We start from the raw sequence: 72,089 nt of genomic DNA on the forward strand, positions 1-72,089 counted from the left end.
GGAGAGGGAAGCCTGGGCCTCCCTGCTTAGGTCGTTGCCCCCGCGACCCGATCCCCGGACAAGCGGAAGATGACGAGACGAGACATTTAGATCACTGGATCACTACAAACAAACGGAGTGGAAGAACACTGGACATTTTGTACAGTAAACAATAAAATGTTTTATTAAATTGCAGTTGGTTGCCTTGTATATTCTGTTCTATTTTTATCTATTGAACAGTTGCTGGTGATCATGGTTTGATTCAACTTGCATCAAGTACTACAGATATAAGTGTTGTTAATGTGGTAAATTGTAAGTGGAATGATGAATTTAAAAAATACCAGTTACTTCAACAGTCGAATGTTAAACGTTAAGTGGAACAATTTAGTCCTCATTAGGCTACTGTTTGGTATGTACAGTTCGTAAAGTATGGTAGCTAGCATAGCCATTGCTAGCTCTGCTTCACAATATTGCGTTATGTATTATAAATTTATGTTATACATACATGTTAATAAAGTAGCAGACATACATGATACAACACACCAGTAACCAATTGACATTGTGTTAATATACCGAAAATATCCGTGAAATGAGATGGTGCTGCTGTCTGTCCCGCCGAAAACCATTCAAACAGGTTGACAGCAGTGGGGGGTTTTTTAACAACAGCGAGCTACCGGAATCACGTCACAAAAAAGCTCTAGCTTTTTTCCTGCGTTTCACTGGCAGTGAGTTTTCACAATGTTGTAGTTCACTCCATTTTACACCAAAAACGTCAGAGAGGACTGCGTTATGTAGATACGAGTCAGTTGAAGATAGCCAGAATATCGGATTTCTTCATGCGAGCCTGTTTCATTCGTAATTTGCCTGAAAAAGCGACTTCCGTTGGCCAGCTCCATTGAAAACCATTCAAAAAAGTTGACAACAGTGGGGCTTTTTGGAACTACAGCGAGCTACATGAACCACGTGATCACGTGTCGGCGAGATCAAAGCGTGTCGCAACTCTCTTTTTCTATGGCTCTGTACTGAACTACTCAAACTAGTGCACAACATTAACGTCATCGTTCTCAGCCACTCCCTCTGTTCGTTAATTGGACCTACAAAAAGTTTGTTTCTGGAAACCGTTTCTGGGTGATTTTGATTTGTCCCGTCCGAGACAGCTCCTGTCCCGTTTTCCAATAACGGCGTCGCCGGCCCGTATTCATATTCAGTGAACTGCGAAGAGGTGCGCGTGTCAGAAGGGAGCGTGAGTGCATGGAAATATTAACGCGAAGGTCCTTGCATCACCAGTGCAGACGACCATCAGAAGCTGAAAGCACTCATGGCCTCGGCGATTTACCTGACTGAATTTGGTGAATGATGGTTTCAATCATTTTTATATTTTCTGGTATATCTAAGTTAAGTTACCCAGGAGATCTGTTGACATAGACTTAACTAACGTTAGCTCCAGCTTAATGAATTGAGTCATTGAACACAGGAGGAGAGAACGCAACGTTAGCCAGCTAGCTAAAGATCCGGTGGAAAATTCCAAATGAACTTATGCAGCCCTAAGTGCCGCTTACACACCACAGTGACATTGACAGATCGAAAGCAAATTTGAAACAATCTAAAGATGGAAAACCAGGCTAAGAAACGTAAACGTAATTACTTTCACTAGACAACGTTTTACCAATTGGACAAACGGCTATGTTTGTTTGTTTCAAGCCCAAAAAACAATTTTTCACTGAAATCAGCCCAAAAAAATGCTCGTATTAACTAAGCATGGAGGACCAAAAATAAATACATGTATAAATAAATGTATCTATACATTAAAAATTTAAATATATGAAAGTAAATGTATGAAACATATTAATTACGTATTTCTGTATTTACATGGCCATTTATTTATGTATTTATTTATTTTGTATTTATTTATTTCTGTGTACATTTATTTCTGTATTTCCTTGTCCTTAAGCTAATGAGGACGGTAAGCTGTCAATGTATGTCACGGTGTCACCTTAACCCCATTGGTTGATTGGTATCAGAGTGCGAAGATGGACTTTTCATGCCTGGGGTTGCTATGACTACCTCAGTAAACAAAGGCTGCACACACGCAACACTGACAGCCAGAGATTTACAGTTTTGGCTAGTTTACCTTGCTAAAAAAAGTGCTTGTCAATATGTTTTACTTTTTCGCCTTGAGGCTCTGGATACCAATTTGTACCATTTAGCTGCAGGCAGAGTTATAAAGAGAAAGAGTTGCGTCAATTGATTGGCTTTACGTTCATGGTACTGTACTGTAGGCTAGTTAGAACTAGAGCTAGCTAGCATCAGTTTCAAACACAGCAGCATCGTCGTTGAGGAACAGTTGTACTGTTTTGAATGATGGAGCTGTGCCAAGGTAAGAATGTGTAAGTTCTTGGGCCATTTTCTGGCATTTAGTACATTTAACATTTCAGTATCTTAAAGTGCCGAGATTTTTTGATGCTGGCTAGAAATGTAGAAGCCAGAACGTAGCAAAAACAATGTGCTACGAAGTGAGTGATGACCTGTTATGTTACTGTAGTAATGTTAGTAATGTTACTGGTAAGTGTAGCTAGCTATTTTGTGAACTACTTACTTTTATTGAGAAACTTATGCCTACAAACAAGTTTGTGTGAGAGAAAAGCTGTATTTAATTATTAATCCATAACTGTGGTCGCTAATTTGCACCAAAGTCTGGGGTACAGTAAGAAATTGGATGATATTATACAGTATCAAGGAACCATCAAAGAACAGAGTACAACATGGTTAATCTATTCATAAAGTGAATGTTTACTAAGCAAACTATGAGTTAGAGACCATTGTAACATTCAGTCCATCATGTGATTATCATTACAGCTTACTGTCTGTTTATGTATGTGTGTGTGTCTATGGCCCTTGCAGTCTGGCTTTGATACTAAGGTTGATGTGAGCTGAAAAGGTGGCCCAGTGCCTTGGAGGTGGATGTCAGACCACTGGACGAAGGAGTGCAGGATGGGAGACCACTAGTTGAAGGAGTGCTAGATGGGAGACCACTGGATGAGAGAGAGAGCTGAAAGGGGGACCACTGGATGAGGAAAAAAGTGATGGTGTGGGCTGTCTTATATTTAAACCACAGTATTTTTGTCATTACTATGCTTTTAATTGTGGTCGTTATAGAGTTATATTGAGTTTGCTCCTGTTGACTTTAGCAAACCACCTCTTTCTCCTCTCACTATCAGCTGGGAAGCTGTTGCCTACATCACAACTCCCTATTTGGAGCCTGCAATACATTCCCATGCATCACACCCAACCATTATGAAATCCAAGATGCTAGGTGCAAGACCAAGACAGCGCAGTGTAGACAAGTGTTACCTTTATTGTGTCACCCTTTACACTCTTTTCATAAGAGACTAAAATAACGTGTACATATTTGAATAGTCATGTTGACTATGATGTAGTTGTACTGTAGCCTTTCACAACCAAGTCCTTGAGGTTTAATCATTGTGCACTACACAAGCGTAAAATGTTATTAAACTGTTTCCTATTTCTATCATGACATGGTCATAATCACCTTGTGTGCTGTCAGTTATTGATAATTCAATAAAAAGGAATAAATAGGGCAAGATTAAATAAAGATGCAGAACAAACTACTTGTTTGTAAGTTACATTTAATGACGACACATGAAGGGTATGAAGAGATTCTTAAATTGGAGTACAGCTCTGGTTGCGTCTATATGGCGGTTGATTTGCCTGATGGACTTGCTGTTGATAATGACAAATGCAGAACACACCATTACAAATGCACTCCATAGAGTCTATGGAGGGGTTGGGGTGCCCAACCTTTTTTGAACCAAGATCTACTTTTAAAGTTGATAGTGTATCAAGATCTACCAAGCCATAACGAAAGCCGTAGCGTAGCCACAATTTGTTTGACACTGTTTTCTGACACAAAGTTTTAACAATAATACTACATTTACTGAAGTAATACATTTACAATAATACAATAATAATACATTTACTGAAGTAAATGTGAATGTGCGTGGTGCAAAGAATAACCACAAGTAGGCCTAGGACTGGACCGTAACAACACAACATACAAACAACCCAAATAATACAATGCCTAATTCAAGTTGGAAAAGTGGTATTTCGCTACCTTAGTGGGATTTCTGGCACTGAGAGGAGGAAGCTAGTCTCTCATAGTCCGGACAGTAGGAGCTGAGTGCCAGCCGTAAGCAAACTGCAAGGTGGTCATCAGTCATGGTGGATCTGTGTTTTGACTTGATGATTTTCATATGTGAAAAGGCAGACTCACACAAATACGTTGATCCAAAAAGTGCAGTCAAATTCTGTGCAGTTTTTCTTAGGTTGGGGTACTTCTCTTTCTGCATTAGATTCCAGAATTGGACATTCATGTCAGGTGTTGCTCTGGATTTGAGCTCAATGTCATTTTTCAGTGTGAGGATCTCATTCTCAATAGCACAGCTATCCAGGTTGAATAGTGAAGCCACATCACACAATCCACATTTATATTTTCCCCAAATGGAAAACTGAGATAACTGACAACACGCTCAATGGATGCAAAGTCATCAAAGCGCCTGTCAAATTCTGACAAGATGCTCTGCACTTGATCATCATAACGTACACTATCAAGTTCTTTGCCCTGACGCTTAAGTTCTGTGTCCATGTGTGGAAAGTTCCGCAGATCACACTGTTGCAGCCGACTTGATACCAGGTGTAACTTGCTTTTAAACGTGTTTACGGAACTGATCGTGTTTGTGATGTGTTTCTCCTTACCCTGCAGCTCTAGATTCAAGTTACTGAGATTCCCGGTCAGATCGGTAAGAAAGGCTAAATCCAAGAGCCACTGACTGTCTTCTAACTGTGCATATTCAGCATGGTTTGAACGTTTCAGAAATTATTTAATTTCGGGCAACAATTCAGAAAACCGTTCCAGAAAATTACCTCTGCTGAGCCACCTTACGTCTGTGTGCAGCAGCAGGTCTGTGTGTTCTGCACCTGTCTCCTCAAGCTGCGCACGGAATAATCGCCTCTGCAGACACCTGGCCCGAACAGAACGAGAAGGGTCCAAATGCAGTGCTCCCTCCTCAGGCCCCTCCAAACCGGAACTCTCTCCTCAGGCCCCTGAAGCCGGAACTCTCTCCTCAGGCCCCTTTTTTCATGTGTATCCGAGGTATTAGTGCCACCGCTGGTCGGAGGATACTGTAGGCTATTTATATTAATAGGCTAACTTACATTGAACTTCGGTTTTAGCATAAGTCAATAGTGTTTAACAAAGCGGAAATTAGCATTGCGGCTAGCGTTAGGTACAGAGTTCTAAATTAACACCCTCCAAATGCGGGCTAAATTTCATTTTCATAATAAAAACTCGCTAGCCAGTTTGGCCGGTGATAGCCTAAATGAGGCATTTCATCAACGATACATAAGGCTATGTTCTCGGCATGGTTATTGTTAATTTATCCCCCTGCAGTAGCCTAAGTTTCCCATGAACACCGTAATCCTACGTTATTGGAATATGGAATATATGTTTAGTGCTATTACACATCTTTATGATTGAAGTGGTAATTGATGAAGCAACATTTAACATAAATACAAGGATGGATATTGATTTCAGATTAAGAGAGTAGTGTTGTTTGTATTATCAACGTTAAAAAATGAATTATTTCAGAGCCGGCTCTTGTTGCCGTGGAAACAATAAACAATAACACGAGCCAGCTGTTGCTGCTGCAAATGACCAACGGAAAAAATGTGATATTCTATAATGACCACTAGATGACGCTAAACTGCCAAACCTATTTTCTATGCTTGCCAGGGTTAGAACAGTGATCATGTTTGTAATGTTAGCAATACGTAACGCTAGCCGCAATGCTAATTTCCGCTTTGTTAAACATTATTGACTTATGCTAAAACCGAAGTTCAATGTAAGGTAGCCTATTAATATAAATAGCCTACAGTATAAGGTAGCCTATTAATATAAATAGCCTACAGTATCCTCCGACCAGCGGTGGCGCTAATACCTCGGATACACATGAAAAAAGGGGCCTGAGGAGAGAGTTCCGGCTCTAGGGGCCTGAGGAGAGAGTTCCGGTTTAGAGGGGCCTGAGGAGGGAGCACTGCATTTGGACCCTATTGAACAGAACACACAATCTTCTTAGCCACATCCATCACGTCTTTCATGTTTACAATCTTTCCGCACAACCCTTGCTGGTGAATGATGCAATTATAAGTCAGGAAATCCGGGAAGGATTCACACTGTTTGCACAATCCAATGAACCCAGCAGTGCGTCCAACCATCGCTGGAGCCCCATCGGTTGTAATGGAGACGAGTTTGAAGAGGGGCAACTGGCTCTTATTAACGAATTCCATAAAAACTTTTAAAAAAGAAACAAAAAATAATAAAAAAGAAAAATATCTGTGCCTCTCGTGTGCCCTTTCAAAGGCAAAATGGTCAGCAGCTCTTCTTTTACACTCAGGTCGTCAAAAACCATTCTAACAAACACATAGTTGAGCCACGTCCACAGCATCAGTGGATTCATCGAACTGGAGAGAGAAACCCTCACATGTGTCAAGATCATTCGTCAATTGCTGTTCAACATCCTCCGCCATTCCCTCGCATCGCCGTGTAACAGAATTTCGTGATAACTGCAAATCCTGAATAGCTGACACAATCTCCTTTTGATTTTTTAAATCGGCAAATAGCACATCTGCGGCTTCCATGAACGCTTCTTTCACAATCTCACCATCCTTGAAAGATTTCTTTCCTTTCGCAAGAATGCGACTGACACGATACAAAGCTGTGGTTGCAGCCTTACTTTTGGTGTTGGGCCTGGTAAAAACGGACTGTTGTGCTGCTAGCTGACTTTTCAATTCCTGGACTTCTCGGGCCCGCAGAGGTGATTTAGCTGGGAAGTTTGTGTCGTAGCTCTTGTGGACCGTCTTGATATGCCTCTCCAAATTCCTTTTATTTGGTAAAGTCACGTTTGCATTGCAGATAAGACAGATGGACTTTGCATTCGAATACACAAAAAAATAATCCTCCTCCCACTCTGAATGAAAATGATAAGTTTTAATTTTTTTAGCTTCTGCCATGGTAGTAGCGCCTATCCACTTGCTCTAGTTCAGCTTTCGCGCCCTTTCGAGTCTTTAGTTACAACCTAGTAACCATGCACAGATAAAGAACGCGAGATGGCGGCCGCATTTCTCGCGCCCAGCAGCCAATGCGGCGTCTTCTCTTTATTATGTCTATGGTTGGGCACCCCTGCAGTTGGACCGACACAATTTAGTAGACTATGACTAAATTGTGTCGGTCCAACTGCAGGGTATTACAGTATAACCATGCTAACCTGCTAGGGAAGTTTACCGGCTACCTGCCTAATGTTACAACATTGGATGAAAATTATTAGAGCTACGTCTTACTCATTTACACGAGTTCCTTAGTTTAACCCCTCTGACAGATCGTTGGTAGCTAAAGCTAAATTCATCTGAATTTGTGGTTGCCGTGTACGCGATAAGTAGGCCTAGGCTACACTTTAAAATATCCACATATCATCTGACCAGATATCAATAGTTTGATCAGCTGCTTTTAGTAGGCTAGCTCCAATACCCGTCTAGACATGTTTACTGTGACTTTACTGTGACAATCAAATCGGAGATTTCTCAAGGACAATCAGGCGAGAGACAAATTTAGCCGTTTAGCTCCATAGACTCCCATTCAACATGCACTCGTTGGCGATCACCCCCAGTGGAACTCTGGTGGAACTGCAGCCAAGTTCGGTACAATGGGGCTTAATAGGGAGTGGCAAGGCTCTCCTTCAACAGGCTCTGACGTAGAGCTCTCCGAGGGGCTCGGAGAGGGTGTTTTCACATCGGAGAGGGCGTTCCCTGTGTCCATCTCCGTGAAAACAGAGTAGTATAATAGAAATAGAAGTATTACAGAAAATGCGGCTTGTTTTCCCAAAAATACGGCACCATTCCTTGGTCAGAACAATACAGTATAAACCCTCTTATATAAAAAAATAAATACTTATTACATTTAATACAATTACCACGGCACAGAAGGTCAAGAATTCACACAATTGTTTTATTCCATATCACTACTTATAACACAATTCTCACAAGCAACAAAATAGACATCTGCCACAACAATATTAAAGAAAGGCTTTGCCACTTGTCTCATGAGCATGTAAAGTGTATGTAGCTCCACTGAATTGTGGTGCAGTACTCTGAGTCTGTGGGACTAGAAGTGAGTTGGGAGGGTGGAATGTCATACAGGGTTTAGCTCTTCCGAAGGTTGATGTCAGCCCTGGTTAAAAGGGCTGAGAGTGAAGAGCTATCTGAGGCATTCTCTCTCTCCAGTACCCAGAAGGCCTCTCGGCTGACTCCCAACAACTCACGAAGACCATTATTCTCCAGCTGAAAGAAAATGAATAACTTAAAGCCAGACACCACATGTGAATTGTCTAAAAGTTTTAACTAACAGATATCACCATGAAACTTCCCCAGTTGATCACTAACATAAAGACAGAAATACATTGTATTACAAGTTTGAGAAATATTGTATTTAAATATGCAAATTATAACAACATTATATTAACTTGTTTAACTACATGCTCTTATGGTTTTTCCCTTTGGCACTTATTTAGTTTTTGGTTGTTCACAATATGTGCTTCATGTTTTAGTTACCCGCAATGTCTTTGGGGCTATCTTGTTGTTATTATCAGTGACCTATGAACTTTGTAAAGCTCTCTCTTGGAAGTCGCTTTGGATAAAAATGTCTACTAAATGAATACATGTAAATATGCAAGTTAGGCATCATTTCATGAAATATGCATACTTTTCCTGAACATAAATCTAAACAATGGAGAATTGACATTTTAGAGTCAAAGGCTCCAAAAATCAGCAAATACTGTCAACAGCCATAAAAAAAAAAAAATCACCATGTTTTATGAATAAAATGCTAAATAAATCAGGCTATGAATTACATGTTAACAAACCCCTTTGTAAAAACCTTCAGAATATTGATTCAATCCAAATGAAAAGTTTGATGTAAGTGCTACTGAATGAGATTTCTGGCTCAGAGTATGAGGAAAAAATCATTTTGTGAAAACGGTCTTTAAAAATATTTTTGTAAAATTCCATACATTTTGGGGGAAAATACTATTGTACAGTGGGATAAGGTTCTTCCCCATCTCGTGTTACAAAGTTTCCAGCATGGTGTTTATCAGGTGTTTCCCCATTCTCCTCTGCTTTCCTGTACCAACACCAGGAGTAATTGCAGCTGGTATGCAAGAGGTTGTCATCAGTGGACATACAGTGGAGGAAACTTGCCCATATTGCTGCCTTCATTGCATCTATTGAACCCTGGTTGTTCAGAATTGCCCCCCTGTAATAATTTTGTAAAGTTTTACAGTTACTTGCTGTGGCCTTCCCCCACCCTTTCTTCCCAACCTACCCTGTGCACTCAATTTTCTCAGTGCTGTTCCCATTTGCTTGTCAGCATGATTAAGATTAGGGATGGGGATTGTTACCCGGTTCTGTAAGGACACGGTTACACATTTTTCAAAACCCGAAGATCAATAAGGTCCGAGCTTATCAATACTGCTATCGGTAAGGTCATATAGGTAATATAATGTAACTTGTGTCTCGAGAGATAAGTCAGGTCATTTAAATCAAATCACTGGTGCACATACATCGATTGTCTAATAAAATTACTCAGTTTAATTGAATGGCCTGCCAACCGCCTTTAAACTAAAAGAAGAATAATTTTATTGGCTCACGCCCTACTTCGCTACATTTCTCATTTTGTTGGCAGCTACGATGGCTGAACGTACTAAGCGGTCAAAGGCTTGGTTACATTTTAATAAAGCCAAAGATAAGGACGAAGCGACGTGTAATATATGTTCAAAGATAATTTCTTGTAAGGGGGGGGAACACTACTGCAATTAATAAGCACCTCAACGTTGGGCATCAGCTGAAGTTAAAATGCAGTACTTTCGACTGTCTTCGAGAAGCAACAGTGCCAACTCCAGCTGCCGTTGTAGGACAATCCTCTTCCTCCACCCAAGGTATGCATGGTGAGCGCAGTCAGCGCACCCCAACTTCATAGCAAGTATCCAGGGCTCTACAGTGCAACTATTTCACTCGCATACGCCCCCAAAATTTTCCGTTGTTATCTCACATATATATTTTTATTTATGATTGTTTATTTTCGCGCCCCTAAGGCTCAGTCAATATTTGGACTACATAGACAACGTCAATGTCAAAAGGTTCGTCTTGGTCTCGATTGCGTTGCTTCTATTTGGATTTACGTTCCGTTGCACAGTTTAGGAGGTTCCAGTGTTTTTGTGGGGACAAAGTGCCTTTTGTCGACGAAGGGTAACCTGTGCTGGCTACGTCACCACACGTTAGCAACGACGCATGGATACAACGTGATAGAAACTTTCTAGCTCGCAAATTGGAGCGTGGATTACGAGTGAAAAATACCACCCCCAAAATATCACAACCATTTGGCTTTGTAGAGGAAGCGATTTCGAGTGGAACAGCAATCTCGCATTTTTGATTTCGGTTGTGACAGTCTTTGAAATTCGAGCAAGTGCAGGTCGCCCGTGAGACCGCCTCGTCTTTTAGGCGGCAGCCATGCTAGAAAGCGTCATAGTAGTATTTTTTGTAGCTAATTTTATAGTTCAATTTTACACTAAAAAACTGAAAGAGGGAAATGCTATGACGATTTGACAATTGTGAAAACAGCAAGGTGGTGAGATTTTAATATAGATTGCTGTAAAAACATTGATATGTTTGCTACGCGAGAGCCTGTCAGCCTCCATTGACGATTGCGGCAGCAACCACAGTGTTGTCAACAGTGTTGACACTCAAGTCAACTGTCGATCTGTGTCTGGTGAGTATTTTCTTAATTTTGTACCAGGGTCAATTCTACATCTACATGGACAGCAGTGTTTTAAAGATTTGGCTATTGCGAAGACAGCCAGCGGGTCAGCATAGTTTGTTATTTGTGTAAAACTTGGAATTTGAGTGAGACTGCGTCTTGTTTTGACGTTACAGTAGCCACAGAGTCACTCGGTTTGCCCACTGGCAGTGTAGAAGGCTACAGTAGCCTGACGTTGTCATACTCATACTTCTAGTCAGAATATGAGTCTGAAAACTCTTCGTTGGGCTGTGACTACTGGGCGTGTTTCAACTGTACTCGTAAAACAAATGCCTCTACGCTCAATTGGATAGACCTACAACCAATCAGAGCAACGTAAAATGTTGTTTGTTGAAAACGAATTCAACCCAAGGGCTCTTTCGTGACGTTGTTGATTACGTTACTGTTGATCATCTGTCCATCATCGTATAAAGCCCGCCCTGGCAATTTCATTGGTCCGCCCAGATCCTGGTTTTATGTAGTTGTTCCCAATAAGAGACCCTCCAGACCCAACTTCCCGACCACATTTTTTTGTGGGCGGGGAGAAGTTGGGCTGGCAGCCAGGCTAAGGCTACAGTACTGTCTTAAATGCCACAGCTATAGCTAAACTTTATTATGTCTTATTACACGGCTGTTCTTAATGCTGTAGAATGCCCCATTCACTTGAATGAAGTTTCACAAAGTCTATGAGGTTCAACGTCTTTGCCAAACTATTTCTCTGCTGATCAACAATACGAATGGTAACAAATACATTGTAAAAAGACACACTGTGTTAAGTTATTTTTGTTGGCAAGTAGCCGTGTAATAAGTGGGTTAATGTATAGAACGCCGGTCATTATCGGGGAAATAAGCCCCTTCATGGCAAAACAAAACTGGCGAAAACTCCGCTTTGCGTCGTGCCTGTACCTGTTCTAAAATCAGAGCAAACCACGGCCTCTCGGGCTTATTGCTTAATTATCCCTTACAAAAGAAACGTTCTAGCTTAATTTCCTGGGCTTTCAAACAATCAGTGTAGTGTGGATAGCAACGGCAGGTAGCTTGCCTATAGCAAACTGCTTTTGAATTAGCCATGTCCCCCTAAATTAATATCAAACTTATTTACGTTTTGGGGGGCTTATTTTCAGTTAGCAGACGGTACAATTTGAATCGCAATTCCATCTGAAATACTGCCAGTGACAACGTTGTTACAGTAGCTTGTTTCAAAGGGGGTTCCTTGTTTCAAAGGGTGTTCTTAATGAATTATACAATATGAGTAGGCTAAATGCTTGAACATATCACAAGAAGGGAAAACGGACCCACCTGCATCTGAAGCAAGCAAGCACACCCTACAATTTCCCCAGAAATTGTACCCTCTCTAGTTTATACTAGTTACTCATCCATTGTGGATAGTATATCTGTAGTGGACAAGATTTAGCCAGAACCAGGATCCATTGTGCAAATATGTGCTCCTTAATCCAGCCTCTTCCTGAGAGCAACACAATCCCCTTGTTCTATTTTACATCAGTTTTACTTAAGTTATTGTTATAAATGTTGTTCAGTAATCTTGTTTACATAAAGTGTGCCGTGGGTTGTGTGGGTGCTGCTATATGTTTAACATTTGCCAAATTAATTCATTTAGATGGTAGTTAGCTCAAGCTCACCCCAGAAAAGTATCAAAAATTGTATAGATATCGATAAAAATTAACGATCCCTATCCCTAATTGAGATACACCAATTTTAAAATGTCATGCCCAGGGTATGGGTTTAGTGCAACCATCTCCCTAAATGCTGCACTATCCCCATCTGAGAGCATCAGTGTACCGCATGGCAATACACAGATCTGGCCCACATCCTCTTTGCTGACTCCTGCTCCATTGCCTTACTAGATCCTGAAAAGTTTTTAGCACAGTCATTGTGCGTCTCTCTCCAGCTGTCAAACTCCTGCTCTGTTATTTTTCTCTCTCTTGGCAATTTCCTTCAGGGCACAAGCATGTCAATATGAGGATAGGACTTCATAGTCTATCACCAGTCCTGAAAGGAGGTCAATGCACACACCAATTCCATAGGGAGAGGTGAAGCCTCTTTTTTTTTTTGTTTATGACTGATCTGCATCCTCCCTCAGCAACTCTGCCACATCTGGGTCAACATCTGCGTAAGCCTGCCTGATCTGCTCCCTGGTCCTGTGCAGTGACTCCAGCCCTCTCAGTACAGGAAGGCCAGGTATGACCTTCTGAAGGCCATCAAAGCAGCGAAAAGGGCTTACAGGACCCAGCTACCATGGCTCTGACCCCAGGTGCATGTGGAGTGGACTTAAAGCCATTACTGACTACAAAGGGAGAGACTACAGTAAGACCCAGTCCCTCTGTCCTACTGCCAGGCAAGCTGAATACTTTCTACGCTCGCTTTGTGAGGGACAGTGACCCCCCTGCAGTGGAGCTACCTGAAGGCCTGGCCAGTGGCATGCCTACATTAACTGTAGCTTAAGGCCGATATATGCTTCTGCGTTTTTCGAAAAACGGACACGTGGGAACGCCCTCGTCTCCGTGGAACGCCCTCTACAAGCTCTCCGTCAGCCCTCGGAGAGCCTCGGAGAGCTTGACGTGCACCTCCTGAATTTTCTAACTATCCGTCGTAATTTCGGAGAGGCTTGGCTGTGATTGGTCAGTATTAAGAACCACTTGCAGGGGCGGGGTGGCCGTGATAAACAGGACAAACAGAATCCTTTGACTGCCTTTGCTGTACGTTTTTACAATTGCTGTACGTCAAATGTGATGAAAATGGGCAATGCAGTTGCTGAAAATGTGCATATTTTATTGATGAAAAGGTTAATTTGTAAATTTGCTCCGACTTCTCGGTAACCCAGGTAAATAAACACTCGATGACGTCTTACAAGAAACCATTGCGCCACCTACTCTTCTAGCGGTGAATTGTTTTCAGCACTGTCTGTACTCCCCACCTGCTTCAACAGGACCACCATCGTCCCTGTGCCCAAGAACACCAAGGTCACCTGCATGAATTGACTATTGCCCGATAGCACTGACTTCTGTCATCATGAAGTGCTTCGAGTGGCTAGTCAAATAATTCATCTGCTCCTCGCTGTCTCCCACCCTGGACCCTATGCAGATTGCATACCGGTCCAACAGGTCTACAGATGATGCCATCGCCCTGACAATGCATAACGCTCTCTCCCACCTGGACAAAGGGAATACGTATGTGAGGATGCTGTTCATTGACTACAGCTCGGCATTCAACACCATCATCCCCTCCAGACTGGTCTCCAAGCTTGTGGACCTGGGACTAAGCGCCTCCCTCTGCAAGCGGATCCTCAACTTCCTGTTGGGGAGGCCACAGGTGGTGCAAATCGGTGATGGCACCTCATCCACACTGATCACCAACACAGGTACCCCCCAGGGCTGTGTGCTCAGCCCTCTCCTGTTCTCCTTGTTCACTCACGACTGTAGGGCAACGCACAGCTCCAACCTCCTTGTTAAGTTTGCTGACGACACAACCATCGTGGGCCTCATCTCTGGCAGTGATGAGTCAGCCTACAGAGAGGAGGTTAAGACCCTGACATCATGGTGTCAGGACAATAACCTCTCTCGCAACGTCAGCAAAACCAAGGAGATGATTGTGGACCATCGGAGGCGGCAGGAGGAGGAGCATGCACCCCTTCACATCAACGGATCCGAAGTGAAAAAGGTCAGCTGCTTCAGGTTCCTCAGGGTGAACATCAGCAATGACCTCACCTGGTCTGCTCACACGGACAAGGTGGTCAAAGCAGCCCGGCTCTTCTTCTTGAGGAGACTGAAGAAGTTTGGCATGGACTCAGTCATCCTCACTAACTGCCACTTTCTGCCACTAAAGGAAAAATAAATGTGTATTGGTAGGCTAAATTATTTCTATACTTTTCACCTTTGTTCACTTTGACATTGAAAGGATAGGACAGACTTGTTGGAAACTTGCTGCAGACCAGAGGACCAATCAGAGTGAAGGGGCTGGGAGGCGAAGAGAGCAAGCCAAACTGGCAGCAAATTAGTTTTTTTATTATTTTATTCATATTCATATTGGAAATGCGCATCCAAACAACGTCAATTGTTATCCTCCAACACTGCCAGGGTTCAACATTAAAAAAAATTGTGACATTTTTACTGGCCCCCCCCTCCAAAAGTTGTAATTTATCATTGTTACAACAAAACCAAAGACTTAAGTTATGTTATTCTGTTAACATGTTTAACCATTTATTAAACATCCTGGATATAAAAAGAACAAAAATGAAATCACATTTCTAGTGATAAAAAATTATAAGGTAATAGTCAGCAAAACAATTGACTTCTAACCTCAAAAACGTGCTCTCTTCCCTGCTGACAGCCAATCTCTGCACGACTGTCTGGCTGAAACTGAAACCTCTGGTCCCTCAATGCTAATTTATAAAAGCTTCCATTGCATTTAATCAGTATGATACTAAGTACCCAAGTCGACACCATTCTTCTGCTGCAGTTCAATAGCCCGGGGGAACAAGGCGAACGTCTGTCCGTCTTAATTACGTGATATGCCGTTGTTATAAATCGTGTAACAACATGATGGGCATCTGCATTTAATTCCTAACCAGCATGGTCAACGGCCTGGAAGATAGATTGTCAACCATCCGCTTAAATGTCACGCAAACCAGGTGCTGCCTGCTAGCATGGCTGGTCAGGGATTGTTTTCGAAAATTGTCGGTGCCTGTGTAAAAAAGATCCACTTTTGTCTGCTTAAGACAGGAACATACGACACAGTGCATCTTCGCTCCATAAAAAAAGTTGCTTCCGTTTTAACTCAAAGCTCTACTTTGCTTTCATCTTCACTTTTGTCTCGCACCAGTTCTTAAAAAAATGTATAGAGATTAGAGAATTACAATTTGACAACCACTTGTCACTCACTCAACTCTTGATTTGACAAATGTGCACCCCACGAGCTGCAAAGTTATTTATGCATTAAGCAGATAGCAAAACATATGAAGGATGTTAACTTTTATGATGCAAATTTTTTTTCAATCAATAATTTGCAGTGGCCCGATCGGGCCTTTGAGTTGCTATTTAACTGTCCCGACGTTACTTTTTACTGGCCCCGGGCCATCGCTTATGTCGAACCCTGACTGCACTCCGATTATAAAGAGGACATATGCAGAATATGAACTTTGCAGAGTGCCCGGTTCTTGAGCTGATCGTGGAAAACAAAACCCATTCTAACACGCACGCACACCTGTCATTATTATATTCTAAGCCTTTAAGAACTATTAGTTACACTATTCTGAACACTGTTGTCATAATAGCCCATGCCATCCTCTCCTTTTATTAGGCCTACCTTATTATATTCATAAATGGTTTAGCCTACCATTTGCAAAATAGTTGCAAACTATCAAAGTCATATAAAGTAAAGTAATTTGTTTCGCTCATATGTGATTATGCTGAATACATTTATTGTTATGTTCATCCACTTTACAAAACATATTTGCATTCTACGATTACAATTATTGTACCCACTATGTCATGACATTGCTTGGAACCTTTTTTTCATTTTATCACGTTTCTCATTTTATATGTTTTTGTGCATGGTAGATAACTGCCTTTTGAGGTGTTCTTCGTTCCATATCTGGAGAAGTGCAGTAGTTTCTTCCTCTGACCAAACAACTCCCCATCCACTAGTAATACCAGCATTACCAGCTCCCATGGCTGCATGTTTGTTTTTTCAAATGTCCCAGTCAATTTATATGGTTCGTCTACATCAAGCAGAGAGGGATAAAATACAATGGCAAAGCGAACCTGGAGCACTTTCTCTTAGCAATGCACAGATTAATGATCCACAATGCGGACTCAAAGCGAAGCATACTTAGACCACCTCCCTAGAGTTTACCATGCGCAATAAATGCGGACTAATCAATCTGAGTTTGTTTTGAGGGCTGAATGGGACCAAGTGTGAAAACCCCAATGACTGCTCACCTCCAATTGTTTGATCCTTTCCTCATCTTCACATTGTCTCTCCTCATCCACTTCAATTGCCTTCTTCATTACCGTCGCCATCTCATTGATTTTATCATAGTGTGCCCGCATTTCCTGTTTAAATATACAGAAGATTTTAGGGATAAAAACATATTTGAATACTGGAATCAACATTAACAACTGTATTAATTAGCAAAGTAATCAGCAAATGGGACATACTAAAATGCTTCAGGTTTATGTTAATAGAACCCACTTGAAGGTTGGGGATGAAAAAAATACATTTAGTATTTGTGTCCATTCAGACTGGACACAAATACACAAGAATTATAACAAAACATGTCTTAATGCCATATTAAATCATTGTTTTAAACTGACAGTCGTGGCAACTTATTAGCAAGATGTAGGCTATAGCTACCTTACAGGCTAGCCTACTTTCGTTAGCTCGCTTGTCATCACACGTCCTCCTAGCTAGTGTAGCCTGAATGGTTTGCTGCTGTAGACCTCCGCTGGAATTTATATTTGTTAAATTATATATTAGTGGAGACGTTGAACTATGGTAAGTAAATACAGTGTCACAGTAACTGCAGTAGACTTTATCTTTCCTTGAGAAATGGTCCCACACTGCACTTCTCCTAGCCCGCTTCATCTTTGCTTGTCTGCGGTAGGAAGTCGCATTCGCACAAAATACTGGAAGATGTTGTTTTCATAATGGGCGGCAATACAATAACGATTATTCATTAGGCTTGGATTTTTATTCTAATGAATTCTTAATGACAATTAATCGATCGTCGATTATTCATTACCAACCCTACCCGACTGAAAATTTTAGGAGCGCAAACAGAACATTTTGGGGCACACCTTATATTGACCTGCAATGCATTTATTAAAGGTGACATGACATGAAAACTTCATTTTATGAGGTTATTTAACATTATACCATGGTCTGGGTGAATACTCGATTCTGATTGGCTGCAGGGGTGTACATTATAGGGTGATAACGGACACCTACTGCGTCATTGCAGAAAAACTGTCTTCACCGTTCTAAATTATTCCGCTGGCTACACAGGAGCCTGTACAAAATATCTTAAATATGTAACCATAACAACAGTGACGTAGTCAAAGCCTCCATTTACAATAAGTGAAAGACTTCAACAAGCAAACTTGTATTTACAACAATGAGTGACTTCAATATTTATTTTAACCTATTTGGAAAATGTTTCTTTTCTGAATGTAGTGTGTCAGTGTCACGTAACCGCTCATCTCACATCCCATTCGCTATTCACCTCGCTAGTCAATCTACTTCAGACATTCTGCGGCTAGTAGCAACTCTACACATGGCCGATTATTTTCTTCTTAAAAATCTTGATTTTATTTGGGGACAATAACATGGCTTGATAGCTGGCTAGTCTTGTTGTTAAACATACTGTCAAATTATAATCACTGATTGGAGAAAATGTCAACTATGATGCGATCATCTCACATCCATTTGCTATTCAACTCGCTCCACAGGCTGCGGCCATACAGTAGCCCTAGTACTAGTATATGGCCGATATTGTTCGTGAAAATCTTGATATTGATTTTGGGACAGTGACATGGCTGGTTAGCTAGCAAATCTTATTGTCAAACATACTGTAAAATTATATTTACTGTTTGTCAACCGTACACAATGTTATTGGCTTTGAATCCTGCTAGCATAACGTTAGCTTTTGGGCTAATAGCTCAGCCAAAGGAAAGCCGGTGTTGGTTCTATGAGCTGAGCGGACTATAAATATCAGAGTTGGCTAACGTTAAAAAACGTTAGATTTCTATTGCAAAACGCCTTAAAACATAAATTAATGTTTGTAAAAAAAAAATCGTTGGCAAGTGACCATGGTATAAGCGGGATACTGCCCTTCGAGGTGTCCAATATCATCTGATAACGGACTCACGCCTCCGCATCGTCCGTTATCAGATGATATTGGACACCTCGTCGGGCATTATCCCTTACTTAATATGAGTTCCCGTAGCCTGCCTTTGGTCCCCCAGTGGCTAGAATTTTCGATAAGTCTAAACCAAGCACTGCGTGTTCTTCTCCGCCTTTGACAAAATGAAGGCTCAATTGCTGTTTGAAAATCTCCTCCTAGTGACGTAGATAGGAGCAAGGTTACCTCCACTCTCTCTGCTTTGCCCGCCCAGATCATCTGGCCCGCCCATGAGAAACTGAACTACCACCGTGCAAGGGTGAGTGCGATATCGTTTTTTCCTGGAGAGACATCATGGCGAGCAAACAAACAAAGCATAACAGTTGCTCAGTGCTTGGATGTACAAATGCAAGCACAAATCTTTATTTAATTCCTTCATCCGAGCCTCTGCACAACCAATATGTCAACTTTATTTTCGCTGGAAATGCTCCGACACAACTTCCCAAAGTGTTGTATTACTGCGCCAAACATTTCAGCCACTACTGTTTCCTCAACTTGAGCCAACACAAAGCTGGCCTTTCTGGATCATTACTAAATCTCATTGGTCAAGCTACAAACCTTGGACAAGTAAGTTAACTAACGCTATATCATTTTGTTGCTTTACTGTATATGGTTACCTAGCTTGCTGCCCTTAGAATGTGGCTGTAACATTAGCTCTGCAGCCAACAGCTGAGTTACTGTTGCTAACGTAAAGGTAGATGGCATCAAGTGTGTGTGTGAATAAGTGTGCGCTGTAACGCGAGTGTTGTACACTTCTTTGTTATTTGGATAACCGTTCTGCTGTTGGTGTTAAGGCACGCGCGATATCCGCCTTTCTCCTCATTGAAATGACTGAGTGTGCACTTCTGCAAACCAGGGTGATCAGATGAGAATGGCTAAATTCGAGGCATCTTACAGCAACGGGGGCTACGAGCCATTGCGATACATCCGTTGTAAACATTAGCGCATGTTGCCGCCCGTCTCCTCCTCATTAGCATTTAAAGCTACAGACACAGAAACAGCGCGTTCTGAGGAAAGCTGATTGTGGGACTACTTGTAGTGGCTATAATTCTGCACCATGGTTGAATTTCGGGAAAGAGACTTCAGATACAGTATTAGGTGACCACTAAGGCCTATATAAAAGCATCCAAAAACAGCATGTCATGTCACCTTTAATGTAACTAGAGAGGGTACAATTCAGTGGCAATTTTAGACCTGATGCTGGTAGTTCATGAAGGGACATCCTTAGTTTTTTCATTAATTCAATATTTTGCATAATAATACATAAATGTAATAATTGTTATCCAGTGAAATTGGGGATTTACATTAGCAAGGGGGTTTAGAACTTTTGCAAAGCACTGTTTTCATGTCACATTCTCATTGGGGTCTCTAAAGGTCTGATCGTAGAATCGCCCCTGGTACAATTTCTGGGGGAATTGTGGAGTGTAACTGCGTCGGTTGCAGATGGGTCAGTTTTTTACTGAAATTTTTACAACTGACATACAGCGACGCACCGCATATGCTTGAGTTTAAATACATTATTTAATGTGACATTATGTATTGTACATGCAAGTCTTAGCTAAATGACTTAAATGTATGATAAACTTTTTGATCAGTCGTCCAACACCACGACACGATACATGCCGAGGATAACAGCACAAACACAGGCAGGGATACAGTAGCAACGCTAGTGCTAAATGAGTATTTAGTTGCTTGGCTCCATGACGCAGGGTTGAAGGGCTTGTGAAACTGCTCATCAAAAGAACGAAGGGAAACCCACTTGTCTGGCAGACTGATCCATGTTTGTAGGAACCTAGCAAAAAAACAGCCTTAACTTTCCAAGACTTTTAGCTAGGTTTATAGGTAGCTAGCAAAAAATAGCCTCAACTTTCCTAGAGTTTTAGCTACGGTACTAATGCTGCGGGCTCGCTGATATCGCTGTCTTCTAGAGGGTTTTCACGATGCGTCATCAGACCGGAAGTCGCCATACTGGAGGCACTCCGCATCACAACAAAGACAAAACAACAAAACACAGGCACTGAAGTATATACCGAGCATCTTCAAGGAAAATGGTTAATTATTGCCGTGTGTCAGGTTGTACCAATAGGACAGATCGAGAAAAACATTTGGAATATTATCGACTTCCAAAAGTTCCCTCACCTGTCTCCCTCACCCATCCACACACCATCTGGTTATAGGCCTCCAAACCTTTGTAGGATTTAAGGTCTTCCACTGTGTATGGGCTCGGCGAGAAAACCAGGTAGAGGACGAATCACCAGGTCGTCACGGATCCAAGAAGAGGGAGCTAACTCGTACGGATCTGCACCGCCAATAAATCATAATTTCTTGAAAAATCCCGCCTTTTCTTGTGGTCCAAGTCCTTCCCAATATGACTTTGCATCTTGGACGCATTTTGATGAGCTTTTTGGTTGGTTAGACACGGCTACATTCACTTAAAGTATCTAAAGCGCACAATACTCCATTCTTCTCCGTTCAGTTTTTTACACCGAGTGCCTCCACAATGGCCGCGCATCCGAGTTACCGCCCAGAACGTGACGTTGGTGAAAACCCTCTATTAGAACGTTATATCTATGCGTCGTTGCTAACGTGTGCTGACGTTGTGCACACCCAATAAATTCCAAATTTGTAGGTCACACATGCGTGAGTGCTTGTAAAAAATGCTCAAACTGTCTCAAAAACTGGTCTCAAAATGCGACTATTTGGTCGCAGTTTGGAGCCCTGTATATGGCCAAGAAAACATTTTTTACATTAATTTTACATTGTCAGAAAATACTGATGATTCCAATTAAGTTAATGGCATGTTTTTCCATACAATTAAATGCACTTATGCATAACAAACACCCAGACCCATATTTATAAGAGCACAATGTTTCAGCTGAACAAAACAAAGTAGACAAAAAATATATAAAAAGAGGAAATGATGCAAGAAATAAGGATATTGGAACATTGAGGAAGCTTTTAACAAAATCATTGCATTTTTATCTTCTGCAATAATTTTTTTTTACCTGCCATCGTTTGAGACATACACTATATGACCAAGTGTGGACACCTGGCCAAAATACCTATATGAGCTTATTGGACATCTCAATCCAAAACCATGGGCATTAATAAGGAGGTTCACCCTCCCCCCTTTGTGGATATAACAGCATTTAACATGTCAATTATTTTAAAAGATTAAGCATTCATCTTGCAGAGTGGGTGAAATCAATTGGGTTCAAATCAATACAATAAAAATGTTAAGACCAAAAATCTGGCATTACTTACGGTGGTGTGCTGCTCCTTTAACTGTGTAACAATGGCGGGGTCATCTCTCTTACTGGCCTTAAGGAGTCTGAAGACCTGCTCTCTATACTTAGTCATAATAAGTTCAAGGGCTGATTGGTGTTCTTCTAGAGACGTTCGCAACTCTGCAGAAAGAAGAGGTACAGTAAACTGTGTGTATATATACATATTTTTGTATCTCAGGGCTTAAAATTGGTCGCATATGCTCCCAAAATTTTATCTGTGCAACCCAAAAATATATTTGGGAACATTTGTGCAAGTGCAAATAATTGTTATGGTGCAACCGGTTTAAATTGCTTTATAAAACGCTTGTTAGATAGCTTACAGCACAGTATGTGCCTGCTGTGAGCTGATACCGTGACCGGTATACCATTCTACCAACGTTACATAACCAGTAGGGTTGGGGCCCGTTCTCCATACGTCGCTTATTACATCCGAGATCAAATGACACATCCAATATGACATCATCTTGCTAATCATCTGGCTACTTCGGTTCTTTGAACACCCATGTTGTTTATAATTAGTATAGCTGGATTGAGTTATGTGTTGGTCTAAAAGGGGGTATGCATCGATAGTAGAAACCTTGATCAGCAATGCTGCTATTGGCTGCGCACATAAGTCTATGGCTGCTCACCGAGGCCAAAATGAGCGCCCTGATTTTTACGCGACAGAGCCAACAGCGCAACAGTTTGCTCGAAGGTTACTCCTAATTTGAGGATTTAATCAGAACGCCAGGGAACACCTCAAATTCTGGAAAATCCAAGAAAGAAGGCTGGCAAAAAGTAGCAGACCAAATTAAAAATGTGTCATGGAAATGTGTGCCGAGTCCGACATCTGGACTTCTGTTTGCATGCTGCAGTGGCTATATGGCAAGCTCAGATGAGCGCACTGACATGGAATGTTGCATGCATTTGTGTTTTGGTTAAACTGTATTGATATCACAATCGTTGATTCGGATACTGCGTGATTTTTTCTGGGATTATAAATCTAAATTAATGCACTGACTGATAAAGTAAATTGTTAAAACTCATAGATTTTACTGGGGCACAGCAGATTTATACTAAGGCACGTGCCCCAGTAAAAAGGGTTTAACGACACCCCTGCCTGTGACCCTGTATAACCCAGCCACCACAAACCACACCCAAATGAAACCACACCCAAATGAAACAAGCCCCATTAACCCCATATGTGCACAATAATGGCTCCTACACTATTTGTACCTCTGTTTTCTTGTTGAAGCTCACGGATCTGTCGATTTTCCTGCTGAATTCCCATTACAAGGCTGGAGCGGGGTCTATGTCTTGCCACCTCATTTAACGTCTCAATCTCTTCTTGATACTGGCAACAAAAACACAGGCCATGGTTAAATTTTATTTAGGAGAGCAACAATTATCTTTATAAAATGTGTGAAAGAATCCACAAATCCAAACAAATGTCATTCTGTCATTATTTTCATAATTCAGGGCTCCACACTAACACCTGCCAGCAAATGACAATGGTTTACAAGGCCACAAGTTTAATGTCAGAACTGTTACCCTAACTAGAAACACTGTTCCCATAACAGTTCTGCCAAGTAATTGATAAACCTTTCTAAGTCTTCAGTTTGTTAGACAGCACCTCAGTTGGTTAAAAATAAATAACATTTTATTCATTTACCAGACTCTTTTCCGAAGCAACGTACAAATAGTCATATAGAAAGTACAGCAGAAGTGCATAGTTCTACAGTATTTGAGGTCAGGATCAAGGAACAGTCTGTATTTAACAAATAGACTAGCATTATGAAGGAGATATTCATCTTGCGGACACTCCCAAATTCCACCAAATATTGACAAAGGTGAGTGAATACTTATTATTTAACCAATATTTTTTTGTTAGTCCAACGGTCTCATTTCTAACGTTAATAAGGATGGTGGAGAAGAAAAAAAACAACCGGAACAGAGAAACCCAGCTAACACATGACGTTGCGGCAACGTTGCCAGTAGGTGCTCAGTTGGTAACCCGCGACGTTATCTTCTGGCAACGTCGTGGCAACATCGTAGCAACATTATAAAGGGAATGTTGCCAGTTGGTCCCATGGACAATGTTGCCGCGACGTCGTACCTTGGTCGGCTGGTTACGTTATTTTTAGACCTGTGGGCAACGTTGCCGCAAAGTCGTACCTTGGTCGGCTGGTAACGTAATTTTTTGGTCCCATGGACAACGTTGCCGCGACGTTGTACCTTGGTCGGCTGGCAACGTCATTTTTAGGTCCGTGGGCAACGTTGCCGCAACGTCATACCTTGGTCGGCTGGTTACGTAATTTTTAGGTCCGTGGGCAACGTTGCTGCAACGTCGTACCTTGGTCGGCCGGTTACGTTATTTTTTGGTCCCATGGACGTTGCTGCGACGTCGTACCTTTGTCGGCCGGTTATGTTATTTTATGGTCCCATGGACAACGTTGCCGCGACGTTGTACCTTGGTCGGCTGGTTACGGTAATTTTGGTCCCGTGGACAACGTTGCCGCGACGTCGTACCTTGGTCGGTTGGATACTGTTATTTTAGTCCCGTGGACAACGTTGCCGTGACGTTGTCCCTTGGTCGGCTGGATACATTCAATTTGGTACCATGGGTTAAGTTGCCGTTAAGTCGCTCTTTGGTCGCAGGACAACGGATCTCGAGTGCAGTGGTTTATCCATGGAGAGATCACACTGGACTGCTCTCAGTTCTAACACTTTTGTAATGTGGCCATAGTCTACATGAATTTCAATCACACAATATTAAATGTTGCACCAAGCACGTATAAATGTAGACAATGTATGTAATTCATGTGCAGCTCAGCCCCAGCATGGTCATCAATTTTCCTCATATGCAGGAACATAGCTTTAATAAGTAAAAGACTGAATTTGGAATATAATTCTTATATGCTTAGCCTTAGGCCTATATCAAAATATAAGTATTTCATTCTTTACATGTACAAAAGCAATCAATGTGTGATGTGTAACATAATTAAGCAAACATTCTTTGTCCAGCACACTAAAGCTGTATGACACCCAATGCAAATTTGAGCTGCAATAATTTTGTAATACAAAATTGTTAAATGTGACCAAAAGGCAAGCGATTCTTAAGTTTTATTTCCAAAGACAAGTCATCACAGAATATTACAATTCTTCCTTAGCCAACCTAGCTTCCCCTCAGTCTGCCCCTGAGCAACAATTTTGTGCATGCCCATTTCAACGCATCTCTGAAACTGGGATTTCAGAAAAGACTTTGCAGCGAATCAAACGTCTTGAACTCATGGATTTTAACTGGAAATTAGCTACTTCAAAGGTGAGTTTCTTTACAGAAATAGATATATATAAACATATTTTCTGAAATGGATGGAACATGCTACTACGTATAGGTTTGAAATTCAGGCTATTAAGCCTGGTTATGTGTTTCAGATTAACATTGTTTACGTTAGGATTTCGCTAGCTACTACCTAGTAGTAAAGCTAGTATAATGTACTGTAGAGTTAAGGCTAAACCCTCCAGAAAGTTAAATACTGAAAATACATACAAAGTTTAGCGTCTCACAAATCAACCACAAAAGAATCAGTGAAAATAAACGTTCAGAACTGTTAGAAAACACCTTGTCCGAAAATAGTTTATTTAGCCCTGGATTTTCAAACTGTGGAGCTAGCTCTTGGCTGAGCACGTTTCGATCAGTCGGTCATGGCATGCACAGCAATGGCGTCTATAAAAGTATCATGTCACTAATTCTTCCAATTTTTACATGACATCTGTTTTTGGATAAGTTTATTCGTTTTAACCTTAAGATGCGTGAGTTCTAAATATTTCTGACGCTTCCACGAGTGAGTTTTTTCCAAAACGGCAGCTAGGTAGCTTTAATTAGCTTCCGTTACCTAGCAACCTAGCATAATACTCGTAGCAATGCTCCTACCTGCTAGTGTTACTTGTTAGCCTACTAATTGTAAATTTTGAAGCCATACTATAGCGTTTGTCACATTGTTTGTCTATCGGAAAATGGTCGGTTGTAATGTTCAGAATCACACATGTGCGACGCTACGCTGTGGGGTCCTGCTTTCGAACGATCACACATGTGCGATGCTGATCAGTGTTTCCCCTATGTTGATTTTGTCGTGACGCGCGCTACGGCAAAATTTCTGCCGCCACGGTATCAGAAATAGGGCTGTACAAGATTTTAGGCCGTCTATCAGCAGTGATTGTTAGAGTGCATGTCGGAGACTATCAAGGACAAGCGCTTCACAGCGCAGTTGAGATTGCGTGTGTTCGTCTTTGAGAACTGTAAATCGTATAACTTGTTTTCAGTTAATTAAAGCCTACTGTAACAGCAATAACAGCTGTTATTGTAATAGTCTACAGTTATTGCAAATTTAAGTTAACTGGTGATTTTTGTTGTTTGTATTCTTCCCCTGCTAGCATAATTGCATGCCTGTTGATTCAATAGCGATTGCTGCCCTTGCTCACGTTTGTATTTTAGGTGCATTATTATGCTGAAGTAGTTTTAATTAATAGTGGGTATATTGTTATTATTTACTAAAGAATGCTTAGCCTATCGAGATCAAATGAAGCCGACTGTGTACATGCTTTCGAGTACCTTGATCAGTAGGCTAGGCTACTGACCATTTACAATAAGTTGTTACGTATTGGCAGCATATTTCTGCCATTTAGAACATACTGTAAGTAGCCTAACTGTATTGCTTTACGGAAAATAGGACAAAAATATATGCAATATTACATTTCGTATTATACTATTACATTAACGTACTCCTAACGTACTATTACATTAAATATAGGGTTAGAACTTATTTCGGCGGGGGGGGGGGGGGGGGGAGTGTCGGACAGACCTGCCCCCACTGCTTAAAAGAAGAAAACATTTGCATCACCAGACCCCTAGGTGTCAACTCTGGTCTGGTGGAGGAGAACCCATATGGGATCCAGGAAAACAGCTGGCAGCCAGGCAAGTGCAAATATAAGACACTCAAAGCTTCTCAATAGCATTGCCAACTCATTGTAAGACATACTTAAGTTGTTCTGATCGTGGCAGGGGGATACATATTTGTCAAAACAACAAATGTTGTCTTACTAATGCTTTGTATACAACCATTCAAGGTAACATGTGTTATTTACATCAATGTTACAGCTAATCTCAAAGAACCACAGTGGACCTGTAGCGGGGACTGGCAGAAGATGTTCATTCACTGTTTGGCACTTTGTTTGAAATAAAATGACTGAATGTTACATGGAAATGCTATGATTATGATTAGCTTGAGTTAGGCTACAAACCACACAAACATAGTCCTCCTGAAGTTGGCTATGTAGCCTATTATACAAGAACAAGTAGCATTTGGGGCAAATGAGGTCGCATATGAACCGCCCCAATATAAGCAATAGAATTGAGAAATACAGGTTAGTAATTAACGTCGCAGTTACGTACTAGCAACGTCACAAAGTTACGTTGCTCGGAGGTCGCGGTTACAGACTGGCAACGTCACAAAACAACGTTGCTAGGAGGTCACGGTTACGGACTGGCAACGTCACAAAACAACGTTGCTTGGAGGTCGTGGTTACGGACTAGTAAAGGTGCCAGTATGGTACTCCGTTACGGATGGGCGGGCCGCCGGATAGGAAGGATTCATTAGCATTTATGTTGCCTTTATGGTTCTCCGAAGGCTGGGGGTGCTGAAAACAATTCACCGCCAGAACAGTAGGTGGAGAAGCGTTTTTTTTGTCGAAAACACGTTGCTTTGTTGCGTTTTTGTAAGTTAGAAATCGTAGTTGTTTATCTCCCACCTCTCATCACACGTGTGACCCTCCTTCCAGCTGTCACTAGTCAGATGATGAGTGCAGCAGGTGCAGTCACATAATATTATATTAAAGACTGTGTCTAATGCTATATAACCACCTGAAAGAGCAAACTTATCTCTATCATGGTAGGTATTATTTGTGGGGAAAATAGTAGCACTCTATAACAAAATGATCTTATATACACTATAGAAACCTATTAAAAAACGATTCCATGAAATGAATACGTTCTTATTTTCTTTGGTATTTTTGTGATTAGCAATGACGATTGCTGGGTAATATGTATGTTGTTGTGCAATGGCAAGTCTCTATTTGAATGGCGAATTGGCCTTCATTCGCGCATCTTTATAGTCTTTTATCAATGTGTTGAAGAGGTGAGGATATTTGCATACCTCTTCAGCAATGCGCTCTTCTGTGTTTTTAGTTTTTTTTTGTGGATTTTAAAACATGGCGGTATTGTGATATAGGGAATGAAACAGGAAACGTGAAGTACAGAAATGTGAGATTCCGGAAATGATGTCGTTAGGAAATGATGTCGTAGCGGACCAATCACGGCCAAGGGGTATCCGTCGCTGTACAGCACGGCATGACGGATCGACAGGAATTTCAACGGTGCACGGGAGAGCTCTCCGAGGGCCCCGGAGACAACGGAGAGGGCGTTCCAGGGCGTTCTATCTATGTGTAGGCCCTTCCCACGTGTCCGTAATCGTGAAGTACGGAGTACCATATAACGGCCTTTACGTCGGAAAACAACGTTGCAACGACGTCGCGGTTACGGACTGGCAACGTCACAAGATGACGTTGCGGCAACCTACTGGCGCCCCACAGATGCACGGTCCCGCAACGTTGCGGCAACGTATGTTAGCTCAACGAGTGACGTTGCGGCAACGTAAGGGCAACGTAACTGTGTTAGCTGGGAAGACGTGAAGCTGACAATGATTCAATACATAAAATCAACTTTATATTAACCAACACAACAAGCTGTACACGTTTTATGTTGTTGAAAATGTTGACTATGCTGTGATCATACTTGCTGTGCAAAAAGGCATTCAGACGACACTTTGGCACACATACAGAACTAATAATCTGATACGTGACTACCTGTTTCATTGCTTCCACTCGCTTGTTAAGGAGAGTTGTCTGTTCAATGAGCATCTCTGCTGCGCTGTCATGGTTGCGCAGACGTTCCACGAGCGACTTGGCATCTGCTAAAACCGTTTCCAATGAACACATAATTCCTGTTACAGTAGAATGAAAGAGTAGTTCAATTTCACTTTTAAGGAAGAGCACACTCAACTCTTGCCTAAACTATTCTGATTGCAGACTCAACAGTCGGATACACACATACCGAAATGTGGCTCATCATTTGAAATTACTTTTTCCTTGTCCACCGCCTGAGTAGTAGCACCAGTTAGCCAGTGGATTTACGAACCTGGTGTTATCTAGCTAGCTACATACGCACAATATAGAGAAATTGTATGCTAATGGTTAGTCTACGTTCTTCTGCAGCTATGTTCCCATTCGTTTGGTAAACATTCTCGATCGAACATTTTAGGCTAGCTAGCCAAACTTCAGGTTCGAGAAACAAGGCTGCGCATGTACGGAAAATTGACAGTACTCAGGGCCTACTACTAGTACTGCTGGAGCTAAAGTCCAAGGAGAGAATGTAGACGGGCTCTGGTCCAACTCATCTGTATTTTATTTTCCAATAAAATTGTGCTTGTTTAAAACTATGATTATATCTGTGGCCTGATGGAAAGGTCGACACGTTTGTTTGAGATTATCTTGTGTAGGTATACAAGTTATTAACGCTGGGTCACAGACATAGTTAACTATTTGCTAGCTAGCTGATAAACTAAATTAGCACGGATCACATCGACTGAGCTGATAGTAAATCTTTGTCTGGTAACTATTTTAGAACATTCATTGTTCTTTATAGAAATAACTGGCAATGTATTATTATTACCTTAAGCAACAGCTTCAGTTGTTAATAAATGTGTGTTTGTGTATGGATAGCTAGCATACCTTGGTTCGATTTTCACTTCCTGTTTTAACTTGTTATGCTCATAGACTTAGAATGTCTAATATGGGGAGAACTGGAGGAATAACGTGGTCCCGGTTTTTGCAATAGGGTCCAAATGCAGTGCTCCCTCCTCAGGCCACTCTAAACCGGAACCAGAGAATGTCATTAAACGAGAAGGGTCCAAATGCAGTGCTCCCTCCTCTGGCCCCTCTAAACCGGAACTCTCTCCTCACCTCAGGCCCCTAAAGCCGGAACTCTCTCCTCAGGCCCCTTTTTTCATGTGTATCCGAGATATTAGCGCCACCGCTGGTCGGAGGATACTGTAGGCTATTTATATTAATAGGCTAACTTACGTTGAACTTCGGTTTTAGCATAAGTCAATAATGTTTAACAAAGCGGAAATTAGCATTGCAGCTAGCGTTACGTATTGCTAACATTACGAACATGATCACTGTTCTGCCCCTGGCAAGCATAGAAAATAGGTTTGGCAGTTTAGCGTCATCTAGTGGTCATTATAGAATCACATTTTTTCCGTTGGTCATTTGCAGCAGCAACAGCTGGCTCGTGTTTTGTTTATTGTTTCCACGGCAACAAGAGTCGGCTCTGAAATAATTCATTTTTTAATGTTGATAATACAAACAACACTACTCTCTTAATCTGAAATCAATATCCATCCTTGTATTTATGTTAAATGTTGCTTCATCAATTACCACCTCAATCATAAAGATGTGTAATAGTACTAAACATATATTCCATATTCCAATAACATTGGAATTCCAGTAGAATTACGGCACAGTGTTCATGGGAAACTTAGGCTACTGCCGGGCGATAAATTAACAATAACCATGCCGAGAACATAGCCTTATGTTCGAGTAGCAAGTTTTTATTATGAAAATGAAATTTAGCCCGCATTTGGCGGGTGTTAATTTAGAACCCTGTACCTAACGCTAGCCGCAATGATAATTTCCGCTTTGTTAAACACTATTGACTTATGCTAAAACCGAAGTTCAATGTAAGTTAGCCTATTAATATAAATAGCCTACAGTATCCTCCGACCAGCGGTGGCGCTAATACCTCGGAAACACATGAAAAAAGGGGCCTGAGGAGAGAGTTCCGGCTTCAGGGGCCTGAGGAGAGAGTTCCGGCAGAGCCTGTTTAAGGAGAGCCAGAGCAGAGCCTGTTTAAGGAGAGCCTTGCCACTCCCTATTAAGCCCCATTGTACCGAATTTGGTTTCAGTTCCACCAGAGTTCCACTGGGAGTGATCGCGAGCGAGTGCATGTTGAATGGGAGTCTATGGAGCTAAACGGCTAAATTTGTCTCTTTTGCCTGATTGTCGTTGAAAAATCTCCGATTTGATTGTAGTTTTTGTATGTTCAACATGGATTATAGGTCGAAAGTTGAATGAACAAGTTCTTATGTCCTTTTGATTTCTTACAGGGTGAGTCGTTGTTGCCTATAACACGCTAGCATTCTGCTAATGAATGCTGATTGGTTAGTGAAGGACTGATACGACCAGAGCTCTTGCTTGATGGCATCCGAAGCGGAATCAGAATGTCAGAGCATTAGCAACATTAGCAACAACATTAGCAAGCCAAAACTCGTTCTAGCATGAGTATTGACAGGAAGAGCCTAACCTGTCAGCTGTGTTGTCGATGCCCTGAGAGAAAAAAGTAAGTGACCAGAGCTTGCCGTAAAGCAGTAGCTCTGGTTGTACGATGTGTATGACGTCAATTACATTTTCAAAAGCTTTTTAGAAAAGAAAGGCGACTTTAAAAAAATCTAACAGCCAGCAGTGTGTATTTTTTTTGCCTCCCCTTTCGAATTCAGAATTCAAATTAGTAGACAAAAAATGATATCCTGAGAAAAGTGGATTTTGAGGGGTATAGCTCGATAGACCTCCATTCATTCTGCACTCGCTCGTTAGCGCCCTCACATGGAACTTCAACCAGTTCAGAACCCGGAAGTTTCCAGAGAGTGGCAGTTCTCTCTATATTAGACATTCTCTGGGAGAGCCTTGCCACTCCCTATTAAGCCCCATTGTACCGAATTTGGCTGCAGTTACACCAAAGTTCCACTGGGGGTGATCGCTCCGACTTTTCGATAACCTAGTTAACATTAGGTACTGTAAGTTAGCAAGGGCTACAGAAAACGTAAAATTACAGGTAGAGGGACCATTTTTTAGCTTATCTAGTTTTTGTAGTTAGTCAGTGTTATCATAATGCTGCGAGTCCAGGAAAACCCTAACCATCTCAATTCATTCTCCGTCCTTGCGTCCTTGCAAGACCAATCTCGCAAGGACGCTTGCAAGAATGTTCTTCAAAAGAATGTACTTGCGTTCTCAGCGTTCTTCGGATTGATAAACAGCCATTCTCTGACTTCATGCAGCACCGGCGTCGCCTGCAGCCGCCTGCAGCTCGGCTGACTTGAAGCAGCCAATGGCATTGTCAGCCGGTGCTGCATCTAACACACCTACTGGTTTGAGCGTTTCCATGGCATTCAGAAATACAACCGCGCAAATCTCAATTTATATCTGAAATGCATGAGCCTGCATCAAACAAAAAGGTACTTTAAGTAGCAAGCTTTGTCAAAATATGATTATTTTATTACTATAAGTTTGTCGCTTTTGAAGTCAGAAGTTGTTTACAAAGTAATTTGTTTGTAATTAATGACTAATAAGGCCGTCAGAGTTTTCCTTGTGTGACGGCCTCCTCAGCCTCAAGTAAAGGCCGATTTATACTTCTCCAACTCCGTTACGGACAGACGCACGCACCGAGTCGGACGGATTGGTTGAATTTATACTATCCGAAGGCTCTGCGTGCTGAAAGCAATTCACCGCCAGAACAATAGATGGCGCTGCAATGCAATGCTAGCTTGGTTATCGAAAAGTCGTAGCAAATTTACAAATTAGCCGTTTCATCAATAAAATAAGAACATTCTTAGCAACTACACTGCCAATTTCTCGTGACATTTTAATTCAGATGCTGATTTACATGTACTGTTTAGCTGAAATATGAATTGTAAAAACTTACAACAATGGCGGTCAAAGGATTCTGTTCTCTTGTACCTCACGTTTAGTTATGTTAAATTAGTATTCTTTAATAAATTACCACAGCATATAGTTCTCGCCCATGTGTTCCCCTTTGTTCTGTCTCAACCCTCGAGCTGGGTTCGTGACATGGGCTCGTCCTAAGCTCTTTCGGTTGTGTGTCTTCGGGTTTTTGATCGTTTTGCTTTGGGGGAGCATATGCGCTGAGGTTCGGGTTTTGGCTGTGTGTTATTTTGTGTTTGTGCTGCAGAGTTTTTGTGCTGCTGCTGTGGACATCGCTCCATTGGAGTGAGTTGGTGTTTGGATCGGCAGGGCGAGTTGGTGCTGTTTTCCCCTGGTAGGCATAGCGGCGTGGTACTTTCGGGACGTGCCGGTTTTGGTTGATTTGGTTTGTTGTTTTTGGGGGTCAGTGTGGTTGGCGCATTTGTCTCAGGGGCACTTCCGTGGTTTGGGGGAGGTCGTCAGCTTGCTGGTTGCCTCTCCAGCGGGCTATAGTGTGTAATTACCTGCCACAACGCCCTTGAAGACGGGTTGAGCTAGCAGTGGTTGGGGATTCTCTCCTGTCGGACCGGGCGCGGACCGACACTTGCTGGTTGTGGGGTAGAAGACCGACTTGTGACAGTGGGGAGATGACAGCTATGGATGACTTTATTGGGGCTCCATCTGAAGCGCTGTTGGCGGGGTTTACCAAGAACCAGTTGTTGAGGTTTGATGGTCATTATAAAGTTGAAATCGGTGATAAGCGGTCAAAAGACTCGGTTCGGTCGATCTTGGTGGCAAGTTTGGTGGATGCTGGCATACTGCCTCCATCTGCTTCGAGTGAGGGGGCTGCATCTGGAACTGCAAGTGCATCGGCTGTGTCCGGGGGTCCGTTGACTTTTGAGCAGCCAAAGGAACTGTTGCTGCTACAGTTCGAACTCGAACGGGTCAGAGAGCGTAGGTTCTCGGGTAGGGGTGGGGGAGGTGAAGATTCCTTTGAGTTCGCCAGGGATCGATGGTTTTGGGCCGGGACGGGTTTCACGTTGTGGGCAATCCGCAGCTGCTTCCTAAGTTCAGTGAGAGGGATCCGGAGAGTTTTTTCCTATATTTGAGCGTGTGGCTAAGGCTAGGGACTGGCGTGACTCGGAACGCACGCTCATGCTGCAGTGTGTGCTTACCGGGAAGGCCCACGAGGCTTACTCGGCCCTGACCAGTTGGGAGAGTGCGGATTATGGTGCGGTGAAGTTGGTTGTACTGCAGGCATATGAGTTGGTTCCTGAGGCCTATAGACAGTGCTTCAGTACGTGGAGGAGGGCTGAGGGGAAGACGCATGAGGAGTTTGCCCGTGCTTTGACGGCAAATTGTTCCCGATGGTGTGGTGCTTTGGGGGCTGATTCCTTTGAGGATCTTTGTAATCTGCTTGTGCTGGAGCAATTTCGAGGGTGGCTGCATGAAACTCTCGCTGGTCGTTTCATGCAGCCACAGCCGATGTCGATTGGTTTACGGAGCGCTAGATTGGCTTTGCAAAAAAAAACTTTGATACGGAGCGTTCTATGAACGGAATGACGCATTTTAAATATTGCTCGATCACGCGAATTTGATCGTGGGAAGCCGAAATCGTGATCGTGATTAAAATTCGATTAATCGTGCAGCCCTAGTACGTTAGCAACAGTAACTCAGCTGTTAGCTGCAGAGCTAATGTTACAGCCACATTCTAAGGGTAGGTAACAATATACAGTAAAGCAACACAATTATATAGCGTTCTAAAACTGGTTGTTCCCATCCTTGATTGTGATATCGCGTTCCATGCCGTTGTAAAATCCAGCATAACCTCACAGGTTGTCCTCATAACATTCTTTAACATTCCATATTACTGCGCATCGAATATTTCAAATTGAAAAAGACGGCAAAGATGTCCATCTGGCTGTTGCGTGGCAACGATTTATGTAGGAACTATACTTTGTAGTTGCGGAAGAATGACAGTTTATTATTAAACTATTTTGTTTCTAATTGTTTTATTGATGAAACCATATCAAATATTTGTAGTAACAGTTTTAGAAAAGCAATAAGGCACGCAAGTCCGTGGTTTACGCTGATTTTAAAACAGGTAAGGGGGTTTTCGGCACTCCGCTTCGCGTCGTTCCTAACAACTCCCCTTACCTGTTCTAAAATCAGCGTAAACCACGGCCTCTTGGGGCTTATTGCTTAATTAGTTAACTTACTTGTCCAAGTTTTGTAGCTTGACCAAGGAGATTTAGTAATGATCCAGAATTTAATTTCAGCAAGGCCAGCTTTGTGTTGGCTCAAGTTGAGGAAACAGTAGTTGCTGAAATGTTTGGAGACATGCAAAACTTTGGGAAGTTGTGTCGGCGCATTTCCAGCGAAAATAAAATTGAGATATTGGTTGTGCAGAGGCTCGGATGAAGGAATTAAATAAAGATTTGAGCTTGCATTTGTACATCCAAGCACTGAGCAACTGTTGTGCTTCGTTTGTTTGCTCGCCATGATGTCTCTCCAGGAAAAACCGATATCGCACTTGCCCTTGCATGGTGGTACTGTAGCTCATTTTCTAATGGGCGGGCCAGATGATCTGGGCGGGGGCAAAGCAGAGAGAGGGGAGGTAACCTTTCTCGTATCTACGTCACTTGGAGGTGATTTTCAAACAGAGCGTTTGAGCCTTCATTTTGTCAAAGGCGGAGAAGAACACCCAGGGCTTTGTTTAGACCTATCGAAAATTCTAGCCACTGGGGGACCAAAGGCAGGCTAGGGGAACTCATATTAATGTTAAATAACCTCATAAAATGAAGTTTTCATGTCATGTCACCTTTAAAAGCAAATGCTCGCCTTTGTTTTCTTATGCGGTAAAGTTGTCGCAATACGACGGTGGGTCACAATGACTAATGGGTCAGAATGACCCGAAGATAACACAAGGGTTAAGATTTTAGAAAGAATATACTGTCTGAGCTCTCTATTCAAAGCATTATAGCATGGTTTCTTTCCCATGAATTTGCATCTGTGAGTATGATATTTGGCCATATTGGAACCGTCTGATAGCCCAAACAGTATATCCTTCAAAAAACCAACCTCAATATTTTCAGTACTGTAACAGTTTCTTCACATTCATTACAAAAACTGCAAATAATGTCAAGGGCCTGGTTTCCCAGATTTGTTAAGAAGCTCTTAACGCTAAGAGCTTCTTAGGAGCGTTCTTAGAACGCTTTAGAACGCTCCTAAGAAGCTCTTAGCGTTAAGAGCTTCTTAACAAATCTGGGAAACCCGGCCAAGGTCTTTCTTAAATCTATTCTTAATATAGCTTTTTGCTGGATAACATTTATGGATGAGTTTAAATTAATTTAAATGGTATAATTATATACATTAGGTAAAAGCCAGACATTCTTCCAAACAATATCATCATGGCGTACCGTTTCATTTCTATGGAAAGTGCTCAGTGAGGCAAGCAGTCTTGCGCAGAACAGTGGTTTGCTATGCTCTTAGCTCTGAGGCTCGTACACACTCCCAACTAGCTGTACATGTCATACTTTGCGACAACCAGTTGCGGGCGTGTGAGTTAAGGCATTGCAGTAGAAAACGTTCATTACAAAATGCATTAAATCTGCTTTGAAATAAAGGAAATAAACTCTACAAACAACAGTCATGTATGTGTGCAACCATTTGTAAAGCTGGCTACAGCAAAGGCAGGCAACTGTAGATTATCAAGTCCTTTCTCCTTGTGCTCATTCAGCTCAGGTAAATCAGCGATCGACTAATGTTCCTTTTGGTGCTTGTGCCCTGTTCGTATCCGCAAGCACATTTCCAACAACTTTTCTTGATGTAAGCAAATAAATGGGGTGCTAGTTTACAGAGTTAATAGAATAAAAACGACCGGAAAAGCAGGGTACCTAATCGAAAATGCAATACCACCTACATCCACCGGGGCCATTACCTCAAATACCTTGGCTCGTAGCAGGGTAAAGGATACATTGCTAGTGTAACCGCAGAACGAGAAGGATCCAATTGCAGCATCCCTCCTCAGGCTCCTCTTTCCTCAGGCCCCTCTTTTCAGGAGTAGCTGAGGTATTACCGCCACCGCTGGTTGGAGGATGTATTGCATTTATATGTAGCCCTATGACCAAGCCCAAACGGAATACGTGGATTTTTTTCACATTTTCTGCGGTTATTCAGACTGAAAATTGCCGAAAATCTTGTGAGTTCCGCTAGCCTTCCTGTTCTTATGTCGGAGCGACCGAAGATGTCTCAACAGTTTGACAGCAAATATGGTTGATTGAATGTTGACAGACTTTGCAAAAAGTATTGATCCATCCTCATAATGATCGGCTGAAAAGTCCCTGGCCCTGTCTCTTGCTGTAATTTGGGTCGATAAGTGTTTCCTTTTCAATTCTTGGCATTTTTGGCTAACGTTTTAATAATAGAGACGTAATATGAGTTGAAAAGTGTATTTACATTTTGCCTCAGACCAATAGACCAATTATCACCCTACGTCACACAACTGTCAAGCAGGCTCAACTGCGCATGTTGGTTGCAAAAGACAAACTTCTCCCTGGTCAATTACACTTGGAGTGTCGATCAGGTCATCATATATCTCTGGCCACTGGATTGCAGGGCTTGATATTAACTTTTTGAGGCTCTTGGCCTTTGAACAAATACATTTACGTTTCACTTGTCTATGCACAAAAGTCATTTGACCCCGATACCCTTAAATAGTCTGACCAAGTGATCGGGCAAAACTAGCCTGGCTAACATAACGGAGGTCGCTTTCTCAGGCAAATGACGAATGAAACAGGCTCGGATAAATAAATCCGAGATGCTGGCTATCTTCATCAGGCTCGTATCTACATTAGGCAGTCCTCCCTGACGTTTCTTGTGTAGTATGGAGTGAAATACAACATTGTGCACACTGCCAGTGAGCGAGTCTGACTGAGGCTAACGTCAAAACAGTGTAACGCGGGGATGCAGTCTCACTCAGATTGCCAGTTTAAACAAATCAGTAAAATAATCTGACCAGCTGGCTAAAAGCAGAATTCCCATATCTCTTGAAAGCTGCCCTGCTCAACTTTTTAGATGTAGAATTGACTGTAAAATTATGAACTTTGTGACATAACGTGAAGACATGGTTGCCGCTCGACTATGCGGTCTGTACCGGGCGACATGCTCACTCAAATTTCAAGACTTTCGTGACCCGAATTAAAATTCTGATGCGACAGATCACTGGGTAATCGCTTTCTCTCTTAAAGGCTGTCCTCCTCGACCTTTTTGGTCTTTTCAAATCTAACTATTTGTATTATCCGTGTGGTCCTTTTGCCATTTAAAATGCTATCCTTTCCCGGTTTTCTGCAGCCACATTGCGCGCGCATCCCGAATGTTTACAAACAAATAATTGGTCTATTAGTTCTACTTGAAAATCCGCGGGTTTTTGTCAGAATTCTGCGCCCGCGTATTCCATTTGGGCCTGCCTATGACTTACTTCTACTTTGGTTTTAGCTTAAGTCAATAGTGTTTAACATGGAAGTTGAAATCTGCTTAAAACGTCTCTATCTAAAAGTCTGCTATATGAAAACGAAAAATTCTCTCCCCTTTATTTTTACGATATAAATGTTGTTCTAGCCAGCTAATTTAATCATTTAAAAACATATTTTGTGATAATGTTCCCCATACGTAACGCTAGCCGCAATGCTAATTTCCGCTTATTATTGATTTATGATAAAACCGAAGTTCAATGTAAGTTAGCCTATTAATATAAATAGACTACAATAGCCTCCGAACAGCGGTGGCGGTAAAACCTTCGCTACACCTGAAACGAGGGGCCTAAGGAGAGAGGGGCCTGAGGAGAGAGTTCCTGTTTAGAGGGGCCTGAGGAGGGAGTGCTGCAATTGGACCCTATTGCACAGAACTGGGGCTTGAGCTTCCTTTTTCTTTTCTTTTTTTAACTAAGGTACGTTCCAAACATAAATTGCCCACTATAATCTCTCTAATAATGTCAGGAATCTCTGTCTGTTTACAATTTAGAATGGTTAGTTTCCCACGATCACAGAAAAAAACGGGCAGTCTGCAAAGTTCATATTGGGGTGTGCTCAAGCCTTCGGCAAGCACAACTATTGTTCTCTCTCATATATATTATTTCTTATTGTTATGTTAGCAGATCCACTATCTGTCATTCCTTGAAGCACTTTGGGAAAGTACTTGACACGTGCAAACTCAAAAGGTTTAAATGTCTTTATCTTGACGTAAACCTGTCTTTACATGAAATAAATGGTTCTAATCTTTCACAGTTAAGCAGCACGGTCAAAAAACTGTGTACATCCGTGCCTCTGTTCCTTCTAACTAACATACTCTCTTCACATGGTCGACAACGTGTCAAAATAAAAGTCTCTAACTTACAGAGGTATTAATTATGATTACAAGGTAATAAAATATTATTACGAAATAATACACATATTGTATATGGCTCTAACATTCCGGCCCCTAATTGTATAGGCAGGATGCATAACAATTACAAACTTACAAACAGAGCCATATCCATACCAATTCAATATATTCTGTACATGTTAACGCAATGAATGAATCAAACATTTTCCGCTGAGGCCTAAAACATCAGCAGTCCTTTTTCTGAATCATTCCGCTTCTTGCAACAGACAGTTTGTTGATAGGTCTGTCCAACAGGCTGGACTTGGTCTGGACTTGAACACGCCAGACAACTCCTCTTGAGTCAGGGTAAGTCTTCTTGACTCTTCCAGTCATTCAGGTGTTTCTTGGGGCAGAACTATGCACGATGAGCACAAGGTCTCCCGGAACGATCCGTCGTCTGTCTTAGTTTCTTCATTTCTTCTTGTACTTTCAAGTTCCGTTTGTCTTGATCATTTTCTGTCTGATCAACCTTGATTTCATATTCCCTTATTTTCACAGCAAAGAGGTGGAGTAGACCTTTCACACGCAACATCCATGCAACAGCCTTCTTCAGCTTGTGCCAATCAGTAGTATTCCACCAGCTTCTTCATGGCTTCAACCTGGGCTGAACTGATGAGACTAAGTTCACACTGCAGCGGGACGTCGGCTTCCAATTCATTTTCAATGAAACCAGGCATTGACGCTCGCGTAGGGCAGTGTGGGAAGGCGAGCAGGGCGTCGACGCTCGTGTAGGGCATTGTGGGAAGGCGAGCGGGGCGTCTAAAGTTGGATTTTCTCAACGTTATGTAAATGAGGAGCGTGAAAACGCTAGCGTTGGCCAATCGGGTTGGTTTCTTGTACTGTAGCAACTGTTGGTCATGGTAAACATTTCTAAGTTTGACAATTTTAAGATGGAAGAGCAACTCATCGTATGTGTCTTCATACCCAGTATTATCAGAGAATGTCTAATATAGAGAGAACTGCCACTCTCGGGGAAACTTCTGGGTTCTGAACTGGTTGAAATTCCATGTGAGGGCGCTAACGAGCGAGTGCAGAATGAATGGAGGTCTATGGAGCGGTACCCCTCAAAATCCACTTTTCTCAGGATATAATTTTTTGTCCAGTAATTTGAATTCTGAATTCGAAAGGGGAGGCCAAAAAAAATACACACTGCCGGGTTTTAGATTTTTTTAAAGTCGCCTTTCTGTTCTAAAAAGCTTTTGAAAATGTCATTGACATCATACACATCGTACGACCAGAGCTACTGCTTGACGGCAAGCTCTGGTCACTTACTTTTTTCTCTCAGGGCATCAACAACACAGCTGACAGGTTAGGCTCTCCCTGTCAATACACATGCTTGAAAGAGTTTTGGCTTGCTAATGTTGTTGCTAATGTTGCTAATGCTCCGACATTCTGATTCCGCGTCGGATGCCATCAAGCGGGAGCTCTGGTCGTATCAGTCCTTTTCTAACCAATCAGCATTCAGTAGCAGAATGCTAGCGTGTTATGGGCAACAACGACTCACCATGTAAGAAATCAAAAGGACATAAGTACTTGTTCATTCAATTTTCGACATATAATCCATGTTGAACATGCACAAACTACAATCAAATCAGAGATTTTTCAACAACAATCAGGCGAAAGAGACAAATTTAGCCGTTTAGCTCCATAGACTCCCATTCAACATGCACTCGCTCGCGATCACCCCCAGTGGAACTCTGGTGGAACTGCAGCCAAATTCGGTACAATGGGGTTTAATAGGGAGTGGCAAGGCTCTCCTTAAACAGGCTCTGGTATTATGATACGTCTATGTTTGATTACAGAGATGTAAACAAAAAAAATTGTGCCTGGCGCAGGGTTGCTGAGGTTGTCAGTGTCCCTGGTATGTTTTTTGTTCACCTGGCACACGATTGACATTCAACGTTGAAATGCTGGCTGGCAGCCACTCGCTATCCATACGGTGAATGTGTAGTGGCAAGTCATAATCTAGCGATTGATTTGCAGATATTTTGAGTAATGTAATAAAAGGTTACACGTCAACGTTTATGTCTGATGCATCTTTTTTGTAGATAAGATCATGTCAGATCTCGAAAGCGTATCAGATTTTTGCTTAATGTGTGTAAAAGTTGTATTTTGTCTGCACATTTGCCATGACATTATACGAACTACAACAGTGATTTAAGAGAACTACAGCTCTGAGTTAATCTGTCTGACACGCCCCCAAGCGTGGTGCACTGTGGGAAGGCCAGTGGTGCAGAGCGGTAAAAAACACTGCAGTGTGAACGCACCATTACATAGTAGCTGTCCATATATCACCGGATAATGGACACCCCTGCAGCCAATCAGAATGGTGTATTCACCCAGACCATGGTATAAATGTAGGTATTATTGGGGCCAAATAGTATGAAGAGAAAACAACTTAAAGTTATGTTTTTATGTTCAAATGTAGCAATAATCTAACCAGAAACCTAATGCAAACTTACTATACAGCTAAGGTAATGCACCAAAAGTTTAGCCACATCTCTTATAAGTAACAAACATATTGTGACGAGCTAGCATGGAACTGTTGAGACGCTGAGATTTATGTAGGCTATTTCAAGCAAACGTGTTTCCCATGTACCACAAGTAGCCTGCCGGGCATGCACACCCAGTTTACTAATTCATACAAATCTCCCTCCAATGTTGCTCTGCTGTTTTTTCTGGTTTTCACCACTGAGAGGGCCCTTCCTGCAGAGATAGTTAGCCGCCTCAGCTCTTTAACCCCCTTCAACCACATCAAACTCCAGAGAAGCCTGTCAGTCCAATGAGGGTATCTAGGACCAGCACCTAGTACGTTAGTGAGAATCTAACAACACTGTCTGTTTTAAAAAGGAAAAACAAATATAGTGACATTTTCAAAATAAACCAAAACATTTGGTGTAATGACTTCTCGTGCCTTGGGATGAGATTAACTGGTTATTTGTGGAGTTGGTGGATCCTCACTTTTGCTGAGTAATCCAAACTGTGTGGAATGGCTGTTACAGCAAACAATCCACAAGTTTCTCTTCCCCATCCAACTCAGGCATCCATGCCTCTGTGACCCCCTCACCCACTCATGCTGCCATTAATTGCCTCTTTGGCAATTGAAAGTAACATCATTTTATGTGTTTCGGTAAATAACTAATTAGCATGATAACCCAAAGTACATTAAATTGATCCAAAATATCCTGCCCTAAGGACAGCAGGAGCTGGTCCTCCACTGAAATTTGAAATCAGAATTTAAAAGCATGTTATCTGTGCTGTTCACAAAAACAGGAATCCAATTTTTCCTGCAGTGTGAACCTAGCAGGGTAAAAACTGTAGGTAACTAGTTCAACATTCCAAAACCATTGTTGTGTTTAATATTATTTCACAAGTTACAATATCAGAAGAATCCGATCTTTTTAGCAAAGTGAAAACACCAACAAATCCAAAAAAAACTGACTTTTTATTATTTTGTCTCATGAGTGGCCAATCCATACAAAATCTTATAAAAAAAACACTGATACAGGAAGGACTGGAGTCTTGTATAGATTATCTGGTGGATTTCCCATTCTCGTGATCCATCCTGTAAACAGATGAATAACTGAGTTTGAGTAAATATAACAAGTTATTCATTATTAAATTCCCTTTAAAAGACAAAAATAAAATATAATGGATGTGCACATGGACTCCCATACAAATATGAAGTCAAATCAAACCCATTCTCTCCATTCAGGTGTTGGTATAACTCGGCCTTGTTGTTGACTGAGCTGATCCTTCCTGCAAACTCTTGGTGCTTCCTGGAGTTGGCTGCAGTAATTCTATTGGTCCACATCGTGAGAAGTGAGACTGGGCCTTCATCATAATAAACAAAGAAAATAAACTTAATTATGTAGTATTATAATGGTTTCAAAAACATCCTATTCATTTAAATTAGACATTTGCATTCAAAGTCTAAATAGCATTTGAGCTTTATGAAAAGCCCATTTGATAATTTGCTTGAATCTGAAAAAGTATTTAAAAATAATCAGGAGTATAATAGATTTCAGTATTTTAATTTGTCAAATAAACGATACCAACATTGTCATGCCTCTCACACAGATCAGTCTAAACGAAAACATCTGGAATTATCCATAGATGAAAATTGCATTTGTATGCCAACCTTTGGGTTTTTCAAGAGGCTGAATGTCCTCTAAAGTTAGACGGGGCTTCTTGTTTAGAGGCTCAGGCGAGTCAGGGGAGTCCTTTATCACTTCGGGCTCCTGCTCTTCCTTCTCTCGCTCTATTGACCCTTTTAGCCTAGTGGTTGGAAAAGCTCAATCAATTAACCAGGCAGAATACTAAAATGAAATCTAATAGTGTTAAACATTTAATTAAAAAAAATATCTGTTAATTTTTTTGTAGCAAGTTGCTTACTGACCTTTCAGATTCTTGCCAGCTCTTGTCATCTGCCTCTTTGTTGCCATTCTTCTCCGACCGGTCTTCCTTGTCTTCCCTCTTCCTTCCTCTTTTCTTTCTGTCCTCTTCCTCGGGAGGCTTGCGGCAGGCACTGATACAGTCCAGAACTCGTTGGTGTTTTTCACTTCCTCCCACATGGGTTTTCACTAGAGTTTCCAGTTCATTCCACATGATGCGATACTGCTCGTCCCTAAAACCAAAAGGAAAAGTTTCCTCAGTAAAGGGAGGTCACAACAAGAACACGGATATTAACATTAGAATACATGGTACAATGTGCCATAATTAATGCTGCACTTAACCTTTTGGGGCCTTTGCCCCTGGAACCAACAGTGGAGATGGGCAGAGGGTCGTTCTTCCTTTCCATTTCCACAAGATTATAGACAGTTTTCTGACAGGTTAGCACATCTTCTTCACTAAGATTTTCCTTCACTATGAGATTAGCAAGTGGAACCACCTGGAATGTGACAAGATATATGAAATATGTTCTGCTCTCCCTTGGGGGCAGAAACCTCTATCTAAAATACTGGAATGGGTAGGAGTTTTATCATCTCTGAATTTTTTTAATAACAATCCAATTCTTTCCATGTTGACGAGCCCCATGTCTGGTCAAATGGGCTCTGTTGGACTGCAGCAGTAAGGTAGAAAGTGTGTTCCTCACCGCCTGCATGTTGAAGATGGTAGTCTGGGAGATTATCATTGGCCAGTAGCGAGTGTAGCGCTCCAGCTGGGCTTTGGCCCTCTCCACAGGCGACTTTTCGGAGAGATCAGCAAATTGGGATTCTGGGACAGGAGTGAGACGGTTTTCCCTCATAAACTCTCCAAAGTCCTGCAGATGCAACCGGTGGAAACAAATATATGCACATGAAGTTATTATGATATTAATATTGATTTGAAAGATTATGATCATGTGCATTTTAATTTCTGTTAGTCATCGCTGAGAGCCTTTTTGCATGTAAAAATAAATAAATGTGTGTTCCGTTTATATAAAGTCTGAGACCACACAGAACATTTAATGAGGGAATTGAAGACTGAGAATTCAAAGCATTCTATGACATCACAGGAAGCTCTTTGGAATTAGTGCGTTTACAGGCACACTAACATGCCGATCATTACCCGATCATGGCAAGAATGCATTTTCCATAAAAAAATACACAAACACACCAACCCAGGAATGTGCCATCCACAAAGCAAACTGCTCTCAAATAGTGTTTTGTAGATAATAATATGAATTAAGGCAAAAATTATGTTCACAAATATCTGATGTTTTTTATGTTAACATTTACAAATAAAAAGCTGTGCTTGTGAAACTGGCAAATCTGTATTTGTGGATCATATGACATGCTCGAGGTGCTAGGATTTTACATTTAGATTTTTTTGACAAATATTACGCAGGTTTCAATGTTGAGGATGACTCACAAATGCACAAGAAAACGGACAGCTTCTTTGGCGTGACCAACTACAGCCCAATGCGTTTTTGGCTCATTTGTGACTCGTGGACAAAATCACACATTAGAAGTAAATGCACCCTGAGACTGTCCAAGATTTGCCTGACTGTCCAAGATTTGCCTGATTTTATTTAATCTAATGTTTTTTATGTAATACATTTGTGTCTCAGTCGGAACCGTTATATACAAGCTACCTATCTACCTATCTATAGAGCGCCACTTCTGGGACGCGCCACAGCGTGTTTGGTGTAAACACAAGCATTGATGAAAGTGGCCGCATCAGAGCCGTAATGCACCCGGTGTAAATAAGGGGCTCATCTGCTTTCTAGCAGTTTTTGGAAACTGTGCATGTCTGGCACTTGTTTTGATTTTATAGCGTGTGACTTAACTATTTACAAAAATAAACACCTGCCTTCTGCTTGAACTTTGTAGCCTGCTCTACAAAGTTGTTACTGTAGCAGTTAGACGAGCCTGGAAGAGGTTTGTCATTTTGTAACCAGCAGCCTACAGCCAGCACCGTTAATTCAGCATCAGTTAAATTCAACTATGGCTGACAGAATAATGAAGTCCTAGCCCGTCCCAGTAGGCTATTCAACATGTTGATTGGAACCTTTAACGTAGCTACAGCAGCAGTGGGGCCTATACAGGAACACACACACTGCGATACTTTGTTGCAGAAGCATAATGGTGCAAGTTGTCCGTGGACCATTCAATGATTAATGTAAAGAATCATGTTGATGCAAGTATTGAGTAATTGCATTACTAATAACACGTGTACGGAATAATCGTATTATTGGCATAAACTGACAATTCCCAATTGTGCATCTCATGGTCATGTAAACACAGTTTTTGTCATATCATGCTGGAATAATATCAGTCATCAGGTTTTGCACAAACTTGTGCAGTCTAAATGGGGGGGGGGGGGGGACTTACCAAACACTAAGATTTTCTGAAACTTGAATTTTTCAAAACAAATGACTTGACTAGTTGTCTTAGACTTTGGAACCTGCTGTATGCCAGTTCACATGACTATTATCAAACAAAACTCTCCAACGACTCAAACATTGTAAGGTCATACAAATATGGCAAAAATGTGTGGCACAACAAATCTTCCAAAAACTAAGCAGGGTCCGTTATTTAAGTCTGGTCTGGTGCAACAATTTCTGCGTGATATTTCAACTTGTTATTAACGTTCACCTAAGACAGTTGCCACTATTTTTTTAGCTATTGGGCCCACTACAGACTTTATACCTACAGGCAAGTTGCTTTACAAAAATGTATTCCATATTTGGTGTTATTTTTATCTTTATTGATGTTTTGTACAAGGAAATGATGGCCTTACTGTTATGCGGTAGTCTGTGACCCGCCCCCCGCATCCCTCGCTAATAGAAGGAGGGTCCTCCAGGGTGGAGCGGGTACTATTGAGGACATGTAAGAATATTTCGCCCCCATGACTGCTCAGCATGTGGCTGATGACTTTTGACCCTGACTTCCGGGGTTGTTCCAGAAGAACTGAACGTCCTGTTGAGGAAAAAAGATAAACAAGTAACCACATAGGCTCACAACTATTATATTTTAAAGACTGTATTCATGGACAGACAAATACTGTATACTATACTGTAATTTACATTTTTTCCCCTTGAATATCCGGACAGTCTATATTTTTATATGCTGCTGAGGTTCCGTTATGTAATTAGCAGGGCTTGAAATTGCAACCACAGAGCTCTAGAGTGCGCACTTTGCAACCAAAATCTGAAAGGGTGCTCCCCAAAAACATCCTAGGTCGTACCGGTGCACCTAACCTCCTCGCATTCGCAGCCTCTCCACGAATACATTCATGGCTGCATCCTATCGTGGTCTAAACCAATCAGAGACAAAGATGGGGCAGGTCTTTGCCTCTGATTGGCTGTGGTCCAGATATTCCTGTAGGCCTACAGTGCCCCGTGCTGTGTGATTGAAATTACGACCTGAGCACCAAAGAATGGTGTATGGCAGACCTGGGCATTGTACACATTGGCCACAACCGGCCCACGGGCTGTCCCAATCCGGCCCGTGTGAGGTAAATCAAAATGAATGTGTTGAGCAGCAGTAAATATGTAGTTCTGAAAGACTACAGTGATCATGGAATTTACATATGTACGCTTGCGCAACCTCACCGACAGGAGAGTTAGCTGTTGGTTGGCCCTCAAAAATGAAAAAAACAAAGGTTGATACAGAATGTGATCAATGTGATCAAAGTTTTAACAAGACATGGACTTCTAAGTATCTGTTTACTGAGGTCAAAGTTAAAGCTATGTTCTTAGTTTGTGGAGAACAGGTCACTGTGTTGAAGGATTACAATTTGAATCGGCACATAGGGACTAAAGATGGTTGCTGATGGTTTGCTAGTTAAGCCCCAGACCCTGATCATCAGGCGTCAGCTGTCCTTCGCATATCCTCCTCAGACATTCAGCCAGATTTCAATGCACAGATTTCAAGCCCACTGGATTTCTCTCACAGAGCAAAGGGAACTGAAGTATTGCTTTTTGTATAAAGTTGATAAATTGCATATCTTGAACATACTGAAGAACAACTTTTCAGTGTTTGTGAAGATTAACTAGTTACAAATAAAACGAAACACTGATGTAATGATTGTTTTTGTTTTTACTGTTTATTACTTAGTCTTTTCCTATTTGACCTACATCAACATAATATTTTTATTTTTATTACTAAAAACTATTTACAGAATATCCTTATTCTTCTGATAACCAGTATCAGCTAATCAAAATATATATTTTATTGCTTTTTACAATGGGAGAAAATGAATAGTGAGCAGAATTAAGTTCAAGTTATCGTTAATGCGGCCCTCCAACACATTTCAGGTTTCTCATGTGGCCCCTTGTAAAAATTGATTGCCCACCCATGGAGCTAAGATTTTGATGCTAAGGAGAGTGTGGCAAGCTGGTTTAGCCAAGGCCATAGGGCAAGAAGGCCAAATTACAGAATCTGAAGGGCATGCGACGGCAAGGGAGGACCCATTATAAGACTTTGAGCCATGAAATGTTAGGTCTCAGTTCAGGGAAGCACTTTTAAACAGTAGCACTTTCTATTTAAATTTTTTTGTTTTCTATTTTGTTTAAAATGTTTTAGTTTGGCAGCTCAGTGAAGCACTTAAAAGATTTGTATTTTTATATACAGTATAATTGTGCTTCAAATTTAAAAAGTATTTACCAACACCTTATTCTTGTTTAAGATCATTTACATAATATATATGAATGTATATGGAGCGTGATAAAAAGGTGAGCTTGAAATAGTGGCGACGCAAGGAACAATTTGGGTGAAACTAAATTTTGTAATAAAAAAGGTTAGGTGCACCAGTGCAACAAGTTAGTCTGGAACCCTGGACCATTTTGGTCGCATATGCTCCCAAAATTGTGCCTGTGCAACCTCAAAAAAGAGCATTTGAGCAAGTGGAAATAATCACTAGAGAGGGTACAATTTCTGGGGAAATTGTAGGGTGTGCTTGCTTGCGTTGGTTGCAGGGGTCCATATTTAAATTTTACAACTGATATTTCTGTAAATGTTATATAAAAATGCATAGCCTACTTATTATTTATAAAGATTACATACATTTAAAAGCATATTTTTTTCTGCTCATTTACAACTCAAAATACTAAGAGTGAAGAGTAGAGTGAAATAGTTGTCTTCTCATTTCCCCTGCATGATCAGCCACCTCTCGTTGAATCAAAACAAATACATTTGGCAGACCGGTGTAAAAATTGACCTAATCTCTATGACTTAAACGTCATTGTAAGTTTTTCCCTTCTCGTGATATTTTCAGGCATTTAGCCTACTCATATTGCATTCATTCATTAATAAAGAACCCCCTTTGAAGCTTTATTTTTACTGCAGTCGTCATGAGTGCAGTCTACATCCACCCCAGGCAGATAAGGCCGCTCCTTTGGATGAACTGTATGAGATTATCAATGGTCTGGAAAATGTGCACCCAGAGGCAGCCTTCATTGTTGTTTGTGATTTCAACAGAGCCAACATGAAGAAGGTCCTTCCCAAATACTATCAGCACATTGACTTCTTCACACGTGGAGACCAGACCCTCGACCATTGATATACACAGCAGTTAAGCTACCTGAAGGCCTAGCCAGTGGTGTGCCTACACTAACTCTAGCTGAGGTGAGGCATTGCTTAATACAACCCTCGCAAGGCACCTGGCCCAGACGGCATATCAGGAGTGGGCCCTCAGGGGCTGCGCTGACAAGCTAGCAGGGGTCTTCAGTGACATCTTCAACCTCTCTCTCAGCCTGTCTGTACTCCCCACCTGCTTCAAGAGGACCACCATTGTCCCTGTGCCCAAGAACACCAAGGTCACCTGCAAGAATGACTCGACCAATAGCACTGACCTCTGTCATCATGAAGTGCTTCGAGTGGCTAATCAAATCATTCATCTGCTCCTCGCTGCCTCCCACTCTGGACCCTATGCAGTTTGCATACCGGTCCAACAAGTCTACAAACAATGCCATTGCCCTGACCATGCACACAGCTCTCTCCCACCTGGACAAAGGGAATACGTATGTGAGGAAGCTGTTCATTGACTACAGCTCAGCATTCAACACCTGCATCCCCGCCAGACTGGTCTCCAAGCTTGTGGACCTGGGACTAAGAACCTCCCTATGCAAGAGGATCTTCCACTTCTTGACGGGGAGGTCACAGGTGGTGAGAATTGGGGACCGCACCTCATCCATACTGATCACCAAAACAGGCACCCCCCAGGACTGTGTGCTCAGTCCTTTCCTGTTCTCGTTGTTCACTCACGACTATGCGGCAACGCACAGCTCCAACCTCCTTGATAAGTTTGCTGATGACACAACCATTGTGGGCCTCATCTCTGACGGTGACGAGTCAGTCTACAGAGAGGAGATTGATACCCTGATATCATTGTATCAGGACAATAACCCCTCTCTCTCTCTCAACATCAGCAAGACTAAGGAGATTGTGGACTATAGGAGGCTGCAGAAAGAGGAGCATACACCCTACACATCAACGGATTCGATGTGGAGAAGGTCAGCTGCTTCAGGTTCCTCGGGGTGAACAATAATCAGGAATAATCCCACCTGATCTGCTCATACGGACAAGGTGGTCAAAGCGGCCCAGAAACGGCTCCTTTTCTTCTTGAGGAGACTGAAGAAGTTTGGCATGGACTCAGTCATCCTCACTAACTTTTACAGATGCACTATACAGAGCACATTGACTGGTTGCATCACAGTGTGGTATGGTTTGCCGAAGAGAAAGACTGTCTACAAGAACTTGTGTAGTTGTGCAGTTTATTGCTTAGCAATCTAGACTAGCAACATTCGGTAAATTTTTTAGCAATAATATTGCACTGTCCCGTGCTATCAGTGTTAACTAGCTGGTCTAGCTACTGAAACGTTGCACGGAAGCTCAGGTCTAGTTAGCTAGCTAGTTACGAGTTCACATCCGCTAGCCATTAGTAGCAGACTAGATAGCTATACACTTATTTAATTTTAGCTTCGTAGCTACGCAATTACATGACCTGGTCTTGGCTTCTTAAAACGATATCCAAGAGATATCCAAATCAAGTCCCAAGAGTCCCAAGTCACTCGTAACTAGTTTACAGCATATGTAGCTAGCTAGCATATACCCAATGCCTACAAAACATTTATGATTGATTTAGAATGTTTAGGCCTAATGTTTAAATTAATATTATTTTATTGAAAGTGTCCCATTGTCATTGTTGTTATTTTAAAGGCAAATTTTATAAAATGAGCATTGAGAATGAATGAGATGGTGCGAGATCTAGCTAGGCTAACAAACGTAAAGTTTACAATGCTGTTTGTCCGTTGCATAGCAACAGCCACACGTACGGGATTATTTTCTCTCGGCTACTGAAATGGATACACAATGTTTGTTGGCTATAACAATTTTGTGCTGAAAGACAGCTTACCATTTATTTACTATTTATAATTTCGCTGGTAATTAATTGTCAATAAAGTACGTGTTCCAGGGTGTTGTTAGGCCCGACGCGCCGGCAACAACATGGAACACGTACTTTATTGACGATAATGTACTGCCTCGAGTACCTTATTGCTCAAATACATCACTGAGTGTAATTACCGATAAACACATATACATATTCCACCACTCGCACTGCACCTGTGCAGCGAGGCACCTACACCATTTATTCACCCCCTTGACTCCCATTCTAGTTGGCCTTCCTCATGTGCCATACCCAGAAGTCAAAAGTCAGCGGATGAAACGGTAACACAAACTGAACACGGACAGCACACAACACAAAACACTACAACAGTACAGACATTACGTAAATACCAACAAGTGTAACCCTACTGTGTGTGTGTGAGTGTGTGTACTTGTAACCGGGTAGACCGCTATAATGAAAATGTAGATGGCATGTATGTTAGCGTGTATGCACTGGTAAGGCTAGCTGAACTCGGAGTGTGCAACCACAGAGATTTAACAACTGTTTATTTGCTAGCCTGGCAAGTAATAGAGCCCCTCTGTCACAGCAACCATGTAAACACATTAATTTCAAGCCCTGAATTAGCCTGACATGATGCAATGCATACAGTAAACACATGAACCACTAGAAATTCTGGCAAGAATTGTGACTGTTAAGCTATTAGAATAAATAACAGTTAGTAATAAGGAGGTTATTCTGAAGAAGGCAGGCCGGAAGGAGTCACGACAAAGGAAAGTAGTTTGACTTTGGTTTATTAGTCGAGCGCACGGATCAAACAATCAGTTCAAGACAAACTGATGGCATGAGTGAAAACTCTGTTTCTCAGCCATGCTTAAATACATGAGTTGGACAGTACAGATATTAATATTATCCTTAAGGCTCTGGATGTTGTAGGGCTGTCTTGGTTGACACGACTCTGCAACATCGCGTAGACATCGGGGACAGTGCCTCTGGACTGGCAGACCAGGGTGGTGGTTCCCCTCTTTAAAAAAGGGGGACCAGAGGGTGTGCTCCAACTTTAGGGGGATCACACTCCTCAGCCTCCCTGGGAAAGTCTATTCAGATGTCCTGGAGAGGAGGGTCCATCGGATTGTCGAACCTCGGATTCAGGAGGGCAATGTGGTTTTCGTCCTGGCCGTGGAACAGTGGACCAGCTCTTTACCCTCCGCAGAGTCCTGGAGGGTACATGGGAGTTCGCCCAACCAGTCTACGCATGTTTTGTGGATTTGGAAAAGGCGTTCGACCGTGTCCCTCGGAGGCTCGTGTGGGGGGTGCTCTGAGAGTACGGGGTACTGGAATCCCTGATCGGGGCTGTCCGGTCCCTGTACGACCGGTGCCAGAGTTTGGTCTGCATTGCCGGTAGTAAGTCGAACTTGTTCCCGGTGAGAGTTGAACTCCGCCAGGGCGGCCCCTTTGTCATAGATTCTGTTCATTACTTGTATGGACAGGATTTCTAGGCGCAGCCAGGTCATTCAGAGGGGTCCGGTTTGGTGACATCAGGATCGGGTCGCTGCTATTTGCAGATGATGTGGTCCTGTTGGCTTCATCGGGCCGTGAGCTCTCACTGGAGCGGTTCGCAACTGAATGCGAAGTGGCTGGGATGCGAATCAGCACTTCCAAATCTGAGGCCATGGTTATCAACCGGAAAAGGGTGGAGTGCAATTTCCGGGTCGGGGAGGAGATCTTGACCCAAGCGGAGGAGTTCATGTATCTCGGGGTCTTGTTCATGAGTGAGGGAAGAATGGAGCACGAGATCGACAGGCGGATCGGTGCGGTGTCGCAGTGATGCGGGCTCTGCATCGGTCCGTCGTGGTGAAGAAGGAGCTGAGTCGAAAGGCAAAGCTCTCTATTTACCAGTCGATCTATGTTCCTGCCCTCACCTATGGTCACAAACTATGGGTAGTGACCGAAAGAACGAGATCGCAAACACAAGCGGCCGAAATGAGCTTTCTCCGCAGGGTGTCTGGGCTCTCCCTTAGAGATCAGGTGAGAAGCTCGGTCATCCGGGAGGGGCTCAGAGTAGAACCGCTGCTCCTCCGCGTCGAGAGGAGCCAGCTGAGGTGGCTCGGGCATTTGATCAGGGCGCCTCATGGACGCCTCCCTGGTGAGGTGTTCTGGGCACGTCCCACTGGGAAGAGGCCATGGGAAAGACCCAGAACACGCTGGAGGGACTTTGTCTCTCGGCTGGCCTGGGAACGCCTCTGGGTCCCAAAGGAAGAGCTGGGGAGAGGGAAGTCTGGGCCTCCCTGCTTAGGTTGCTTCCCCTGCGACCCGACCCCCAGATAAGCGGTAGATGACGACGACGACAAAAAGACAACAAACTTAAAAAACAAAACAAATATCTCAGACGTAAACAAAGAGCAATAATGCTCAGCCAATTATTTTGTTAAATAAAAAGTTAAAAGATACATTGGACGAAATTACTTAAAGTAGACTATCCTTTCTATATGTTCAGGGGAGAGTTGGGTACAGAGGCGATTAATGAGCAGGGCGACAGTAGAAAATACTTTCTGCGGGATTGTGTCGGCTGTACTTCAAGATTGAAAATGAGGTGGTGAGGGTCTGTATTTATTTGACGAGCAAAAAGTAGTTTCATCATGGTTTAACCACTGGCAATTCTGCATTGAGCTGCTGGACTTGCGGTAACGTTATTTTGGTAATACATTTGATCAAAATACCTCCAAACCTCGCTCCGCTTGCAAGCCATTTTTCTGGTTTTGAGCGCCAAATAAAGGAGACTCATATCAGACCGTGTAAATTATCGTACCTGTTTGTAATTTATTTTGCCATTTTAAACATTGCGACTCGGCTATTAGAATTAATGTAAAATTGAGGGCTTATTTGTTTAACCCATTTTATTTTATTTTTCAAAGAGTGTATAATCAAATACTCTCATAAGTATTCGAATACTAACTTACTTCAGGATACTTGGATATTTGATTAACCACGCCCATCCCTACTGTGTAGATAATAGTAAGATAGGACGGTTAGGGCTGACTTGGGCCTTTGAATTTAATATAGTTTCGAAAGTTACAAATGGCTCCAGATCTCCAGGACAAATTCCTGAAATATACTTTATATGTTAGACTCACCATTAAGAAGGAAGTTGGTCAAACATGAAGAGGGACGGCTGTTGACATCTGTAGGAGAGATGCGATAGGCTCCGGTGCAGTAGTGCAGTTCTGATATGCACCAATGGAAGACAGATGATACAGATAAGCTACAGGACATGGTTTTAAGTCTCATTGCATGATCACATTATTTGCTTCATTAAATATTTTTGCCTTTTCACTACAAGCACCTATATCAATGCTCAAACTGTGCTAGTGCTGTCACGGTACCAAAATGTCAGTAGTCGGCACCAATACCAGTGAAATTTCACAGTACTCAATACCATTTTCGATACCAAAGCAGTTAAAATAGGTTACTGAACAATTATCATTTGTTGACAGTAACAGTCACCTACAATATCTATGGCTGTAGCCTACTTATGACAACAACAATACATTAGTACAATCACAATGCATGTAGGTCTAGAGGCAAAATGTTTGTGTGGACTGAGTGGAGACATTAAGCAAACTCGGATGACTTGGAGATCATTTGTATATATAAAAAATATATATCTTGAATTGAACATTATTTAGTAGCAAGAGTGGATTCAACATTCTTCATGGGGCCCTTTAAATTGTATTTGCTATGAGCACAAAACGTAAATATACATCCCAAACTCCAAAACACAAATTCTGCCAACTATGTAATCTAAAAGCCTCTGTAAAAATGTGTTAACCCTGTTGTGCCCTCTCCTTTCGTATGCCCCAGTATTAGGTATTGCATTTGCAGTATGCTGCAAACCATAAAGGACATGAATGGTGGTGTTTGCAAATTGGTTTCTGGAGATTGACGATGTTCTCATCATCATCTGCCTCACATACTATGATGATATTACTATATCACATACTACCATACAAAGTATTTCCATACGTGGCTCTTCTGGTGAGATATTTTGGCAACATTGTGCTTGTCAATGTCTGACTGCATGGTACTACCGTAACTTCAGAAATTGGCAAATGTATCAATTATGTTAACTATATTTTAACGTGATTGGATACCCCAAAATAAAAACATTATAACAAAATGTATACATTTGTCACTCCTTTGCATAGTAGTACAGTGCACAATACAATCATACAATTAAAACATGTCTCACAATCAACATGATAAACCCCCAAATCATTCAGAATTGTTCAGGGTTTACATTTCTCACCTATGCTGTTCGTGCGAGGAGTGCACCACTTAAGTGTAACTGTCTCTTTGAGCCCGCTGTCTCGACTGGTACTGCCTGCCATGTGGAGGTCACCTGCCCATAAAAAAACAAAGATTCAATCAAATCTTTTCACAATGCTAATGTCTAAAGTGAATATGACAAAACACATATGGTACATGGAAAAATAACAGATGAAATCAAACTCAAATATAGTTGCAAGCAGCAATAAGGCCAAGCAGGTCAAATTACCCCCAAAACATTTTAGAACAAGGTTCAGAGTACATATAGCAAGTTTGGTGGGAATCCATCAAAGATTTGCTGATACGCCCAAATACCTGTCTAGGTAGTGTTATCAGAGTGAGTCGTGCAACGAATCTTTGATCTGTACCCAGTGTCAACACAATACTTTCCCCTAGACATCAATAAATCAGATAGTGGGGCATCATCTCTGCTGGTAACATCACAACCACCTTCATTTGCACATGCTCGCTGGCGTATACACTCTGGTCACAGGTATCTCATTGGTTACATGATTCTGAGAGCACAAAGCTGGTCTTAGGTCCTCAACAGGTGGCTTTGCTGCGAAATTTGACATTCACAACTTTTTACCATACGGTTCTGCCGTACACTCCGTAGGGGCTGCCGTAGACTCCAATGACAGAAGAAGGTGCGTAGTAAAAAAAAAAGGTAGAAACACAATAGGTGCTTTGCTGCTTAGCCATCAATAACTACAGAGGGTACAATTTCTGGGGAAATTGTGGTGTGCTTGTGTCGGTTGCAGATGGGTCTAATATCAAACATACAGAGAATTTGTGTGTACTTAAATTTTAAACAACTGATTTATATTTTATGAATACTTATGATTTATGAAGATGGCATAGATTAACAGCATTCATTTGTTACTGCTCATTTACACTTCAAAATACTAAGAGTGAAGTGTAGAATGAAACAGGGTTCTGTTGTTATTTCCCTTGACAAGAGGGAATGGTGATAAGCTACAATGCAGCCTCACATAGTTGAAACATTTGCATCAAAACAAAGAAATTGGGCAATCCTGTGTAAAATGGTCCTACCCTATATCTAACAATGTTGTCACCGGCAGTATCTTAGCTGGAATCGCAATTCAAACAGTACTCTGCAAAAATTCCCGGTAACACTTTAGATGAGCTCACCAAATTCATAATTTATTAACCAATTTGTTACCTATTAGTTAACGGTTTGTTCACCATTAGTTATTTATTGTTTATACAAAATGTATAAAAACTTCCTGTATCACCTCTGCTTATAAAGCCGCAATCAAATCTTGTTTACATAAAATAAGCCTGTTCCCGAACAGGTTTAAGATAAAGGATTTGTTGCTATGACAGCAAGTCCAGAATGAGCGTTGAAGAACCGAACAATCCAAGATCATGACAAATCGTCAATAATCAAGTCCTGCTAACTGAGTTAGTGACCTACGAAGAATGGGTCCCTGGAGAAGTTCTTTGCTACGTGTTGCTCCTAGATGCACACCCCCGGACCGGTAAGTACATTTTACAGCTATGCTTACAACTACACTACCGATCGCAGGAGCTAACCAGTCGAAGGGTGTCCAAAAATACAGGGTGTTGATATCACAGCCTGGAAACACAATTAGCAACATGTTATCGCTCCCGTTTCCCTTTGTGAACAGGTTGACGAAGTTTAGGTTGTGGCATCGAAGTTCAGGTAAGTAGTCAGATTGTTCCACTAACTGAAAAAAGTTTGATTTCAGTTAGGGGTGGGTCGAAAATGTTCCGTCACCGTTTGGCTTTCTTAACAGCTGTGAAATTGTTTGTTCATACCAGTGCGTCACATACAGCGTTAGTGATCTACACTGGTTTAAAACTACAGGTAACGATAATTTCACCAACGAATCGTTTACTTGTAATCTAATGTCATTATAAATCCTAAAACGACAATTTCTTTGTGAGGAATGTTTATTTTAACGATTGAAAATGGATGCACAGACCGCTGTCATATGTGTCAGGCAACAGAGGCTAATGTCATGATGCTAACTCCTCACTGAAATATCAGACTGCTGTTTCCGAAAGTAGATGTAATAGCTTAATAATATCAGTGTATATCATATTGTACATGTAACCCAGTGGGAAGTATATAGAGCTACTAAAATACTTGGTTGTAATAAATACATTTAAAAAGATGGCCTATTTTAAATAAAGGGTTACATTTCAATGTTTATAAATATATAACGTTAATGTTTAAAATTAATTATGTTAAATATGCTGTGGACAAATTGTTTGGAAAGATTTCATTGTGAGAATTAAATGTTAATAACTAGGAAGAATGATTTATCTGAATGTTTGTTTCTGATCGGTTGAGGCAAGAAACAGGAAGAGTGTAGATGCAGAGATGTGGAGAAAAAAATATATAGTTGGATGCCCCGTTTGGTTGAAAACGGTAGGAGCAAGTTTGAGAATACTGCACAGAAGTGTAACATCTTGTTTCTTGTGCTTGTCAACACGATAGCCAAAGAAAGGACATTTATGTTTCATGTGAAACCAGCCGAGAAATTATCTACTCAAAAGTCTGTATGTATGCCTGCTTGTTTACCCGTGATTATTTTCATTACTGTAAGTAATATGAATAGACTTGTAGCTAGTGCAACACCGTGAATTTTGACTTTTGGCCACGGTTTTGCTAACAAAGCTAAAATGAGGGTTGTAAAGTTAATTGTTGTTTGTTTGACATGGACGCAACAAATTGGGAGTGTATAAAATAGTGGACGCCAGATGATAGGAGCTGCCCGGACATCGTGCCAACTCCTTTGGGTAGAATAGCGTATGCAGCATTGACGCCTACGCACGTGGACAACGCCATTCTGTCCTGTCCTGCTATTCTGCCAAGACCAGTGCATAACAGACACAGATCACCAAGGTTATAAAGTAACTTTTTTTGCTCACAGAGTGAAATTACCAGTCGTTTTGGGTCTCACCGCACCCAAGCATCAAAACAGGCCTGCAATGGGGGTTTTACGGTTTGCTATAACATTAGGCCTGTCGGGATGGGCGTGTTTGGGGTCATACTGAAAGCATATTGTACATTGATTCAAAAGGTATTGCACTTGTACTTTGAATGTTGAATTATACAAAATGTGGTTTATGTTTAAATTTACCTGAGTTGTGAATGCAAATCATTAGGGGTGTATTTAGAGGTGAATACCTAAGACTAAGTTAGTGGTGTAAAGTGTTGTAATTAGATAAATATATACTATAAGAAAATAGATATATATACTATAAGAAAATAGATAAAGAACATTAGTTATTTTCATAGTTGAGAATTACAAGATTTAATAAAAGTGAATTCAAAATAATATTTAGTTCTAATGTTCTACTATAGGTAGTCACGCGTGTGTTCGTGATGTTAGTGACGTTTCTGACTGTGGCTAGCTAGTTAGCCGGCTTCACTTTTCGCCACAAAAACGTATAAGCCTAAACTGTGCAACAGAACGTAAAATCCAATACAACCAACGCAATTGTGACCAAGACGAACATTCTGACACCGACATTGTCTATGTAGTGCAAAAATTGAGGGAGGAGTTAGGGTGGGAAAATAAATAATAATAAATATATACGAGTATACATGACTATATGGAGTCAGGTGGCTGAGCGGTTAGGGAATCGGGCTAGTAATCTGAAAGTAGCCAGTTCGACTCCCGGCCGTGCCAAATGATGTTGTGTCCTTGGGCAAGGCACTTCACCCTACTTGCCTCGGGGGAATCTCCCTGTACTTACTATAAGTTGCTCTGGATAAGAGCGTCTGCTTCATGACTAAATTAACAAAGTATAGTTCCTACATAAATCATTGCCACGCAACAGCCAGATGGACATCTTTGCCGTCTTTTTCAATTTAAAATATTCGATGCGCAGTAATATGGAATGTTAAAGAATGTTATGAGGACAACCTGTGAGGTTATGCTGGATTTTACAACGGCATGGAACGCGATATAGCCAATCACAATCAAGGATGGGAACAACCAGTTTTAGAATGTAAAGTAAATGTATTAGAGAGGGCACAATTTCTGGGGATATTGTGGTGTGCTTGCGTCGGTTGCAGATGGGTCAGTTTTTTAACTGAAATTTTACAACTGATATTTCTGTATATTTTATATAAAAATGCATACTTATTATTTATGAAGATTGCATAGATTTAAAAGCACATGTGTTGCTGCTCATTTACTATTCAAAATACTAAGAGTGACGTGTAAAATGAAACGGTTGTCTGGTCATTTCCGCTGCAAGAGGGAATGGTGATCGACTGTATAGCAGCTTCATAGTTGAAGAGTTGAAGAGCATTAAAACGGAAGAAAATGGGCAATCCGGTTTAAAAATGGTCCGAATCTCTAAGACTTAAACGTCCCTTAAGTTTTTCCCTTGGAATTCCTTTCACGACGCCCTGTCCAGGATCACTGACATTCCAGTTGCTGAGTTGAATACTGTTTGCACTCAGTTTGGAATAAAATGCTTCTCTGATAGGGAGTATCTGTTCCTAAATGAATATTGCATTGTGTTGAAGCCACTCACTGAAGCCCTAGACATACTTCATGGAGAAGATAACTGCTATTTTGGAACCCTTCTTCCAACTCTGGAGATTCTAATGTCCAGGAAGCTGGCACTGCAGGATGATCTTAGGATGACAGCATCTCTCTCTGATGTCATTGTTCAGGTAATCTGAGATTTATATAGATTGCTAAATTATTGGTTATTATCAATTGGTACTTCTTCTTGGTATATTATCTTTCATACTCTTCTATAAAGTGAAGTGTCTGATGTATTTTCCCTTTTTATCCTTCATAGGCAATCAAGGTATGCTTTTCCTCTATGATGGACAACAAAGAAGCTCTCCTGGCTGCAGTCACTTTAACCAAATTTAAGATACGCTCGATCAGAGAAGAAGAGAAAAAATACATGGTTAGGGCAATGCTTACAACAGAGTGCCATGGGTTGCCCCTTGAAGACCAACAGCATAATGCTCAACATGACAAGGAGCCTGCTGACTCCACTGACTTTTTTTCATTTGAGGAGGAGGATTGTGCCTACTCTGCTGAAACAGAGGTCATGGAATATCTGAAATCTTCAGGGTCTGAGCTGAGTGTTCTTCGACAGTTTCCACAGCCACACCATCAAGCGCACCAGTGGAAAGGCTTTTCAGTCTGGGCAATCTTGTGCTCACCCCCAGAAGGAACAGACTGTCAAGCAAACGTTTTGAGAGTCTTACATTAATGAGATACAACCACTTTTTCAAAAATGAGGCAGGGCAGTCAGCTGAGCAGTAGAAATTGATTTAGTAGAAATAGTGGAAATAGTTGATTTGGATGAAAAACATATGTTATCATGCAGTATGTATGATCAAAAAAATGTCTGGAATTACAACAGTATGATGTATCCAAAAAACAATTGTAAATGTCTAAAATATGGTGCTCATTGCTTTGTAAAGCACTTACATTTATTTTATTCATGAATTTTGCAGTCATTATTTTTTTGTTATTCAGATATTTTTCACAGGAATTCTGTTCATTAACTAAAGGTTACAGTGAATTAGAAATATCTACAAAATGTATGATATATGGTACTCATTGCTTTGAAAGTAAGTTTAATGTTTACAGCTTGATGTAATGTTTAACTTAAAGTTAAGCTCTTGTTATGCACATATTGTTTGGTAACTAAAGAGTAAAGAAAGTTATGTTTGTTACAAAAATGTTAAGTATTAGTAGGCTAAGATGTTTTAAAAAGCTAAAAGGCTAAACTATTCCAAGTTTGACTCGTATTTAATTATTTCCTTTCTGTCGTCTATCCGGTCAAGGTTTATAGGGATTGTAAGAAGTAATAAATTACATTACTTATCGAGTAATTAAATTACTTTTCAGAAAGAGTAATTACAAAAGTATTTAAAATACAATATTGATGAAGTAATTTGCAATTAGTAATTAATTACTTTTTTGAAGTAACTTACCCAACACTGGTCGCCAGTTGGCTTCCTATGTTAAATATAAAATGTTATATTTGGGCTACATAGACAACGTCAGTGTCAAAAGGTTCGTCTTGTTAGCGATTGCATTGCTTGTATTTTTATTTACGTTGCACGGTTTAGGAGGTTAAAACGTTTTTGTAAAAAAAGTGCCTTATGTGCACAAAGGGAACTCAGTGCTAGCCTACGTCACAACGTCAGCACACGTTAGCAACAACGCATAGATACAACGTGCATAGATGTGCCAGTAAGACTGTTGCACAGCAAGTATAGTATTGTGCCGTGGTGTACTAGCAGCATCATACATTTCAGCAATTCAAGACTTGCATGTACAGTAAGTAATGTCACATTAAATCATGTATTTAAACTCAAGCTTGTGTGGTGCATCGCTGTCTTTAATGCCACAGCCTAAACTTTGTCAAAATAAACTTTTTTAATTTCCAGCACATTCAGTGAAGTTTGGCTATCAACAGCAGCTAGGCTAGCTTGCTCGTAGCACAATTCAGCTTCTCCACGCAGGGCTCTAGACAGAGACCAAATGGTCGCTTTTGACTTTGTTACTGACAATGATCACTTCCAGCAAACTTTTTTTGAATTAGCCATTTCCCCAAAAATAAATATCAAGCTTATTTACGTGTTTGGGGGCATATTTTAAGTTAGCAGATGGTACTGTTTGAATCGCGATTCCATCTGAAAAATACTGCTGGTGACAACGTTGTTAGAATTGCTTGTTTCAAAGAGGGTTTGGCTTGTTTCATAGTAAATGGACCCATCTGCAACCGACGCAAGCAAGCACACCCTACAATTTCCCCAGGAATTGTACCCTCTCTAAGTACATTACATTTCATAATTGTGTTTTATAACAATGTTAAATGAGTAAATAGTTATCAACCTGGCTTATATGTGCCTGCCCTGGGGTCCGATTGAGAGCAGGAGAATGCTCTGTTCCCTACTGATACCTTCACAGGTCAGGGTGACATGGAACAGCAGCTGTGGGAGGGAAAAGGGGGGAGGTTGCCCTTTAAGAAACGAATCAACATGTATTGTGGAATAGGCCCTATCTGTGTATCAGGGTTCTAGGCCAATTGCCAATGAAATATTTGTATGACATGCATATCTTGTATAAATATCCCTCTGTACCATGTAGTTGTCTCTGTAGCTGAGACGGCCTAGTGAATGTATATTCCAAAGTCCTGACACAATAAAGTAAGCCTTTGTTATAATCGACTACGACTTAAAGAAATACTTCTTTTCCACATCATCTCGCCTTGGACCATAGGAAAGAGCAAATTTGAGTCCACAACACTAGTGACCTAGCTATCTCCCAGAAGTTAACGAGCTGCTAAACTAATGTTCTAATACAGGTAGTCACGCGTGTTTGTGACGGAAGTGACTGTGGCTAGCAAGTTAGCCACCGTTAGCTTCACTTTTCGCCACAAAAACAGAATTCAAGCCTAAACCGTGAAACGGAACATTTTTGCGAATACAAGCAACTCAATCGGGACCAAGGCAAACATGTTGACACCGACATTGTCTATGTAGTGCAACTATTCAAGTTTTTTTAGGGGTGGGAAAATAATAAATATCTAGAAAGGTACATTTCCTGAAGAAAATGTGTGCGTTTGCTGAATGCAATTGAAACGATTTTGTTTTGATAATAATAAATGAATAATTGAAGAAGGTTTGACAAAGATTTTAAAAGAAGTATGTCCTTTAAAAACTAAATGGTGAGAAAGTATATCTGTCATTGTTTTGCATCGTGATATTTTCTTACTGTTAAAAAAGGTGAAAAAAAGAGTGACGAAGAGTAGGCCATCTTATTTACTTTCATACATTTTTAAGCGTTAAAAGTATTAAAGAATGAAAGAGTATATTCCATACCAGTTATCAATATCATAGCAGACAAAAGTATGTCAGCAGTATGAAGGTGATAAAGTGTTGCTTTGAAAGCAAAATGGTGAGACAGTGTTAAAGGTTTATCTGTCATTGTAATGCATTGCAATATTTTCTTGCAGTTGAAAAAGGAGAAAAATGTGTGATGAAAAGGGTATCTTATTTAATTTCATAATTGTTATAACATTATGTTAGAGCTCAAAGCTCTTAAGACAGTCACCCCCATCACCATGTGCGACTCCCTAGTCAACACTTTGGAGTCCTTCCACTTCCTGGGCACTATCCTCTCCCAGCACCTGAAGTGGGAACTTAACATCAGCTCCCTCACCAAGAAAGCACAACAGAGGACGTCCTCCCTATAGCAGCTAAAGAAATTAAACCTGCCAAAGACAATGATGGTGCACTTCTACACAGCCATTATTGCGTCCATGCTCACCTCCTCCATCGCCATCTGGTACACTTTTGCCACTGCCAAGGACAAGAGCAGACTGCACCGTATCATCTGCACTGCTGAGAAGGTGATCTGCCTACCCTCGAGGACCCTGATGCGAGCAAGGAAGATTGTGGCCGACTCCTCCCACCCTGGACACACTCTGTTTCAGCCACTCCCCTCCGGCAGAAGGCTGCGGTCCATCAGGACCAAAACCTCATGCCACACAAACAGTTTCTTTCCATCCGCTGCTGGCCTCTTCAACAAGGCCAAGGACTCAAACTGACTTGACCACTTATCACTTTCTGCACAAGACACCTTGAGATATTGCACTGTTGTCCTATTTGTACTATAGCCATCTTATATTTTATTTTATTCTAACCCTTTTACATTTCAGCCCCTTAATATTAGTTGGACTTGTACACTTCTTATTTAAGATTCTAATATGTTTAATGTGTGGCCCCTTCTGCCACAGTAAATTCCTTGTCTGTGTGATGTTTCTTGGCGAATAAAACTCATTCTGAAAAGTATTCATGATTGAAAGATGTAGGAATAGAAAAAAGTTTGAACAGTGAAGAGCGTTGGCCAATCGGATTGGTTCCTTGTTTCTTGTAACGTAGCAACCGTTGGTCATTGTCAACATATCTAACCTAGAATCTAGGTTTTAGGTTCAAGATGGAGGAGAAACTAATCATGTGTGCCTGCACATCCAGTCATGTTCAGACACTTAATTTGAAGTTGACATCAAAATAATAATCCATAGTGCAGGGTTGCGGATGTTGTTGTTGTCCCTGGTGAGTGTTTTATGCTTTTAAATTCTATTTTGTCACATTACTTGACTTTGTTGTGCAACTGCAAAAGCTACTTTAACTCTGATTAAAATGCTGCTGAACTATTTAAAAAATTAAATAGTTCAGATTAAAAAATAGCTGAACTATTGTGGGTAGAAAATAAGGTCATGCTACATCTAACCAGCGGATTATTTCTTGCAAGTGTGTCAAAGTGGTATTTTTACAGACTGTATTAATACGGTAGGCGTGAATAATACATGCATGTCCATCTTTAGCCGAAGCAAAACTAGAGAGAGGATGCAATGGGAGATTTCCTACAGTAAGCTATATACTGCTTTAAATTGAAAACGGAGACGATCTGTTGATCGTCAGTTTGATTTTCAGTTTCAGTTAACCTTTGTTGTTGATGTCGTCAATAAAAAGTAAATACTCTTCAGTTACAAAGCATTTGTTTGTAGGTAACGAACGATACTTATTGCAGGAAGAACGTAGCTAGCTTTGTGACCTGGTTTCGCTGTTCTATGGCAGCTTTGATAAAAGTCATAGCGTTGTAAACACTCGTCACTAGAATGGCCATAATTTTAAAACAAAAGATCATATTTATCTGCCTGCTGTTCTACATTGCCCACATAATTACGTATATTTCATCAACTCTAACATGGCCTGTATCTTGTATAGAAAGTGCTTGAAAATCAGCTTGTCTAATGAAATATGGTTGATTGAGAGAACATATTTATTAGTCAAAGCGGAGCCAGTGGATGTCGTGGGAGATTTTCTACTGTGTTAGATTTACGGCTTCAAATTGAAAACGGAGAAGATATTTAGAGTAAAGTCAAGTTTCTTAACATCTTTGTTCAATATCGTCAATTAAAAGTAAAAACTTTTCAGTTACGAAGAATTTGTTTGTAGGATTAATGCCAGCTGCAGCAAACACTTACATGACCCCGGTTTGGTTGTTTGTGACGGTCAGCTATGACAGTGTTGAGCCTTGATTTTAGCAGACTTCTGTGAAACTTTCTAAAAGAAAAATGATCTAGTAGCTAGATTATTTACACTTTAAGATCAATGTACATTTCTTGTTTGGCCAATTTGGTCGATTGTGGAAAAAAGTCAAACCGTTTTTAGTAATGGAGAGGCATCGCGCTAGCTTGATGAGAGGAATTGTGTTTCCACTCATCACTTCAGTGGTCATAACTTTTAAACAAAATAGTCCATCTTAAATCTGTCTGCTGTTCTGAATTCACCACAACATTACGCACTTTTCATAAACTCTAACTTGTCCTTTATCTTGCATTGAAAGTGGTTAAAAATGTGGTTTTCTAAAAAAGTATTGCAGACAGAGATTTTTTGTCAAAATGGCTCAGTGAAATCATCTTGATAAAGGATGATTTGCCTTACATAATCATATAAATATTTACATAATTAGAAAGCTCAATTTCTTTTCTTCAAAATGGTACAACTAGTTCAGGTATATTAATTGAAAAAGTATGCATATTCAGGCAGGAAAGTGTTAAACAGTGTGAAAATGGACTCGGTGACGTACTGTATGATGTCACAACGGAATCTGACTTAAATTCAGAACCATTGAAACCCTTTTTTTCACTTTAAACTTTAATATCTTAAAAACTTTAAGTGTTATCAGTGAGAAAAGTAACAGCACACTCGAGCAGTTCAGACTTTATCAAATTAAGTTTGAACAGTGTTTCTAGTTTAAACGGTGTGAAACAATTACGCGGGCAAAAAATCGTGTCAGGAAAATTTTAAAGAATAAGTATGCGGAATAACAATTGTGTTTTTGCTTCCAGCAAACACACTAATAAATATATATATGAGAAAGAACAAAGGTTGTGCCCTTGCCGAAGGCAAGGTAGAAACACTTAAGCTTCGCTTCTCAGCCCCCAATAACAAACACAATAGGCTTCCTCCTGACGGAGGAATCCTAAATATATATGAGAAAATCTAGGTTGCCCCTATATTCACCCAATAAGAAAAGCTAGAACCCAAATAGGTGGCTTTTCAGCTTCGTTACTTGGCCCCCCAACTAGTACATACCACTTTTGAAGAACTCCAGGTGGGCGTCTTTGTGATGGAGAAGTTCCACATCATAATTAGCTGATGTGTTGGCATGCTGCTCCTCCTTTGTGTCCATAGTGCAACAGGAAATAAAAGATCAGCAAGATATAATTTTCAGGCATAAGTGCTATCTCTGGCGTGCGTGCGCACACACACATCTGCTTTCATGTTCATAAGGGTCCGAAGTGACAGACAGAGCAAGATGCAACCTCACTCTTCTCCATCCAGAAGTGTACGTGACACAGTAGAAAACATTACAACAGATACATAACATAGGTTCATGTGGAACGCAGAGAAATGTGTTACCAAGTAAGGGGAAAAGGCATCTACCTGCCTGCCACAGCCATGGACATTTTCACAACTCAAATGATAGAGAGCATGAGGTAGTAAGTGATGACAGGTTAACAATTACAGTAGCTCTAAAAATCAACATCTACTACTCAACACAGCACAGAGGACCACAGCAAGACACTAAAAAGGATGGGGGAGAAGGATGGGGCAGCGACCAATTGTATCTCACTGGAGATCTTATTGTCAAAACGTAATCAGCATATGGTTGGGATATGAAGGAAAAAGTTTGGACAACTACAGGATGCATTCATTCCTGCCCAAAAACATTTTATGTTGATTTAGACCGGGGATGGGCAGCTCCAGTCCTAGTTGTGTACTTTTGTTCTCGCCCAGCACCAAAATTATGTATATTGATTGGTCAATTTGGTTTTTAAATGTCATCAATTAGGTGTGTGTGTGTTGGAGTTGGGCTGAAATCAAAAGCCTACATTAAAGGTTGGGGAAGATCCAGGACCAGAGCTGCCTGTCCTGTCCTCGGCCTTTCTGGGATATACAGTCAGGGCCAATCAAAGTAGTAGAGTATTGAGCATTCTGCGGTCCCTTGGGTGTGTGTGAGAGTACTGACCTGGTCGCAAACATTTAATGTGGGCTAGCAAAACAGAAAATACAGAATGAAAACAGCAGCTGTTCCTAGAGAGTAATAACAACATTGTGATGTGATGGATTAAACACAAAAAGGCAAGTTAAAAAGTTAGGCCTAAAGCCTGATGAAATGGGCTAAGATGTGTGCAGTATGATTAACATATAATGGTATTTAATATGGTGAGAGAAACAGCATCAGGATGCAAGCTCCCAACCCAACTTTGAGAATAGATTAACGGCAATATTTTTTTTTTTTATCGCCCGATAAGAGTCTCACGTTAATGCCGATAACGGCCCACCGCTGATAGATATATATATTAGCGCTGTCAGTTAAATGCGTTATTAACGGCGTTAACGCAAACCCAAATTAACGGCGTCAATTTTTTTATCACGCGATTAACGGTCTTTTTAACCTAGCAAACTTAGTAGTTTTTTTCACATGCTGTTGCAACAACTACTAATGTTAACCGGATCTAGCTATACCGGAAACAAAACAACAGGCACGCCACACACACTTGTTTAGGCTTGCGAGCCGGCTAAAGAGTAATAGCAGAGCCCGTTATCAGACATTCTCTGGTAGTAGGCTAACGTAACGTTTTGAGTGGATTGCGAGCGCGAGACGCCGAAATGGATGCCAATTAGATTCTGAATGGAAAGTTTACTTTTAAAACGTTGCCAAATGGTTTCATTGACAAGACCAGTGATCAGTGTGTTCTGTCGTTGTGAACTGAGCTCTCATCGCAGCACGTCGTCCAGTCTAAAATACTACTTTGAAGGCCTAGCACACAGCTGATGCAAATTCTCCGCCCCCTCGTCAAAGCCAGGCGATTGAAATGTTTTCAATTAAAAAAAAACATTTGCACAAAGCAATCCCAACCAATTTTCTATGTTGATAAGAGCATTACAATTTGAAAAATGAATGGATCAAGAAGAAATCAAGGGAAATTTAGAATAAATAAAAATCTGCAATTAATTGCGATTAATCGAGAGTTAACTATGACATTAATGCGATAAAAAAAAATATATTGTTGACAGCACTAATATACATATATATATATATATATATATATAGCTAAACTGTATCTAAAATAAGATATAGCCCCGAGACGAGCTGTCACGGGTGTTCCTGCATCTATGTTGCTTCACTCCGTGTAGTGTGCCTGCGCCTCGTCCATTACTGTTTACAGGACTACTTGGTTGGCATTGCCTTCTCAGTATGAGAAGTACAAGGTTTGGGGTGAGAGCGTGTGAACAGGTTGAAATGCGAATGTCTCACGCCCAATGCGCGAGAGTTGGCAGCCCTGTTAAAAAGGTGTATAGCCTACTTTATAGTTGAATATTGCCTGATATATAACTACGTACATTTAACTGATACAAATGCTGCTAATGCTTGCTAGGTTCACAGCTGCCGACGCTAGCTAGAAACGTCAACTGTACTTGTACAATGTGCTTGTCCAAAGGACAAGTGCCTCAAAAAGTTAATGTCGAGCCCTGAGCAGTGGTCTGTTTTTTGGGGTTGATATATTATATCTGAAGGTGATTTGTGAGGAGACGTTTGGAGAATTATCCACATGTCAGATGCTCTATAATTAGTCAAATATCTAAACTAAAATGTATCTTGAATGCAAACAAGAAACACATCAGAAAGGCTTTGATTTGGTAGTTAAGTGCTTGTTAAGGGCTTGTTGTCTGAGAAAACACTATTATTCATATAAACTACAAAAACAGGAGAAAACAGTGGACCTCATTGCAATGCCTTCAATAGCAACTTTTAAATGCTTACCTCAGCTAATTCAGTTTTCTAGAATTACTATGCTTTGTATGGTTAAAAGAAGAATGTGCATGAAACTGGATTGGGGCAGCACGGAGACAGCAAAAGCGGCAATTTGGAGAAATACAACGTTTTACAGCCTATTTTAAACATATACCTGTCTTTACTGAAAATGACCGGTAATTGCACCCTAACACATAAATGACTGTAATAAGCAACCCAGAAACCATTTAGGCTTTTAAAGCCTTAAAGCCATATTTGGGAGCATTTGTGCAAGTGCAATTAATCGTTTTAATTTGCTGTTTTAATTTATTTACAAAACACTTGCTGAATCGTTAATATAGCAGAACAAGTTATTCCTTACTCTCTGCGTGAGAGCGTGTGAAATGGTTGAAATGCTTGAGACTTAAGAGCCCTAATTAAACTTCTTCTTTACATTCTAAACTTTATTGCAAATTTTAGATTTGTTGAAATTAGCCATTAGTCACTGCACTCTGTTGTCACATGACACAGAACTAACTAGCCCACAAAATTAATCAACAACATAAAACATTTTGTTGTGTGCTCCAAAATTTTTGCCAGTGCTCCTACATTTTTTAAGTTGGGAGCGCCAGTACCACCAAGTAAAAAAGTTAATTTCAAGCCCTGGACAGGTGGGAAGAATAAAATAATTCTGAGCAGCGATAATATACATGACTGCGGTTTGAAAGCAAGCTTATATTTTCAAACTGATTAACCCAGGTGAATTGGTTTAACCCCGTTATAATGGAGTGGTTTTGAGGGAAGTGGGTGTAACTGAGGTGAATTAGTAAGGTACAACCTGCAGAAATACACAACACTACCTTCATGGGTATGTTTGTGATGGTTGTAGATGCCAAGTCAAAGTGTTGTTGAACCAGAACGTTCAGTTTAGAGGCCAGATGCCTCCCTGCCCGTACACTGTGGACCTCACTAGTCAGCAGATGGGACACCTATTGAACGGGAGGAATGCTGTCATTCATTTTGAACATTGACTTCCCTTTACCATCAAGTAATATTAACAACATTGTAATAACATATGAAGTGGGTGTTGTGGGGGCCATCAAGGAATAGCATACTGGCCAGAATCAAATGCTACTAAAAAAGCTGTGAACATTTGTTCTGATTCATGAATAAGTACATACACATTCAAAAGAATAGACCTTAAGGTCCATTAATTGTCACCCACCTCTTTTTTTGTCCGATCAGAGACCAAGGTGTCCTCTCCCTGGGGGTAAATGTGTACTAGAACCAGCTCACACTGTTGGATTGCCATTAGTCTGAAATGCAGTCAAAAACATTTTGTAGCAATGACCCTCAAATAATAAATCATTGTATGTAAAAACAAAAATTAATAAATGGCCATTCTCACTTGGCACAATAATGTAGACAAGTACACATGCAAACACACCTGTCTGAGCCAGCTGCCAGTTTGTTTTGCTCTAGGATCGTTTCCTGGACGTAATCCTCTAACATCCGTACATGAGTATCACTGCAAAATGGACAAAAGGGAACATATAAGTTTGGCAGGAATGATATGCTTAAGTTATTGAAGTCTTAATTAAATCAGTATTACACAGCTTAACACTTCAGGCTTCAATTAGAAATAACCGCCTTGCTGTTTTATGCCTCTGCCAGTCAAGTGTTTCCACCCATCTGTCCAGACCTGTACAATACATGAAGCAGGGCTTGAAATTGCAACAATTTTGGGAGCATATGCAACCAAAATTGTATCTGTGCGACCTCAAAATATATTTGGGAGCATTTGAGCAAGTCCAAATAATCATTGTGGTTCAACCTGTTTTTATTTTGTTACAAAAAAAGTGTTTGATACAGTGACCGGTCCACCGTTCTATCCAACGTTGGATAACCAATTAAACTTAATCTTTACATTCTTAACTTTAATGCAGATTTTAGATACATCATCATGTCACCCAGCCCTAACTTCAGTCACATTTTAATTGCCATGGTTGACTTTTACGGACAATAAGTGTGATGGCACAAAAGCGAGTGTAGGTGACGTTACCCACGCAGTTGACTAATCACTCACGAACCCTCCACCCTCACACACATTGGCCAAATCTGGCAGACTCGCCCTCCTCAAGTCAAATTGGCAGGTCACACACGTGCAAGTAGTTGTAAAAAGTACTCACGCAGTCTGGAGCCCTGCTATTTGGTTAGGGACATCCAAGAAATGCGTTCATGTGCCTTCCCCTGATTTTTATTTGTATTAATTAAGGATCCAATGGTCGGATGTTTGCATAAAATAGTATGTCAATACATGTAGACTAAGAAGTATCATGTTTGTTGCTGTTAGTTATCTACATTGTGCTGTATACAGTGGTGTGCAAAAGCCATATGGTTTGTTTGGCAACGCCAATTAGCCAGCCATAACAGTTGTAATTTTTTTTTATCTGCTAATTAAATAGAAAACTGTACAGTCATGTACCTGAACATTATGGCTGCAACAAATGATTATTTTGATAATGGACTAATCAAACGCTTATTTGAACGATTATATTGACTAATTGTCAAGACATTCGCCCATGTCATTCACCGTTTAATTAACTGTATTAACAAGTAACTGCCTGACTGATGCAGCATTCTGCCTAATAACTCCTTTTATAGATCATATGAATATGAAACAGAACAAGTTATAAGAC

At 41.1% G+C, this 72,089-nt stretch overlaps 2 protein-coding genes, 1 long non-coding RNA gene and 1 pseudogene across 10 annotated transcripts in view; 1 reads left to right on the top strand and 3 right to left on the bottom strand.

Moving 5' to 3' along the window:
- Nucleotides 1–3,609: 3,609 nt before the first annotated feature.
- On the bottom strand, nt 3,610–5,571 carry LOC146276874 (uncharacterized). Its single transcript, XR_014762533.1, has 2 exons — nt 4,112–5,571; nt 3,610–3,720 (listed from the first exon to the last, which is right to left on the bottom strand). It is a non-coding gene; the product is annotated as an uncharacterized LOC146276874 (long non-coding RNA).
- A 2,464-nt stretch (nt 5,572–8,035) lies between these two features.
- On the bottom strand, nt 8,036–30,348 carry fgfr1op2 (FGFR1 oncogene partner 2). Of its 7 annotated transcripts, none has more exons than XM_084701353.1 (7): nt 30,158–30,348; nt 29,927–30,065; nt 29,003–29,139; nt 23,318–23,435; nt 22,080–22,222; nt 16,855–16,968; nt 8,036–8,388 (listed from the first exon to the last, which is right to left on the bottom strand). In XM_084701353.1, the coding sequence occupies exons 3-7, from the start codon at nt 29,132–29,134 to the stop codon at nt 8,251–8,253; spliced, it is 645 nt and encodes a 214-aa protein (XP_084557479.1). In that variant the 5' UTR covers nt 29,135–29,139; nt 29,927–30,065; nt 30,158–30,348; the 3' UTR covers nt 8,036–8,250. The 7 variants fall into 7 exon arrangements, 6 of the variants coding, with proteins under 6 accessions (XP_084557479.1, XP_084557478.1, XP_084557482.1 ...); XR_014762436.1 differs by lacking the exon at nt 30,158–30,348 and adding an exon at nt 14,623–14,734 and having other exon boundaries at nt 8,254–8,388; nt 29,927–30,150; XM_084701352.1 differs by lacking the exon at nt 30,158–30,348 and having other exon boundaries at nt 29,927–30,146.
- A 12,451-nt stretch (nt 30,349–42,799) lies between these two features.
- ints13 (integrator complex subunit 13) overlaps nt 42,800–72,089 on the bottom strand; it is a 34,197-nt gene continuing 4,907 nt past the window's right edge. Inside the window, exons 5-17 of the mRNA XM_084701339.1 lie at nt 70,838–70,918; nt 70,616–70,706; nt 70,251–70,379; nt 66,684–66,768; nt 55,512–55,604; nt 54,340–54,429; nt 46,598–46,776; nt 44,469–44,636; nt 44,110–44,264; nt 43,773–44,000; nt 43,515–43,651; nt 43,072–43,207; nt 42,800–42,938 (exon numbers count right to left, since the gene is read on the bottom strand). Coding sequence (XP_084557465.1) covers nt 42,905–42,938; nt 43,072–43,207; nt 43,515–43,651; nt 43,773–44,000; nt 44,110–44,264; nt 44,469–44,636; nt 46,598–46,776; nt 54,340–54,429; nt 55,512–55,604; nt 66,684–66,768; nt 70,251–70,379; nt 70,616–70,706; nt 70,838–70,918 — 1,606 coding nt within the window. The 3' untranslated portion in view covers nt 42,800–42,904. The remainder of the gene's footprint in view (nt 42,939–43,071; nt 43,208–43,514; nt 43,652–43,772; nt 44,001–44,109; nt 44,265–44,468; nt 44,637–46,597; nt 46,777–54,339; nt 54,430–55,511; nt 55,605–66,683; nt 66,769–70,250; nt 70,380–70,615; nt 70,707–70,837; nt 70,919–72,089) is intronic.
- LOC146276877 (uncharacterized) lies at nt 57,016–61,123 on the top strand (annotated as a pseudogene). The gene is made up of 3 exons (XR_014762524.1): nt 57,016–57,033; nt 59,916–60,215; nt 60,347–61,123. The product of XR_014762524.1 is annotated as an uncharacterized LOC146276877 (transcript).

The sequence above is a fragment of the Hypomesus nipponensis genome, chromosome 7 (genome assembly GCF_054491055.1).
Source record: "Hypomesus nipponensis isolate SF chromosome 7, ASM5449105v1, whole genome shotgun sequence".
In the NCBI taxonomy this organism is placed as follows: Eukaryota; Metazoa; Chordata; class Actinopteri; order Osmeriformes; family Osmeridae; genus Hypomesus; species Hypomesus nipponensis.

What these genes read in the sequence shown, in the direction of transcription:
- fgfr1op2 (XM_084701353.1), bottom strand. Translation starts at nt 29,134, where the DNA reads ATGTGTTCATTGGAAACGGTTTTAGCAGATGCCAAGTCGCTCGTGGAA. An exon ending in TAAAGGAGCAGCACACCACC is followed by an intron (nt 16,969 to 22,079) that starts GTAAGTAATGCC and finishes ATATTTAAACAG; the next exon opens with GAAATGCGGGCACACTATGA. An exon ending in AAAGGATCAAACAATTGGAG is followed by an intron (nt 8,389 to 16,854) that starts GTGAGCAGTCAT and finishes ATTTTCTTTCAG; the next exon opens with CTGGAGAATAATGGTCTTCG.